Source organism: Dermochelys coriacea, chromosome 4 (assembly GCF_009764565.3).
Source record: "Dermochelys coriacea isolate rDerCor1 chromosome 4, rDerCor1.pri.v4, whole genome shotgun sequence".
Lineage (NCBI taxonomy): Eukaryota > Metazoa > Chordata > Testudines > Dermochelyidae > Dermochelys > Dermochelys coriacea.
In genome coordinates, this window is record NC_050071.1 from 143802777 (window position 1) to 143858180 (window position 55404).

At 48.9% G+C, this 55404-nt stretch overlaps 1 protein-coding gene across 1 annotated transcript; it reads right to left on the reverse strand.

Moving 5' to 3' along the window:
- Positions 1 to 1168: 1168 nt before the first annotated feature.
- On the reverse strand, positions 1169 to 54695 carry SIGLEC1 (sialic acid binding Ig like lectin 1). The gene is given in 27 exon segments (XM_038400554.2): positions 1169 to 1585; positions 2683 to 2755; positions 3748 to 3847; positions 5316 to 5618; positions 6493 to 6747; positions 8257 to 8565; positions 10072 to 10320; positions 10773 to 11078; positions 13370 to 13624; positions 14099 to 14319; positions 14321 to 14387; positions 14390 to 14395; positions 16629 to 16889; positions 19376 to 19674; positions 21165 to 21417; positions 23079 to 23381; positions 24584 to 24664; positions 24667 to 24837; positions 25576 to 25664; positions 27898 to 28033; positions 28036 to 28197; positions 30554 to 30808; positions 34191 to 34472; positions 36278 to 36600; positions 36822 to 37182; positions 39500 to 39581; positions 54541 to 54695. Coding segments are annotated over 26 exon segments (5199 nt in total). The 5' UTR covers positions 39549 to 39581; positions 54541 to 54695; the 3' UTR covers positions 1169 to 1555.
- Positions 54696 to 55404: the final 709 nt, after the last annotated feature.

The window sequence follows — 55404 nt, forward strand, 5'->3', positions numbered from 1 at the left end:
AGACGTCCCTGTTCTATACCTGCAGGGTAGCCCTAGCTCTCCTTGGGATAGGATGGATTTCCACCCCGTCAGCTCTCTACAGTTATAATTAGAGAGGGATCTGAATAGGCATTCTCAGATCCAAACACACAACAACTTCCGGGAAAGTTTGGATCCAGACCCAAACTTTGTGGCTGGCCCATGTGTCTATAATGGGCCAAAACAGAAGTCCAGATCCAGATATCCCCCAAAGTGTGGGAAGTGTTGGGATAAATATCCAGACATGATCAAAGGGTTGGAAAATCTGCGTTTTGTGATAGACTCCAGGAGCTCAATCTGTTTAACATAACAAAGAGAAGGTTACGGGGTGACTGGACCCCAGTCTGTAAATATCTACATGGGGAACTAATATTTGATAGTAGAGGCCTCTTCACCCTAGCAGGCAAGGGTCTGACAACATCTGATGGCTGGAAGTTGGAGCTAGACAAATTCAGAGTAGCTATAAGGGCTACATTTTTAATACTGAGGGGATTAATCATTGGATGTATTTAACAAGGGTCGGGGTGGATTCTCCATCACTGGCAAATTTAAAATCAAGACTGGATGTTTTTTCTAAAAGATCTGCTGCCGTTCAAACAGGAATGAATTCAGGAGTTAATTATAGAGGATGTCAGACTAGACGACCACAGTGGTCCCTTTTGGCTTTATAAGAACATACGAACGGCCATACTGGGTCAGACCAATGGTCCATCCAGCCCAGTCTCCTGTCTACTGACAGTGGCCAGTGCCAGGTGCCCCAGAGGGAATGAGCAGAACAGGGAATCATCAAGTGATCCATCCCCTGTCACCCGTTTCCAGCTTTATAATCTATGAATTCCCATCTTGGGCACATACCTACGCATTACACAGATATGGACTATCTCCCATACCAGCCATTAGATAAATCAGATATACGAGGGTTGAGTCTGTATTGCTGGCACACCTCACCTGAGAGCCAAGATCCATCTGTAGCACCCCCGCAGGTGGTTAGATACTGAGGGCTCCCCAAACTTTCCGCCCAGTAAGGTTGAAAAGGCTTTGAGAATGACTAGGTTTAAGGGCCTGATCCTGCATGTGTGATATCAAGGGGGAGCTTCCCTACTGCCTTCCCCTCACACGGGGTTGGGTCCAGAGGGGTTGTACTTTTGAACATTTGTGATACTGACACTTTGCTCCTTTGTTTATTTTGTGACTGATTAGATGCTTGGCAGCACGCCAGAAGGTTATTGCAAACATGGGGCTTGATGGAGTCACAGGGCACAGATGAGGGCACTCCGGCTGGCGTGGGTTTTGTGGAGGGGGCGAGGGGTGAGGATGCTAAACAGAGTTACAATGAAAACACCACCTGGGATTTTTCACAGCCCGGGCTCAGTTCTGGGTACTGACAGCGGTCCTGCATTTGACACATGCAATGTACAAGGTATGGCGAGCACTAAAAATGTGCCACCGGGTGAGAACAACTTCGCTGCCCAGGTCCAGCCGGGCAGGGGAGTCTCAGTGCCGTGCAAGCTGCTCCAGGCACTGCCGGGCGTCGTGCTTAGCTGTTGATCGAGCAGCCGTCGTCAACCTGGAAAAGTTACACAATCCCGCCCAGTTGGAATTTACTGGGAAAAAACCCAGCCCCAAATCAGCCTGTGGGACAAGCCCCCAAGTGCATGAACCCCGGCCACGCACCAAACATGGGTCTCTGTTAACTTCGGTGCCAGAAATGGACCACGGGCCATAGACAGTGGCACCGTCTTGCTGAGCTACAATCCTGCCCCTCTGCCTATCTTTGACCCTCCTGCAGGGGTCGCTCTGCCCTTCTATTCCGAGCACTCCCTCTGCCCAGCGTCCAGCCCTGGGCCCATCCGCCCTCTGCTCCGCCAGCCCAGGGAACGGGAGTGTGAATTCCCACCCTCTCCCAGCACTCTTCCTAGCCAGCGGAGTGAAATTATCAACATCCAGCTGGCTCCATGGATGTCGGTGGGCCGGATCCCCAGTGGGTGCCGATCGGCAGAGATCCACTGACATCAGTGGGCCAGTCAATGGCCACAGCTGCCCTGAAGCCGATGGAGCTAAGTCAATTCGTACCAGCTGAAGATCTAGTCCTTAAGTAACTCCTGCATCCCCAGCATGGACTGCATCTTCCCCTACGCTCCAGGCACAAAGAATTAGACTCGTAGGTGCAGGGTGCGCGTAGCATGGGGAAATGGGGAGACAGGCCCACACAGAAGGTTCTCCATACCTCATCGGGGCTGGACAGTGAGACAGAGGGTTGAAGGGGGAGGGACAGAGATGGGGGAGGTCTGTGGGGAGCATGCAGTTTTCATGCTGAGACTTTTTTGAAGGTCAGCATAGGCAGGGCAGGGCGGGCTGGAAAAAATGCAACCCAGATCTTGTTCATTACCAACACGGGCCCAGGATTTCAGCTCCTTACGCACCCCAGTGCATTAACCCCTCGTCCCTCTCCATCCCCATCAGTCCCACTCTCCTGAACTCGTATCCCAGTATCGACCCCAAGGCCTGCTCTATAGGCAACAGCAAAGCAGCCGAACCCTCTCAGTTCAGCTGGCCCCATTGTCTTTTATGCCTTTGAGCAGCTGGGGGCCTGACCTTCAGCTCTGGTGCCCCCGGGCCAAACCCCAAGCATGGTAACAACCCAGCCACACCGAGGAATCACACCTGTGATTGTTCCCTTGTGCCGGTCAGTTCCAGGGAGCTTTCATCTTTTAGCGGCTTCAGTATCTTCTTTATCCTAGGCAGGGGAGGAGGTGACATATGTGTTATGGTGAGGGTGATTAGCACTTCAGAGAAGATATTTTAGGTGCAGAAAAAGCCCAACTCGGCAGGCCCGCTGTTCCGTCTGTCTGCCTACATCGCAAACCTTCACTTGGGTCATCAGCAAGATCTGAACCCAGGGCTGAAGAGCAGACCTCTGCTGCTTGAGTTAAAGGAACAATCCTGTTAGCAGTAGTAGGCTGTTTTCCTGTAGGGGGCCAGCCACTAGTGAGGGGTCTGACACACACTTTGCCAGTGTGTGCCCATCATTGTTATGTCTGACCACCAATACCCCCCTCCATCAGATGCGGCTCCTGAACGCACACACTCCATACAAGAAGGGCTGCTATTCTCCAGGGCCATTCAGTCATTGGCCTCTCCACTTAGACAGCCAGTGAGGGGCCAGTTGTGATGCCAACACCTGGAACTGGCCTGAGACCTGGCAAGGCCTTGTATACAAGGTGCTGAAGAACTCTCAAATGGCACCATCAGGGCCCACCATCAGGGACCTCCAGAGCTAACCATGGCAGTCTCTACAGCAGCTGCTATAGAGACCGGCTCTGCAGGTTGGACTGTAACAGCCAGACATCCTCTGGATCACGTAGAGTGGGGGACACAACACACTGAGCAGTGGACTCATGTTCACCACTGGCTTGGCCAGCAACCCAGCAGTAAAAGGATTCACAGTCTGGAACCAGGCCAGCAACCTCCCAGATGTCCCCTCAATGGCCTACAGGCAGCCTGCCTCAATTTCCCTCTTGGACTGTTCAAATAAGCGTCACTGCAGGCTTTTTCCGGTCAAAACTTACTCCTCCTTGTGGGCTGGCTTTAGTAATATCAAATTAACAATAAATAAAAATCACCCACCCCAAAACAAGCCATCCCTTTCCAGCCCCTGTGAGCCAGTCCAATTGCGGCCCCCTCCCCGCAAGCTGCTTCTACAAACTACAGCAGCAAGAGCCAAGTTACCTGGGCCATAACAGGACCACTGCAACGGCCAGAACAATAACCCCCAGCGCTGCAATGAACATCCCGGCCAGGATCTTGTACAAGCGGAGGTCAGTGAGAGCTGAGGAGGAGAGGAGGGTTATTCCAGCCAGTGTAAAAACCACAAACAGCTGCCTGCCCAGTGATTTTTCCAGACACTGCTGTGACTCAGGTCACTCCAACAGGGGCAAAACATGGGTACGGGGAAGGGGGCTGTGAGTTTTGGAAAGGTGAAGTTGCCCCCCTGATGTACTGGATTTAACCTCTCCCTCGCCAGCCCCCTTCCTGGAGGGCCAGGGAGTTGTGTTTGTCAGGTCTGAGAATACACTCAGCGCTCAAAGCCAGAGGCTGTGTTCTTCTATCGCAACATCTGAGTCTTCATGTCATCCATATGTTGTTTCAGTCATCGCGTGGTGGCTACTGTCTGTGCTCCATCGCCTCCCGATGGACAGGGTCCGAGCTGCGTGTGTGTCTCACTGTCCCCTGCTGGGTTGGATCAGACCTCTAAGAGATCTCCGAGTCATTGTGGGGAGTTCTCCGAAAACATCTGCTCACCATGCAGCAGCAGTCAAAAAAGCGAACAGATTGTTGGGAGTCATTAGGAAAGGGATAGAGAATAAAACAGCAAAAATCCTGCTGCCTCTCTATAAATCCATGGTACGCCCACACCTTGACTACTGCGTGCAGATGTGGTCGCCCCATCTCAAAAAAGATACATTGGAAAAGGAAAAGGTACTGAGAAGGGCACCAAAAATGATTAGGGACATAGAACAGCTTCCATATGAGGAGAGATTAATAGACTGAGACTTTTCAGCTTGGAAAAGAGACGACTAAGGGGGGATATGCTAGAGGTCTATAAAATCGTGACTAGTTTGGAGAAAGTGAATAAGGAAGTGTTATTTAGCCCTTCGCATAACACAAGAACTAGGGGTCACCCAATTAAATTAAGAGACAGCAGGTTTAAAACAAACAAAAGGGAGTATTTCTTCACATAACCTGTAGAACTCGTTGCCAGAGGATGTTGTGAAGGCCAAGACTATAACAGGGCCCAAAAAAGAACTAGATAAATTAATGGAGGACAGGTCCGTCAATGGCTATTCACCAAGATGGTCAGAGATGCAACTCCATAATCTGGCTGCTCCTCAACCTCTGACTGCCAGATGCTGGGACTGGACCACAAGGAATGGATCACTCGCTAATTGCCCTGTTCTGTTCATTCCCTCTGGGGCCCCTGGCACTGGCCACTGGCGGAAGACAGGAGACTGGGCTAGATGGACCTTTGGTCTGACTCAGTCTGGCCATTCTGTGTGTGTGTGTGCGCGCGGGTGTGTGTGTGTGTGTGTGTGTGTGTGTGTGTGTGTGCGCGCCTCACTGCCCCTGCTGGATGGATTCAGATCTGCTCCTCTGAGGGTCTGTGCCCCCTGCTGGGTTCAACGGGACTGGATGGATGACACGCTGTAGGGAACAATCCTATGTTGTCTGTGGGGATGGATTTGATGGGGCGTGGCAGCCCCATCCATGGCTGATAGCCCCCTAGCAGCTTGACTTACTCTGTGCACTGAAGTAGGAAGTGGCTGTCACGTTGCCCAGTGCATTGCTGGCCATGCACGTGTATTCTGCCGAATCTGCTGATGTGACATCCCAGATCTCCACTCTCAAGGTGTTGTAGGATGGAAACACACCGACCCTCTGGCTGGCTGCTGAGCGGGAGCCTCGGGTGGAAGCCACTAGTTTATCCTTTCTGTACAGGGCTAATTCAGCCTGTGGGTTGCTTTCAGCTGTACATCGGATGAGGCCCACCCTTGCATTGCGGTTCTCCAAGAAGACGTTCATCGATGGGTTTCTTGGAGCGTCTGCATGGAGGAGACAATGTTATTTTTAAATCAGGTGACTGAGCTTCCTCAACTGAGGTGACTGGTTAAGAGCAGCCAGTGGTGGTCTACAGTTATTGACTAGAACAGATCACAAAATAGTTTTTCCATCCCATGAGAAATTCCCAAGATTTCAAAAGTTCATTTTGTCCTGATTTGAAATCTTGCAATTTTTTGCAAAAAGGAATATTTCATCACCACCTTATGGAAAAGTTTCTTTCGGATACGATCAGAATGTTTCATTTCGACTTTGTGGTGTTGACTCTTCTATTATATTATCACACTGAAGCATTTCAGCCTTATTGGAACAAAACATTTGGATCTTATCACAATGAAATGTTTGAATGATTCCCCCTTGAAAAATTCAGTGAAATCCATACGTTCCGGTGAAATGTTTCAATGTTCTCAAATCAGCATTTTCCAATGGAAAACTGTCCCCTTGTAAATTGTTCGGCTCAGTCTATTGACCTTCAAAGTGTATCTGAAAACAGTGCTACACAAACGCCAAGAAATCACATTAACCAGGCTTTTAGCATCCAAAGGGTGAGGGGTGAAAGAACAGGGGAGAGGGAGATGGGGAGACTGCAGAAGAAGGAAGAGGTTGTTTCAATCATTGTTTGGTTTGGTTCATTTAAAGGGAGGGGATGTTGGCATCTTGATTTTGGATTCTAGATGCTCCCCTAGTTCAGAGCTGTTTGGATCTGGGGCTCTGCCTTGGGCCTGTGTCTTAATTTTACTCTCATGGAGCACTGGGCACATCTATGGCTCTATGGAAATAACAGATAATAACAACGAGATCCCGAGTTGCCTTTATTTAGTGTGAACAAATCAAACCCCAAATCCCCCTGACACTCACAGAGCACATCCAAGCTGACCAGGGCAGAGGTGGCACTTCCTGTCCTCCCCTCTGCCCGACAGTGGTATGACCCAGTGTCGGCACTGGATACCCTATCAAGGTGGAGCGAGCTAACGAGACCGTCCTGCAGCCACTTGCTGTTCTTATACCAGGTGTAGTTGGTCTCCCCCCTGAGCCAATCGGCAACCAGGCAGGTCACGTTGACGGCGACTCCTTCATGGATTTCCTGAGATGGTTCAATCATGATTCTGACAGCTGATGGGGAGAAGAGATCAGGAAAATCAGCCAAATGTATTCTAGTGGAGCCAGGAGGGTGCCACGTTTCATGAGACTTAGCTGCTCATCAGCAGAGCGGCTTAAAATTTTTTTATCCGAATTCTTTTTCAGATTTTTTTTTTGCCAGAATAGAAATTTTTGCAATAAAATTTCCATGTTTGCTGATTTTTTGGGGGATGTGCGTGTGGTGGTGTGTGTTAAAAATAATGATTTTTTTTGGTTTTCAACAACTTTTGAGGTTTTGGTTTTTCAACGAAAACCAGAAAAATTCTGCAAAAAATGTCCACAAAACTAAAAAATGTTAATTTTTGTCAACATTTTCAACAGACAATATCATCCATTTTCCAGCCAGTGCTAGTGATCTCAGATTCCAGTTCCAATCTAGCCCAAGGTTAGACCCTTCAGATAGCTGTTTGGTGTGTCTTAGTCCAGATGCCTCCTCCATAAAACCCACCACCATATTGGTACTGATCGGACCCCTTGTTGGCCCCCTTTGAATGGACCAAAGAAATGAACTATCTACTCATTGCTAGAGGTGGTCCCTCCAGATGAGAGTTGGGGCACACTGGCATGGAGAAACACGTGTTGGGTATATTACACTGCCATTGCTTGGGCAGATAACGTTAGCATCAGGGAAATGTGATTTTCAAAGCAGATTTGTCCAAGGGATTTGACACATATCTCCCAGTGACAATATTGTACACAGTGTTGTTGTAGCCAGGTCAGTCCCAGAATATTAGAGAGACCAGGTGGGTGATGTAATATCTTCTATTGAACCAACTTCTGTGAAGATATTACCTCACCCATGTTGTGTCAGTGATATTATTGGTGGCTATGTGGCTAAATCCTCTAGACCAGGGGTTCTCAACCTTTTTCTTTCTGAGCCCCACCCACCAACATGCTATAAAACTCCACCACCCACCTGTGCCACAGTAACTGGTTTTCTACATATAAAAGCCAGGGCTGGCGTTAGGGGGTAGCAAGCAGGGCAATTGCCTGGGGCCCCATGCCACAGGAGCCCCCATGAAGCTACATTGCTCAGGCTTCAGCGTCAGCCCTGGTGGTGGGGCTCAGGGCCCTGGACTTCAGCCCCATGCGTTGGGGCTTCGGCTTTCTGCCCTGGGCCCCAGCTAGTCTAACATTGGCCATGCTTGGAGGATCCCCTGAAACCTGCTCGCAGCCCCCCAGGGGGCCCCAGACCCATGGTTGAGAACCACTGCCTTAGACCACTTGGCAAATCTCAATCTTAGCCTCTAGCATTGTCAGCCTAGCACCAGCTGCTAGCACTGAACTCTACACCCAAATCTGCTGTAATGCTGAGGTCGAGATTTAAATCGGAGTTTCCCCAGAGGTTCCACGGAGGTGCAAAAGATCCAGATTCTGCTTTGGCCCCACCCTATGGGATCTGCATCCAAATCCCCGCATAGCCTGTGGGTGCTCCTGGGAGAGAGCACGGCATGGAAGGGTTAAAAATACACCTGCACTCACTCTCCACACCGAAGTGCATGGATGCTGCAGCACTGCCGTAGGTGTTGTTAGCTGAGCAGATGTACTGGCCTGCGTCCTCCAGCACAACGTCCTTCATCTCCACCTTCAGGGAATTGTGGGACACGTGAACGCTCAGCCGCTGGTTGGGTGAGCCCCGAGAACTCCGGGTGGAAGCCACAGGTGTGAGCTCAGCCCCTCTGTATAAAGCTATATCTGACGGTGGGTGGCTCTCGACAGTGCATTGGATGATGGCCTGGCGCCCATCCTGGGCATCTAGGAAGGAGCTCAGTGAGGGCTTCCTTGGGGCATCTGAAGGGACAAGAACACATTGTACTTGAGTTAAAAAACAAAGACAGTAACTTTCTTCTGGAAGGGGGTTGCACAGTTTGGCCAGATGGCTCTGGGGATGGGCAGGGGGTAGGGAATAGCTTTAGAAAAGAAATGGTTTTCCTGCCCTTTGAGCGTTTTTGAGATTTAAAAAATTCTCCTTGTCCCAAATCAAAAATCAAAGAAAGGATGAAAAATCAAAATCTCAACAACTTTTGCAAACCAAATATCTGAAATTTGTCTTTGAACGTCGCAATCAGAACATTTTGTTTCAATAACTTTGGAGAAATTTTGTTTCAATGATGACCTGTTCATATTTTTTTCCATGTTTTGTATCTTCAGTTAACTTAAATTTCTCAATGGGAAATCAGTTTAAACCAAAAATCATTTAGAAAAGGTCAAAATGGGATGCTCTGACAACTTAGAAACTCTCTTTTTCAAAAATGTTTGAAATGGGAACTTCATTGAAACTGACCCTTTCCTATGAGGCGTTGAGGCTGAGAGGAATCAGTGCTTTCCAATGGAAAAAAACCGTTTTATTACAAAATTCCCCATCGGTTCTAGTGTGATGCTTATAACCCTGGGCCCCTGGTCAACTCTATAACTAGCTCAGTAGTGACCGGACGTCATCGGCACTTGATGACTATCCACCGATCTGTGTGAAGTGACCAAGAGCAACTGGCGCCAACTGGCTCCCACTGGCAGTCACAGCAGAGAGGCCGAAGGTGGAATGGGCCACAGTGAATGAGCTTCTCCTCTCTTTCTCCTGGAGTTTGCACTCCGGGCCAGGGCCGGAGCACAGGCAGACAGCAATGTGGGGAGGGCCCGTGGGGCTGTTCCCACTGTTAACAGAGTGCTAGGAAAGATGCAGTGCACTGCATTCCAATCTCAGTTACATGGGTGTAAACACAGAGTAGCTCTGCCGGAGCCAGTCTTTTTCTAGCTCATGTATTTTGAAGGCACCTCTCATTGGTCCCTGAATCACTGTGGGGTAGTATTGCTCTGGAGAAACTGTGTTCCTCTGGATTTACGCTGCCGCCCCTGAAAGCGGGTTTTGGCCCAGTACATTTCTATAACTGACCCCATCTGGGCCAACAGCAGGATTTGAACCCAGGGTTTATAGACCTGAAAGCGCGAGTGAAAGGACTAAGCCCGTTCATTAGCGGGCAGCAATGGCAGACTCGTTAACCTCTGATGTGAAGCAACCACTAGAGGGGGACAAAGACCTTCCCTTTCTAGTGTGGGTAATGTTTCCACTTAAGATATTTAAAGCTAAATAATGTTGCAAGAATTTGACCCATTTGGGTTGTATCCAGCAGGGAAATGTCACCCTTTCCCCAGAGAAACAATGATCACTTGTCCCTGGAGCTAGTCATGGCAAGCACCCAGCAAGACTTGGTTTTGTGATTGGAGTCACCTGCACTGGGAATTCGGCTGCATGCCTCCATCTGAGAGGATGTAACATTATCTAAACTGCAGACAACTTACATAGGACGCGCAAGGCGGTGGGCAGAGATGTCCTTCTTCCCCTGTCGTGAGCTGTGCAGGAGTACGAGCCAGCATCAGTGCCTGCCGCACCAGGGATCATGAGGGAACTGGCAGGGCCCTCCGCCAGCCATTTGGTGTTCTTGTACCAGGTGTAAATGGTGCTCGGCTGGCTACTGGTATCCTCACAGGTCAGTGTGATGCGGTCCCCCTCACGTACATCGGGACCTGGTTGGATCACAACCCTCGCAGCTGTGGAAGAAACCAGAGCAAAGCTGGAATGGATACAGCTGGAGCAGCCCTTTGAAACCAATAACTAACAATCGGAGTCAGCTTGGTAGATTGTTACAGATCCCTGATCTTCTGCCCAATTCTACCCCAGGCCTGGCATAGATTAGAGCAGCATGGGGGCTGCTCTAAGCTACACACCCGGCAATGATCTACATTCACCAGCCAGGCATAGCTGTAGCACAGCATGTCTCAGCCATATCCGCTTCTCTGTCTCTACCCACCCCCTATGCTGGGGTCGGATGGCTCTGTTGCTTCTTTGCTTAGTTGCCCACTGGCCAGGAGAATCCCCAGCAGAATAGACAGGAAGATTCCACTCCCTGGTGTAAGGAGAGGGCAGTGGGGGAGAGAATCTGCCCTGAATTCCCTTCTAAGTGACACTGGAGTACAATGGGAGTCATGTCCTCCATACTCACTCTCTATGGTGAAGTATACCGAGGTGCTGGCCTCGCCGATCACATTGTTTGCCGAGCACACATACGTTCCTTCATCCTCCAAGGTGACGCTCCTGATCTCCAGTTTTAAGGAGTTAGGTGAGGACGAGATGTGTAACCTCTGTCCGGATGCCTCATTACCTCGGGAGGAACCAGAAGCAACCAGCTCACCAGCTCTGCGCAGGGCCAGTTCTGACTGCGGGTTACTGTCAACAGCACAGATGATGATGGCTAGCTTCCCATCTTGAGCCTCCAGAAAGGACTTCACCCAGAGATTCCTGGGAGGATCTGCAAGGAAGGAGGATTTAATTTGACCTCAGAACTTTAATGTTACCTCAGTGACTCACAAGTTATTGGGTACCTGGGTGAAATTCCCTGCCCTGTGCTATACAGGTGGTCAGACTGGATAATTGAATGGCCTCTTCTGGCATGGAACTCTGTGAATCTGTGAACTAGAGCCAGGAAGGTTTCATGAAAGATCCATTATTAGAGCTGGGCAAACAATTTGTCACAACTCATTTATTCAGTGAACTTTGCTGCTTTTTTCTTGAGTTCCGTTATTCAAAATTACTTGGCAGGGGATTTCTGTGATTGACTCTTGGCCTGTAGCTCGTTCACAAGCTGTTCATGATGAGTGTACAATACAAAAATTCGAGCTGTGTTGATGGACACGTTGGTGTCACATGGTGTGTCACTGGTCCCTGATTGGATGAGTGTGACTCTAAGAATCAGGTTTCAGGGTGCGGGAGGGTGCGGGAGGCATGAGATTGCAAACTCGCTTTTCCTCAGTATTCTCTGGAATCAGCTGCAGATTCTCCACTTTTGCCAACTTCTCTGCCGGGAACTCTTTTACACTAATACTCATGGAAAACAAACACAAACAAGACTTGAATGTAGGCAGTGTGAACTCAGTTCAAAATTCATACCCATTGTTATGTGTCATTTTTAGCAATGTTCACTCTGCTTTCTTGGCTCAGCACTTGATACTCAGGAGGGGAGTGAGGAGGACCCCTGGATTTGTTGGCTGAGTTTTGGGGAGAACCCTAAGGTTGCGTGTTAAGTAGTGCTGGTCAATGGACTCAAGGAGATCAATTTGTTTTACTCAACAAAGAGAAGCTTAAGAGGTGATTTGATCACAGTCCATACGTGCCTACATGGGGAACAAATATTTAATAATGGGCTCTTCAGTCTAGGAGACAAAGGTCTAACATGATCCAAAGGCTGAAAGTTAAAGCTAGACAAATTTAGACTTGAAATAAGACATACACTTTTAACGGTGAGAGTAATTAACCCTTTGAACAACTTCATAAGGGGCATGGTGGATTCTCCATCACTAGCAATTTTTAAATCCAGGTTGGCTGGTTTTCTAAAAGCTTGGTTCTAGCAATTATTGTGGGGCAGGTCTCTGGCCTGTGTTTGACAGGAGATCAGACTGGATGATCACAGTGGCCCCTTCTGGCCTTGGAATCTATGAACCTCTGAAAAATATTTTTAATTGAAACTTTTTTTAATGAACATAGAAAAACCAGAAACCAAAAATGTTTCTGTAAAATGTTTTTTTGGCTTTTGTTTTAAAAAAATGGTTTCCAATAAAAATAAATCCATTTTTGGTTTTCAAAAATCAGAAAATGTTTAATGAAACCAGGTTTTGAAAATGGACCATTTTTCCATTTCATTTTTTTGTAAATTTTTCTTGGGGAATTTTGAAAAATGTGAAAAAATTTCAAAACTTTCTGCGAAAAATGCTTCGTATTTTTCACCCGCCTCTAGTTTCAGGTGAGGCTGTGGCTGGTGGTAACAAGGAGGGCCGTGGGTTCTGGCTTTAGATGAGATTTGGCAAATTCTGAACTTACCTGGTTTCCAGCTGAAACTTGCTCAGTCCGAACCACTGTCCATCCCACTTCCACACTTAGACGTGATCCTGTGCAGCTGCCTTATCTCCCCACAATGTGCTCCGCCCACCCATCTCCCTGCTGCCCACGTCCTCCACAGCTACCCACCTGACGTCCTCTAACAGCTGACTCCTAAACTGATGGCCAGGCTGGGAACCAGCTGGGAGCACATGCCCAGAAGCATGGGCGGATTTCCACTCTGGGGAGTCAGGATGGGACAAGGAAACCTTCCCTGAACCCCACCCCTTACTTGACACAATTCCCAGACCCTTTGAACTCCCAGTTCCCAAGGGATAGCTCAGTATTTTAAGGCTCAATCCAAACCCGTCTCTGGCTAATGTTTGGATGCCTTTTCTCCCATTGTGGTTTGAATGGGCATGAACTATGGAGCATTGTTTGCTTTCTAAAGCCCGGGGGTGTGGGGGACTACACTATGCTCCTACAAGGGGTTCCTCTAAGGACAGATCAGATCATAGGTCCACCAACTGTGGGGTCTTGTCTCCAGCAGTTGCCAAAGCAGGATGCTTTGGAAGAAGTGCAGCCCTCCCCTCCCCACTAATGTACGGAGGGGTCACTTATCTAGCTCCCCTTTCTGGTGCCAGTGGGCTAGGGGCTCTGGGCTGGGCTGGTGGATACAGAGGCATTTTTCTCTGAACCTTGCAAAGTTCAACCATGCAAAGAACTTACAAAGGACATTCAAAGTGCCTGGGGAAGAGCTTCTAACCCTCTCCTGGGTCTTCACCGTGCAGTGGTAGGATGCAGCATCAGCAGTGGTGACCTTGGGAAACACGAGTGACCTGCCAGGGCCCTCTCTGAACCATATGTTATTCTTATACCAGGTGTAGTGCGGCATCCCCGGGGCATCACTGTCAACTGCACAGGTCAGGTTAACAGCATCCCCCTCGTGGACATCCGGCGAAGGAGAGATCCAGACCCTAGCAGCTGAGAGGAAAGACTGATGTGAGAAAATGTTTCTATACTATGGGGATAGATAGATAGATAGATAGATAGATAGATAGATAGATAGATAGATAGATAGATAGATAGATAAAGGGGTATGTATGGAGATGGACAGATGGATACAACAGGTATGTAGAGGGATGGATGGATGGATATAGCGATAAGTATGGGGATGCAAGGATTAGAGAGAGAGGGATAAGTATGAGGAAAGATGGCTAGGCAGATACAGGGGGGTATTTAGGTGGATTGATAGATATAGTGGTATGTATGGGGATGCATGGATAGATAGGTAGATACAGGGGGTATTTAGGTGGATGGTTGGATACAGGGATATGGATGGATAGATCTATAGCTATAAGAGGTATGTAGGTGGCTAGCTGGCTGGATACAGCAGTATGTAGGGGGATAGATAGATGGATCCAGTTCCCATGGCATAGAGGGCAATGTTGCACTCACTCTCCGCAGTGAAGTTCAGTGAGGAGGTTGCGTTGCCGTATGCGTTACTAGCAGAACATACATACTCTCCTTCATCCTCCATTACCACAGCCTGGATCTCCACCTTCAAGCTGTTGAGTGATGACGAGATGCTGACTCGCTGTCTGGCTGCAGGGTGGGAGCCAGTGGTGGAAGCCACAAGTTTACCTCTGAACAGAGATAACTCTGACTGTGGGTCACTCAACAGTGCACTGGAGAATGCTCAGCTGCCCATCCAGTGTCTCCAGGAAGGAGGTCAACTGGGGCTCCCGGGCGGATCTGTTGAGGTGAGACACTCTCATTAAGGCACAGTGGACATGCTCTTCATTTGCCATCATCTTGAGCCTTTAATGCCATGATTCCTTTTTTGATCAGCAAAGCATTGTTTCTGGAGCTGCCAGCCTATTTCACCAGCATGACATTCACTGTCAGTTGCTTGAAACTTCCATACCGGATCCCTTCTCCCCTCACAACCCTTCATCTCTTAAGTCCTTTTATCTTGTAAGTTCTCCATTGCAGACACTACCACACTATAAATAATAGAAGGAGAAGAAGGAAAGGCAGCCTCCCAGAAGAATCTGATCAGATCACCCCATTTCCATTTGAAAATCTAAATTCAAGATTCCACCGCAAATACTTTTAAATTTGTATTTGTGGTTCGCTGCTGTTCCTAGAGTTGGTTGGGAATTATCCATGCAATTTTTGGGGGTCAAAAATGTTGATTAATTGAAAACGGAACTGCTTGTGAAACGGCGTCGGTTATGACAAATTTCCAGCCTTGAATAATGTTTGAAAAAAAAGTTGCAAAAGATTTTAAATGAAAAATCCTAGTTTTAGAGTTCAGAATGACTTTGTTTTAAAATGTCAGTCCGTTAGACTTTTAAAAAAGGTTAACAATGAAAGAAAAGTTCAAAATCAAAGCAAATGGTTTTGAAATGATCAAAATGAAGTATGTCAATTGACCTGGACCTGAAGTTTGGTTTTGTTGTTTTGTTTTTTCAGTTTGCAGAAAATTTTTGAAATGTTGGTGTTTGGTCCAGATTCAGGATTGGAAAATTTTCCAGCTCCTGAAAATTTTTTCAGGATGGGAAAACCTTTTCCCTCTTGGCTCTGCCTCCTACAGTGTAAATGCCATGATACAGGTGGGCAGCCCTATATATGCTTATTGCTGAGCCTTACTGATTAATGGTCATTGATATTTCTTCCTGTGTGTTGACGAGGGCTGCCAGGAGGGTCCAACAAGATTCCTTATTTAAGCAAAGGGCCAAAAGTGCCAGTGATGACACTTTAATAGAAGGGCAATGCACGGGGCGCTGGGAAGAGGCTGGTCTTGATGCCAGCCGCCTGGTTACAAATGTCACCGCTGGCCTGGCATGGTGAGGAGCCATGTCCACCAGCCGCTTCCTTGTGCTATTCACTGCACAGCCGTTAGTGGATTCATTCTCACAACATGCCTCTGAGGCAAGGGGTCTGTAATATCCTCATTTTATGATTGTGGGACTAAGGCACAGAGAAACTAAGGCCCAGACAGACCTTCAAAAGTCTAACTCCCATTGAAATGGGTCGTGCCCTGACTCTTTCACCTTTAGTGTTCCCAAGGATGTGTTGCCTGTATCGTCTCCTGCTCTGCTCAATAAGCCTTTCATACAACATTGGCAAGGGGCAGGGTGAAACCCGTGCCCCTTCCACGGTTCCTGTTCCCTCTTGCTCAGGCAAATTCTGCTGAGGTCAGCATGAATTTTACTGAGCAATACGGGCTCCTGCATCTGGCTTGTCGTGATCGGTGCCGGAACCTCTCTCTCTAGCGTCATCGGGAGCAATAGGCTGTCCTAGAGCAGGGCCCTGGTTCACCGAATCTAGGCCAGCCGCAGCCTGTGGCAGTCTCAGAGCTGTGCAGAAACTGCCGTTTTCAGTTCAGGGGATGTTTCATGATTTGGAAACGTCTTTGGTTCCAGAATGGAACAAAATCAAAGAATTCTGAAATTTCCCGCTAGCCAAAATTCTGAAGAAAAAATAAATAAAAATTTCAGGTTCAATTAAAACGTTCCGTTTTGACAAAATTGAAACGTTTCGTCCCGATTTTGCCTTTTTGTTTTCATTTTATGTGATATTTTATAATAAAAATGGAAAAAATCGGAAACCAAAAGTCACATCAAAATGGAAAAGCAAAATGGTCTGGTCCGAGAAGGCTGCAATGGCGCACTGAAATGTCCTTTTCACCTTTTCATTTCAAAACAAATTTTTACCAAAGACGACAGGTTTCTGCGAAATGTTTGCTTTTGATGAATCCGCATTTTCTGACGGGAAAATCTCCCGCTGGAAAATTTCCAACCAGCTCAGGGAATAGCCATCCTCTAGCAATGGCTCTGGAGAAAAGCAATGCACCCAGACCGGGGTGTAGTTAAGCAGCGATGCAATGCAACAGTCTGCTCCACTGACATCAATGGGAGGCTGTCCACAGACCTTCATAAGAACTGGATCAGCCTCCACCTGGATAAACAATATCACTTACAAGAGACGTGTACGCTGACGGCTGGGGAGATGCTGCTGCTGGGTCCCTCGGGGCTGTGAGCCTTGCAGTGGTAAGAGCCAGTATCCCCACTGGTTATGTGCGGGAAGCGGAGGGAGCTCTCCGAGCTCTCGTGGAGCCGGTGGCTGTTTTTGTACCAGGTGTAGATGGCGCCCTCTGGAGCATTTCCTGTCACATCGCATGTCAGGGAGACACCATCCCCTTCCTGCACGTCTGTGGAGGGCGTGATTAGAACTCTGGCCGCTAGAGCACGGAGACAAGCCACAGCAAAGAGAGATGATAACAGCCTGGATCTCAACAGCAAGTTGAGTCCTACCTCTGTCCCCACCGTAGATGGGCCTGACATGCCAAGTCTGGATCTGAATCCAAAATACGGGGGCTGCTATTCGGGCAGTTCTGAGTCAGCCTTTTATATCCAACATGGGAAATCCAGACCTGGAAATGGATCTAAAGCTGGGCTCCCAAAATATCCAGGGGGTCAGAGGTTGCATTCAGCGTGTCAGCTCATTACAGAGACAGACTCAAAATGCAGATTCTGGATCCAGATCCAAACTTCCCTAAAACTCAGGCTTTGGATCTGGGGTTCCGATTTTGACCTAACCCTGATTTCCATCACCGTCTGTCAAGGCTTTTCCTCTCCTCCTTCAAGAATCCCCACCTGCCTCAGCTCACACCACTCGAGTGCATTTCACCGCCCTCCCCATGCTGGCTCAGATCTTGGCAGAGGCATTCCATTCTCACTCACTACAGAGAGTTTGCCTGAGGAAGGACTGAGCAAGGACATCGAGAACTAGGCCATGGTTTGTAAGCTTCTTGGGGCAGGGATCTTTATCTGGCTGCCTGGGCGGGACTGTGCACACCTTTCAGTGCTACATCCATAACAGAACCCCAGATGCTCCTGTTGGTGCTTTACAATCAGGATCACCCACCATTACTGTGCTGCCACCTCTGCAGCAGAACATGGCAACTGTTTATGCAGCAGTGCTACATAACAGGTTAGGACAGGAAGTGAAGGCTATGGTGTCCAATAAACACAGCAGAGAGGACTTAGGCCAAATATTCATTAAAGTATCCCTGAATGCAGAGAGGGCTCTTCCTCTCCTAGGGTGATGGGCAAGTCCCACCTGAATGCTAACGGGAGTTATTCATCTAGGTCCTTAGCTAGGGGCAGCTCCCCTGCTTAACAGTTCTCAGATGCTCAGCTACGTTCCTTCTCATCCCCTTCATTACAGGTCATTTCCCTGCATACCCTCTGCCCTTCCTAGCTACAGACAGAAGACCCAGGGCCAACCCCTTCCCCATCTTGTGGTATTTCTATCCGGGTGCGTACTAGGACTCTCCATTCCAACAGATTGACAGAGCCAGAAGAGTACCCAGAAGTCACCTACTACAGGACAGGCCCAACAAAGAAAACAACAGAACGCCACTAGCCATCACCTTCAGCCCCCAACTAAACCCCTCCAACGCATCATCAAGGATCTACAACCTATCCTGAAGGACGAGCCATCGCTCTCTCAGATCTTGGGAGACAGACCAGTCCTTGCTTACAGACAGCCCCCCAATCTGAAGCAAATACTCACCAGCAACCACACACCACACAACAGAACCACTAACCCAGGAACCTATCCTTGCAACAAAGCCCGTTGCCAACTCTGTCCACACATCTATTCAGGGGATACCATCATAGGGCCTAATCACATCAGCCACACTATCAGAGGCTCGTTCACTGCGCATCTACCAATGTGATATATGCCATCATGTGCCAGCAATGCCCCTCTGCCATGTACATTGGCCAAACTGGACAGTCTCTACGTAAAAGAATGAATGGACACAAATCAGACGTCAAGAATTATAACATTCAAAAACCAGTTGGAGAACACTTCAATCTCTCTGGTCACTCGATCACAGACCTAAGAGTGGCTATACTTCAACAAAAAAGCTTCAAAAACAGACTCCAACGAGAGACTGCTGAATTGGAATTAATTTGCAAACTGGACACAATTAACTTAGGCTTGAATAGAGACTGAGAATGGATGAGTCATTACACAAAGTAAAACTATTTCCCCATGGTATTTCTCCCCCCCACCCCACCCCCCACTGTTCCTCTGATATTCTTGTTAACTGCTGGAATTAGCCTACCTGCTTGTCACCATGAAAGGTTTTCCTCCTTCCCCCCCTGCTGTTGGTGATGACTTATCTTAAGTGATCACTCTCCTTACAGTGGTATGATAAACCCATTGTTTCATGTTCTCGTGTGTGGTATATAAATCTCTCCTCTGTTTTTTCCACCAAATGCATCCGATGAAGTGAGCTGTAGCTCACGAAAGCTTATGCTCTAATAAATTTGTTAGTCTCTAAGGTGCCACAAGTACTCCTTTTCTCATTCCAACAGTGTTTCCAGCCTGGTTTTGTAGCCTAGGAAAGTTGGTCCAAGATTCGGAGAAGTAGCCAAACTTGAAGGCGATTCTCCAGACAGACCCTATGAAACCTGTGGCCGGTCACCTGTCTCTAGTGAAGGGACCCCTAGGAGGTCCTTGTCGCTATGGAACTTCATGGTGAGAGTGGGGATCGAACTCCGATCCTGATGCTCCTCAGGCTCTAGAATCAAAGTAGTATCTCACCACTCCCTAGCAGCACAGGATCTAGGACACACAGATGAGCAGTTCTGGGTTCACCCAGCAGAGTGCAGTGCTGCACACGCCCACTAGCCATTTCCCCTCCATACTCACTTTGCACACGGAAGTACAGGCGGCCGGAAGATGTGCCATACGCATTGCTAGCGGTGAAGCAATAGTTCCCTTCATCCTCCAGCGTGATGTCCCGGATCTCTACCCTCAGGGAGTTCGGGGAGGCAGTGACGCCAATCCGCTGGGCGGCTGCAGTCCTGGAGCTGGTGGAGGCCACGAGTTCATCTCCTTTATACAGAGACAGCTGGGCTGGGGGGTTGCTGTCCACCATGCACCGGATGATGGCCAGTGTGCCCATTTCCGCCTCCAGGAACGAGGTCATTCGGGGATTCCTGGGGCATCTGAAGAGTCGGGAGAAAAGATCATCCTCGAGTTATAAATGTCTTGAGCATTGTTTAAAGACCCCTCCTGTCCCTCTTGGACCATCCCATGGTCACCTAGATCCTCACCATTGTCATCACTCTGCTGCATACCACAGCCACTAGAAACTTTACAGGGACACAGCGATGGAACTCAAACTCCTCGACTGATTGAGCGAGCAGAGAATCACCATTCGTTGTGAGCAGTACAGGGACTGTGACACACAGAAGAAAAGCTCAGATTTCCATCCCATAGAGAAAATCTCACACACAAGGCACATGATCCCATGCATGCTAAAAATACACACACTCACACAGAATTCTAACACACACATGCTCCACTTGCCCTGATAAAATACACACACATGGCCTCCATGCCGTGTTCTAATCACACACACACCCACACGGTCTCACCCCATCCACACTAGCCGGTTAAGTACAAACCGGCTATTATTATCAGTTCTGCCTCAGGAGGATTTAGCATCCTGTGGTAACACCTTGAAAGAATACAGCCTGGCCCCAAAATCTACTCTGTGGGCTGTTTCCAGCTGGCAGGATCTGGAGCAAGGAGGGGACAGTCCTCTCATCCAGCAGTGACCATATGGAGGGCAGAGCGGAAGCTGGGTACTAATGATGGAAGCAGGAGAATGAGTTTCTGAGGTTTTGAGACTGACATGAAGAAACCGACAGTGAGTTTTAAAAAGCCAGGCGAGCAGTTTGGATCCTGAAGCACAAAGCCTGGCTATGCGAGGATGGGAGGGGAAGCGACGGCCCTGCGTGTGTTAGACGACAGCACAGGGTCTGCATGCGGACTGGTCGCCAGGGTTCACTAAGTCACCCAATCTGATCACCATATTTCACAGGTAGCTTCTCTCTGGAACAGACGCACATGTCACCCATTTGTCCTCAGGGAGGCGCATGGTCCCCCTGCCTCCAGTGGTTGGATCACATGGAGATCAGTGGGCTGGCTCCAGTCTTGAGCTAACAGACCTGGGTATTTTTGCACAGGCCGCGGGAGCTCATGCTTTTAGAGACAGAGGTCCCTGTTTGGGGCATAATTGGGCCTTCAGCTTCCACTACTGGGGCCAGAACACCAGCCTGAGTAAGCCTGGCTTACATGTGCACATATGTGTTGGCACACACACATGCTCCTGCATGTACGCAAGAGCCCAGACACACAAAAACAATGCACACGGGTGCACATACACCCACACGTAACCACACATGCACACACCCACACAATCATACACATGCACACTGCATGGACCCACGTACCCAGATGAACACACACGCATCCACCGGCATGTATCCAAGTGCACCCTCTCATGTGCACACAACTGCAATGTGCACCTGCAAGCATAGTCAGATGCGTTGGTTGGGACAGGACTGACTGCGCCACTGGGGCCCATGCGCACGTACTCCTGTGGGAACCTGCCACTGCCCTGAAGACTCAAAGTGCCTGGAACTTACACAGCACATTCAGCGAGACCAAGGCGGAGCTTCTGCTTGTTCCGTTATTCGTTGCCTTGCAGTAATAGACCCCGGCGTCTGCACTGGCCACCTGATGGAACACCAGGGAATTCGCCAGGCCCTCGGACAGCCACTGGCCGTTTCTGTACCAGCTGTAGTTAGTCATGGCCAATGAGTTCCTGCTCACTTGGCAGGTCAGGTTGACCCCCTGGCCTTCCTGCACCTCCGAGGCCGGTGTGGCAATGACCCTTGCCGCTGAGGGGGGGAAGAGAGACAAACAGGATTCAGAGACTTAGTGACAGGGGACAAGCAAAGCAACAAAAGGTGTGTCTCTTTGGGTACATTATGGGGCACGAACATAACTACCTGCTAGGGCTGGAGGACCAAGGAGGACCAAGGAGTTGTTTAAGGGCAGCCCATGGGGGTATAAGAAGGAGCAAGAGGATGGGCTTAGCCCAAGGGGGAGTTAGTCTGTATCCTAGAATACATTCCTGATAGTGCAGTCTGTCAGGGCCGTGGAATAATCCCCAAGAGATGGGCTGGAGCCCCATTGCTGGGACATTTAAAATAGACTCAACAGAGCTCTAGAAAATGTTCTGGAGGGAGAGTCCTGCCCCTGGGGGCTATGAGCGTAGAAGAGGTCTTTTCCATCACTAGATCTGTGATTCGATTAGGCTGGGGAACAGGCTCTCAAGAGAAGTGGTGGTAGCCGTAACAGACCAATTAAAACTGGAGTAGGCACAAGTCCTGGATAATGCACACGATGTGTGTGTGAGGTTTTAGTGTGTGGCAGGGGTGAGGGAAGGGGGGGAGTACATTGGGGGCAGCATACATTGGATGACCTTGTACATCTGAGTTGTATTAAGCTTTGAAAGGGGAACTCTGACACAGAGCCCGATTCTGATCTCGTTACACCCATGTAAATGCATAATAATTCTCTCACATTCAGCAGAGTGACTCTGGATTACTTTGGTGTCCTGAGAGCAGAATCTGGCCCACAGATGGGAATCATTGCCTCTTGAAGTATCGCAAGCTTTGCGGGACTTTGGAAACATTTTGAAAATTTCACAATTGTCTTCTTTTAGCAGAGAATGAATCAATCCCCTCAAATGTCACAAATGCCCTAATTTGGAAGCCATTTTCCTACAGCTATCCCCGAGTTTTATATCAAATGGCCAGTGCTTGGCAAAAGGTGCATGGCTTTGTGATATATCGTATTTATCCAGTATTGTGTCTCCATGCACAGAAGCTTGGTTTTATGTAGCAAACTCAGTCAAAAGACCCAAATTATACATTTCAGGCAGTTTCCTTCCTTCATGATGGATTAGATGTCCTCTTGAGGTCTTGTCCAGCCCTAGGTTTCTATGAATCTATGATATTTAATATTCAAGTGGTTCCATAGGATACTGCGGAATCTCCCCTTTTCCTTGTTCCCTTTACAGATCCCATCCCACTAACTCCAATGTCATCCTAGGAAGCAATGGGGCGTCCCCTACAGGAGTTAATAGGGTGGGATCAGTAGTGAATCACCCATAGATTCTAAGCCCAGAAGGGACCACTGTGATCTAGTCTGACCTCCTGCCTAGCCTTGGGAAATTGTTCCAGTGGTGAATGGACGCTCAGAGTGACCAATGTGATACTTATTCAATTCCTCACAACCGCCATTTTCGCTAAGAATTCAATCCAGTGCCATGACAGGAGTTGGTGGGATTGCACCACCCCTCCAGTGAATCCCCATTGCGATCAATGGAATTGCTGGGGGATTTTTTAATAATAGCAGAAGGATTCGTGTGAATCGTCCTTACTGCCAACAGAGGGACCTGGCCCCCCTCCCTGCCTGCCTGGCTCTCTCTCCCAACACATGTGATTGGAAAGGCCAGTTTCCTTTGACAAGAGGAACCCATCTGGGCACTCACTCTCTGCACTGAAGACCATGGAGGTGCTTGCATTGCCGTAGGTGTTCCTAGCCGAGCACACGTAGGTCCCTTCGTCCTCCAGCACCACCTCGCGGATCTCCACCTTCAAGCTGTTGTACGATGGAGTCGCACTGAGCCTCTGGCCGGCCAACGAGCGGGAGCCACTGGTGGAAGCTACTAATTCATCTCCTTTGTACAGGGCTAATTGGGACTGGGGGTCGCTCTCGGTGGTGCACAGGATGATACCCAGATGCCTGTTCTGCGTCTCTAGCAGGGAGCTCATCTGGGGCCGTCTCGGTGGGACTGCAGGGTTAAAATGTTGTTTGCCAATATGTTATCTGACATATGATTGTTTACTAGATTAGGAGAAACCTTTCAACCCCCCCCCTCCTCCCCAGCGCTCTAATGGTACTTCTGATGGCACCAGCAGCCAGGCAGTTGCTTCACTCTCCTTCTTTGCTCAGAACAGGCCTGGGCCAATAAAGGCAAGACAGGAATCTGGCCAGAATTGGAATCCGGAGCAACTGAAGGTCCCTGAGCCTGCAGCCTCACTTTGATATGATGGACCATATGTTCTGGGGCAGAACTTTGGGCGTTTAGATGATTACAATGAGCCAGGCCCTCAGCTGGTGTCAATCCGCACAGCTCTATTTCCTTCAGTGGAGCTACTCCAATTGACACCCACTTCAGGAGCTGGCCCAAGGATCTTGCATTTTTATGGAGCCTTGGATCCTGATAGAGTCCAGAAATTTAAACTCATACACAAGCTATGGGTAGGGAGCCCTTCATCCACCTCTGAAATGCACGTGCAGCTCTGGGGTGGAACGTAGCAGCTGTTTTATAGTGCACAGCAAGGCTACACTCAAGCTAAGGGCAGGAAGCGAAAACAACGGCTTCCTCCTAAAACGACAGGGAGAAGAGATTGGCAGGACAAACAGCAGTTACCGCAGGCGGAGTTTGGGTCTGGCACCGGAGTTAATACTCTTATGAAGAATGCCAGTCAGGGACTGTTTTTACTGACCATGAATGGTTAGGATACCAGTTCTACTCTAGAGCTCACCTGCAGGACGACAACTCCACCAGCGCCATGCCAGTTTAGCACCTGCTGTGCAATCTGGATTGTGGGAACTCAGCTAGAAGGTTACTGGGGCAAGAAGGCTAGCTATGTAGCAGCGGTTGCAGGACCAGCACGGCACTGCCAGATTGATCCGATTAACCAACTTGCATCTTACTTTAATAAAGGTTCTCAGAGCCAGATTCTGCTCTCAGAGATGCTCGTGTAAATCTGGAGTCAATCTGGTGTAAAACTGGAGTAACTCCATTGATTCAGGATCACTTTAGTTTCACAATGGGGCAGCTGAGGGCAGAACTTGGCCTTCGGTATGTGAATTGTAGCCTCCACAAGATGTCCCCCAGCTGATCTAAGGACTAGCCAGTTCCCTAATCACAAAGAATTCCCCCTTTTGCCTTATTCCAGGGGCCTGCGGAAGGGAGGTTATACTTACATAGCACCCGCAGGGTGACAGCCGGAGAGGTGCTGCTGCCTCTCTTATTCTGGGCCTTACACTGGAAAGCGCCCGCATCCCACTGCTTGTGGCTGGGAGGACCAGGGTGTTCTCAGAGCTCTCCCCCAGCCACCTGGCATTCTTATACCAGGTGTAGCTGGTCCCTTCCTCTGCGCTTCGGGTGGTGATGCACGTCAGGGTGACTGCATCTCCTTCGCGCACCTCCGGGGAGGGACCAATCAACACTCTCGCCGCTGAAAGAGGGAGGGGAGGGAACACAGTAAAGCAGGGGAGTGAAATCTTCATCACCCAAGGTTTGCCCTCTGGGCTGTGAACCTGAGCAGCCTCCGTCAAGTCCCGGCTGGACACTGCCCACATTGCCAATTCGCTAAGGGCTGTGTGGGTCCTGTGATGTACAGGGAAATGTAACAAAGCCAGGGACACTGAAATCAAGCCTCTAGTCAGCTGCTGAGTGTAGGTTCAGCACCCTGCTCTTGTTTGGGTTTGCCTCTACAGCAGTATTATGGGCTTGGGAAAGGGGATAGGTTGCAGTTCTTTATTGTTTGCTGTTCTTTTTTATTGTGACCGGTTTGGTGGAGGGAGAGAGGGGAAGAATACGGGCCATTTATAAGACTGGCAGGATGGCTTTCAGTTTCTCCTACCGCATTGGGATATCTGCCCCAAAGGTGGAAGGGGGGTTGAAAAAATTCTGTTGAAACTGTTTTTCAATTGCCTTTTTTTTTTTTTTTTGGCAAAACAAAATGTTCCACAAAAGAAGTCTGGTCTCTGTGTGGGAAAAAATGACTTTTTGTCACCAAATCCTAACACCCAAACCAGAAAAGTTTTTGGCTTTGGCCCAAAGCTAAAACACTGTGGTTTGGGAATACTGCTGCAGTGCTTCATGGGAGTTGTAGTTCAGGTGCATACTGCCCCCATTCTTCTCTATGGGTTGGGTTCCCTAGTCAAACTACATTTGCCATGATGCACTGCACCAGGGAGTCCCTTGATGCACTTGTGGTGGCTTAACAAGAAGGAAGCCACGGTGCATAATGGGAATTGTGGTTTGGCCAGGGATTCTGGACTATAGAGGAGAAAGGGAACATGAGGACCCTAAACTACAATTCCCATGAAGTACCATCACTGCATTTCCAAATTGAAAGATTTTTGGTTTCCAGTTGAAATTTTTCAATCAAAATTTTGGGTTTTCAATTTTTTTTGCTAAGAAGTCTAAACATTTTGGTGAAAACTCAAAATTTACAACAGGAAAAAACCCTGAAAAACATTTTCTGATTAGCTCTATTAGGAATGCTCCTGGCTTCTCCAATCAAAGGAACAGTTTCCTTCCAGAGAAAGCTTAAAAGAAAAGAGTCCTCTTAAAGATACACCAGGCCCCTATGAAACTTCACAGCTCAGCAATACAAGAACTTCAGCACCGGAACAACACGCTCTCTTCATCTGTGCCTCACTAGAATCCGAGCATCCGCATTATTAATCAGCTGTAGCTTCTTCAAGGCACAATCCGGAAGACTGGAGAAAAGTGAGTTTGAATTATCAGTCTCTGAGCTGTCTATAGTTACAGCTGGTCAAAAAATTTTAATCAAAAGATTTTTTCCCACTTCAAAAATGGGATTTGTCAAAAAGGATTTGTTGTTGTTGTGGGAAAATGTCAAATTCCATTGAACATTTCAGGCAGAAATTTCTAACTGGAACTAAATTTTTCAATTTGTTCTCATTTGAAATTTTTGTTTCATTTTGGTTTTCAAAAATCTAAAAATTACTTAAGTTTTGAAACTATAGATTTTTGGTTTTTCTCATTTCTCATCATTCCCCTCTCACCAAATCCAACCGGATGAGCAAACTGCAAGGTTGTTTCTCCCCACCCTTCCACTTTACTCTTCTTTTTTTTCCCTTTTGCTGCTCTTTAACTGGTCTGAAATAGGAAAAGATCTGAAAAGTCACTGAGTGGAAAAGGAAAAACAAGGAAAAGAAAGGTAGGGAGGGGGAAACCGTCGGACATTATCCACATGATTTCACTGGCTAGCCAAAAGGGGGCCAAAAAAGGAAGAGAGATGAAATGTTTTGAAAAAATATTAATGAAAATTTCTAAAAAAATTTGAAAATTGGTTCCAATTTTGGCAACAACTCTGAAACTTGAAAATGTTCAGTGAAATTGTTTGTTCTGTTTTGTCAGCCAGCTCTGCCTATATGAGAACGTTAAATAGCATCTCGATAGCTTCCTTATTGAGTGGAGGTCTTGATTGGGTGTAACATGATCCTGAGCCCATCTGAGGCCCCCAGATGATTCAGGAGGGTTGTCAGGTTGTAACTGGTTATCCAGCCCAGCTGGGAGGAGACAGATGTTCATAAAGGAAGGAGCAGACGGCAGAGAAGGGAGGAGACTCGGGTGAGAGATAGCTGAGCGTTTCCTTGGCTAAAGGATGAGAGAAGCCTGGGAGCCAGAATCAGAGGGCCCAGAGCCAGGAGGAAACCTGGAGGTCGGGGGCAGCGAAGCTGGGGCCAGAGGCACATTGTCCCTAGAGGCAGTTGGGTGTTTCCTCTCTCTGGGAAGGGCCAGGGGAAGGCAGACTGAAGAAAGCCGCAGGAACAGAATTAATCCCAGTGGCAGGGAGAGGCAGTCCTGAGCGGCTGGTGTTCCAGCAGAGAAAGAAGGCCATGGGAGGACCAAGGGAGACGCCTGGGGACCAGCAGAGAAGCTGTGGTTAGTGCAGGCTGCAGGGAAGGAGAGTGGATCAGGGTTCTCAGCCCATGCTTCATGTCAGGACTGTTGAGTCCAGGATGGGGCTGAAGACAGAGCCTCAAGGACAAGCTGAGCAATAGCACCCAAGGGGGCCGAGGAATCTTGTGTTGGGACGATTTGGAACATTTGTTGTACGTTTGTTACCCCAGCAGGGGAGAGACGTTCAAGCAAGCTGGCCAGAGGACGGAGTCACGAGAAAGAGGTAGACCAACGCTGTTGGCCGGGGGAGGGGGGAGCATGGATAGGTGAGGAGAGCCAGACACGAGGGGGTGCCCCAGCAGTCAGCCGACCTTTCTTGTAAGGCCTTAATCTAAGGATGGTGCAGGCATGGCACAATGAACAAATGTGAAATGCTCCTCAAAGGGAGAGGGGAGAGAGGACCACATTGCCCAGGGTTTCCACTGTGAAGGTGGCAGAAGAATGTGGGTATTATTAAACATGATGCTTGAAGAAGACATCATGCCCAGAAATCTGTTACACGCCTAGGAGGCTCTAGGAGAGTCCTGATTGGTGGCAGCCCCTTACGCCATGTGGTAATCCCCAATCGTTTACTCACTTTGGGCACTGGAACAGCTTTACAGCAGTCGCGTTCCCGTACGTGTTGCTTGCCGTGCACCGGTATCGGCCGTCGTCCTCCGGCAGCACGTTCCAGATCTCCAGTTTCAAGGAGTTGTGGGAAGCCGTGACGCTGAGCGCTGGTTGGGGGCCGCGTGGGAGCTGGTGGTGGCGAGGAGGGCCTCGTTGTGGTAAAGGGCCAGGACAGACAGGGGGTGGCTATCCACGGTGCAGTGAATGATAGCCAGTTTTCCTTCCTGCATCTCCTGGAACAAGCTGATTGCAAGGCCCCTTGGGGGATCTGTGTGGTGGAAGGGAGACAATGACCGAGCATTGGTTGTGATGAGCCAGGTATTGATGAACCAGGGGAAAGTGACAGTTGGGGGGCGGTGGGGGGGGGGGGGGGGATAGCAACTTGTTTTATTGATTAGAGCACGAGGTTAAAAGGTGACGGCCAGATTAAATCACCTAGCTTTAGAAAACAGATGTGCTTGCTGGGTTTGAATAGCACCTGGGAGATTTTTGAAATATCATAATGTTGGGGTTCCTTTTATTCCTTCTGGTTTTTGAGTCGCTAGAGCACTCTCAGGTCACGTTTTCAAGCTTTTCTCCCCAGCTAGCAGTGCTAGAAACTTGCCCTTTTTTTAAAAAATAAAAAATGGAAGCTGATTTTTTTTTTTTACTTAATCACTTGACTCCAGTAGTCAGGGCTTTAACTATGCTGCCAAGTCTCAGTGGCTGCACAGAAACAGCCCTTTCATGGGTTTCCCAATACACCATAACTCGGGTCTGGGGTTTCATTGTTACATTAACAACTGGAATGACACTCCCAACTCATTCATGTAGGCCAAACAGCTGTTAGGTGGGAATGACTTCTGGACATGGCAGGATCCAGGCCAGCACCCTAAAGGTGAACAGGTCTGTGGCCCAGATCCTCAGAGGCAAGTGAAATCAATGAGAGTTAGGTGTAGGGTGACTACATTTCTTAAAGTAAAAATGGGACAGCCTGGGGCTGCCCAAACTGCCTCCCCGTATGCCCGCGGCTGGGGCTGACCCCGAGCTCTGCACTGCCGGGGGGTGGGGCTGACCTGCCGAGCCCCATGCCACCTGGCGGGGCCAGCTCTGAAGGCAGCACTGACCGCCAGCAGCAAGTTTCTGTGCTCTCCTGCCGGCTGGCAGCGCTGCCTTCAGCTCACCCCCAGGGCAGCAGCTGCTGCTTTCCGCTCTGCCTTGCAGCTGGGACAAATGCCCACCATATGTCACATATATGGCCCATGATGTGTTACGTGGGCCGCATCCAATACTACCTGTGTGGCCCTCAGGATGTCACATGGGCCGCAGCTTTGTGCAGATAGGACCACAGGATGAGACCCACTGGTGTAGACAAACCCCACACTGGCCAGGAAATGGCTAATGAGCTGCTGGGGGCTCAACTGGCCCTGCCCCCCTGTAATAGGTATCCGACTTGGAGGGGGAGGTTAAAAGGGGAGACCCCAGCGCAGTTCAGGACTGTATGGGAAGGAGAGCAGACTCCGTGAAGGAGAGGCCTGATTGGGCCCAGCCACTGACTAGAGATGCTGCCTGCAGAGTGACTCCCGGGACCATCGGTTTGGATTTGCTAGCACTGATGCAGCGGTTGTTGCTGAGTAAGGCTGCTGCAGGTAATCTCTGTCTGTTGCACCTGACCGGGGAGACAGCTGTGGTTGCTGTGAGCCCAAGAGCAACCCGGTCACATTTACCCAAGTACCAGCAACCCTGCAAGCCTCACTGCATCAAACATCCCATGATCTCCTGGCAGACAATTGTGGGGAAGCTGATATTTACCAGCTATTTCCTGGTGCAGGGATGGTTTCCCCAGTTTTTACTGACAAAAATTTCAAGGCAAAACTCCCAAAATATTTATTTTTCCCCAAAACTGTGATTTCCCAGCCCCCCCACCCGCCTGTATTACTCAGAGGCTGTCAGAGTGGGATGGGGCCGCTCTGCCATGTACCTGAAAGTCTCCTCGGTTGCACCTTTCTGTCTCCCTTCGCTCCTCCAGTTCAGCCACTCTGGTCTTCTGAGCCGGTCCTCGGTCTCTGAAGGCCAGGAGCTGTTTGCACTGAATGCACACCTATGCCACCTGCCCACAAGGCAGGTAATCATGCATGCTGCATCAGCGCAATAAACTGGATATCCTCCCCCTGCCCCCACTCTGCTGCTGGACTTCTGCCAGCGTTCTTTTTACTCCTGCAGGATTTGTGTTGCTTTTGGGAGGGTGGGGGTTAAGTTTAGAGGATGTTGTTAGGTGTATCTGCCTCTTGCACCCCCTCTCTAAACTACCTCGCAAAACTCCCTATTCACTAGCTCCTCTGGTTGCTTAGAAGCTGGCTTTTTTAAATCCCTTTTCTCCCTAAGCAGGCCCTGTGCCCCACAGCCGGCTCAGCGCACAACCCTCCAAACCACACTGGAATCTTCAAGCACAACAAACTAGCAGCCAAACTCACCCAAGGATCACATCCTCTTCACAGACCTCCTGGCAAAACTCTCTGTTTGCTGCTCCTGTGGGCTAGCTCCTCCCATCTATTGATCATTTATTAACCCTTTATAAACCACAGATCAAGGTGTCCTGCAGTATTAGATGTGAGCTGAAAGAGGGTGTTTTGTGATACACTTACAGAACACACTCAGGCTGATGGCCTGGGACATTTCACTCCCTTTGTCGTTCTGCACCTTGCACAAATAATAGCCAGTGTCGCTGGTGGTGATTTCGTGAAACACAAGGGAGCGGGCCGTGCCTTCCTTGATCCAGATATTGTTCTTGTACCAGGTGTAGCTGAGATCCTGGTTGTCCTCGCCGGGAACCTCGCATGTCAAAGTGACCATCTCGCCTTCCTGTATCTCTGCAGAAGGGCTCACCGAGACCACTGCAGCTGAAGGAGATGACAGCAGATTGAGTCAGAGGTTAAGACTAGAAGGGACCACCAGATCATCCAGTCTGACCTTCTGTATAGCACGGCCACTAAGCACCACTCAGCCACCCCCTAGCAAGCCCATCCACCAGAATTGGACCAAATGTTACAGCTCTTGGGATACTCACTTACTTTGTGCCACAGGGGGAAAGGAGGTGCACCAGTGCTCCAGACCCCTGCAGTGGCAGGAAACTGAGTATGTGAGATACACACCACACACACATGATCCTAGCAAATAACCTGCACCCAGGACGGGGTGGAGCCAGATTTCAAGGGCTACTGATCCTCCAGCTTCAGGACATGAATGGGAAACCCTCTGGGTTCAAGAAGACCCTCCCCTTCCCTCCAGGATTGAAGAGTGAAGTGGGAGGTAGGCTGGGTTTGTGATTAAAGCACTGCACTGGGCTTGAGAGATTTTGGACTCAATTTTCTACCACACTGGCAGACTTGCTGTACTGGGGCAAGTCATTTAGTCACTCCATGCCTCGTTTCCCCATCCGTAAAACAGAGCTAGCAATACTTCCTTATCCCAAAGGGTAGATTCATTAGCGCTTGTGAGGCACTCGGACATGAGGGTGATCAATCGAGCTGAGTAGGAAACCATTTTCCCGTCATATAAAAAATCGGAGACACTGAAAAATATCGCTGTCCAGAATTGGGATGAAAAGTCAATCTTTAATTTTTGTGAATGAGAAAAAAAAATTGGTTTCGGTCAATGACATGTTTCAGTTTGATTTTTGACCTGTGTTTTTTTTAACTATTTTTTAGTTGAAATTTACTAACATTTCTAAAACAAAGTCATTTTGACTTGAAAAATGGAAACATTCCAGTGCAAAAAATGTCAAAACCAGCCAGCTTGACCATTTCAAAAAAGTTTTCTGATCATATTTTGAGTCAGGAGAATCCTTGAAACCAACCCTGCTTTGCAAACTTTTGGGTTTCGATGAATAAGCATTTTTTAAAAACCCATTTCTCAAAAAATTCCCAGCCAGCTCTAATGAAAATACTTAGGTAGACAGTCAGTTGCATTAGGGTGGAGGGAACGTTCTTGTATTGCTGAAGCATCCACCATTGGCCGTCCTGGCCTAGATGGAGCACTGGTTTTAGTTCTCTTTGCTGCACATGGTCCCCATGAAGCCATGGTGCTCCAATGGAATTAGCCATATAAATAAGAAGAAAACTAAGAAAGAAGAAGTGGGGCCGCTAAACACTGAGGATGGAGTGGAGGTTAAAGATAATCTAGGCATGGCCCAATATCTAAACAAATACTTTGCCTCAGTCTTTAATAAGGCTAAAGAGGATCTTGGGGATAATGGTAGCATGACAAATGGGAATGAGGATATGGAGGTAGATATTACCATATCTGAGGTAGAAGCGAAAACTCAAACAGCTTAATGGGACTAAATCGGGGGGCCCAGATAATCTTCATCCAAGAATATTAAAGGAATTGGCACCTGAAATTGCAAGCCCATTAGCAAGAATTTTTAATGAATCTGTAAACTCAGGAGTAGTACCGAATGATTGGAGAATTGCTAATATAGTTCCTATTTTTAAGAAAGGAAAAAAAAAGTGATCCGGGTAACTACAGGCCAGTTAGTTTGACATCTGTAGTATGAAAGGTCCTGAAAAAAAATTTTGAAGGAGAAATTAATTAAGGACATTGAAGTCAATGGTAAATGGGACAAAATACAACATGGTTTTACAAAAGGTAGATTGTGCCAAACCAACCTAATCTCCTTTTTTGAAAAAGTAACAGATTTTTTAGATAAAGGAAATGCAGTGGATCTAATTTACCTAGATTTCAGTAAGGTATTGATACTGTGCCACATGGGGAATTATTAGTTAAATTGGAGAAGATGGGGATCAATATGAACATCAAAAAGTGGATAAGGAATTGGTTAAAGGGGAGACTGCAACGGGTCCTACTGAAAATGCAAACTGTCAGGTTGGAGGGAGGGTTACCAGTGGAGTTCCTCAGGGATCGGTTTGGGGACCAATCTTATTTAATCTTTTTATTACTGACATTGGCACAAAAAGTGGGAGTGTGCTAATAAAGTTTGCAGATGATACAAAGCTGGGAGGTATTGCCAATTCAGAGAAGGATCGGGATATTATACAGGAGGATCTGGATGACCTTGTAAACTGGAGTAATAGTAATAGGATGAACTGTAATAGTGAGAAGTGTAAGGTTATGCATTTAGGGATTAATAACAAGAATTTTAGTTATAAGTTGGGGACGCATCAATTAGAAGTAACGGAAGAGGAGAAGGACCCTGGAGTATTGGTTGATCATAGGATGACTATGAGCTGCCAATGTGATATGGCTGTGAAAAAAGCTAATGCGGTTTTGGGATGCATCAGGAGAGGCATTTCCAGTAGGGATAAGGAGGTTTTAGTACCGTTATACAAGGCACTGGTGAGACCTCACCTAGAATACTGTGTGCAGTTCTGGTCTCCCATGTTTAAAAAAGGATGAATTCAAGCTGGAGCAGGTACAGAGAAGGGCTACTAGGATGATCCGAGGAATGGAAAACTTGTCTTATGAAAGGAGACTTAAGGAGCTTGGCTTGTTTAGCCTAACTAAAAGAAGGTTGAGGGGAGATATGATTGCTCTCTATAAATATATCAGAGGGATAAATACAGGAGAGGGGAGGAATTATTAAGCTCAGACCAATGTGGACACAAGAACAAATGGGTATAAACTGGCCACCAGGAAGTTTAGACTTGAAATCAGACGAAGGTTTCTAAACCATCAGAGGAGTGAAGTTTTGGAATAGCCTTCCAAGGGAAGCAGTGGGGGCAAAAGATCTATCTGGTTTTAAGATTCTACTCGATAAGTTTATGGAGGAGATGGTATGATGGGATAATGGGATTTTGGCAAGTAATTGATCTTTAAATATTCAGGGTAAATAGGGACTAATCCCCTGAGATGGGATATTAGATGGATGGGATCTGAGTTACCCAGGAAAGAATTTTCTGTAGTATCTGGCTGGTGAATCTTGCCCATATGCTCAGGGTTTAGCTGATTGCCATATTTGGGGTTGGGAAGGAATTTCCTCCAGGGCAGATTGGAGAGGTCCTGGAGGTTTTTCGCCTTCCTCTGTAGCATGGGGCATGGGTGACTTGAGGGAGACTTCTCTGCTCCCTTGAAGTCTTAAACCATGATTTAAGGACTTCAATAGCTCAGACCTAGGTGAGGTTTTCGTAGGAGTGGGGGGAGAGATTCTGTGGCCTGCACCTGTGCAGGAGGTCCGGACTAGATGGATCAGGAAATGGTCCCTTTCTGACCTTAGTAGGTCTATGAGACTCTATGAATCTGAGGTCCAACATCCTCCATACTTACAAAAAACACATAGGAAACAACTGCTTCACGCCACCCCTGGTCCCCGACCTGAATTTTCCGCTCACAGGTGGTACGGGCCATAATCTTCACGAGCAACGCTCTGGAGAGTCCAGGATCTGTTCGCATCACAAAGGCGGTTCCTGCCCTTGTACCACACTTGTAAGCTGGTGACCTCAGGGAAGGTGCGTAGGTTCACACTGCACTGAGGACACGGTGTCTGCCACCGGATGATTCGTTATGCAGAGGGGTTGATGACCACTTTTGGGCCTTGGCGTGGGACATCTGCAGGGCGAGTCGGAATGTGGAACGAAAGGACACGCCATTGAGTGAAGCTGGAATGGAGGCAGCATCCAGTGGGCATCACCACAGCCAGGAATCGCTGGCTGAGACTGAAGCCAGTAGTCATGACCTTAGGGAAGTCGGGTTAGCTCAGAGGCATTTGGTCACTGTCTCCAGTCTGATCCATGCTGCCTCATGACTCTCCTCACCCTCTGAGAGCTCTTCTATCTGTGGTCTCTTGGAAAGGCTGTAGGCACAAGAAGTCCTGCATCTTGACCGGGGGTTAGACCTAGATGCCCTTGTGGTCCCTTCTCACCCTAGGGTTCGAAGAGTCTATATATCTGAAAATCCCCACAGGGCAAAAGATCCCCACTGGCAGTGTCAGAGACCAAAGCCTGGAGTGGGCAAAGGACCTGACCCAGCTTCTTAACCCTAGAGATGGTTCCCTGCAAGCTAGGAAACCAGATCCAGGACTTAAGGCGCTTCCTAACCACGTTCCCTGGGCAGCATAGCCGGGGGCCTCTCTGCTTTGGGAAAGGAGGGCAGCTCCATGGTATTAGCTGGAAAGGTCTGGTCCCCTGGTCAAGCCAATGACATGGGCAGGAGGTGGCTGCAGGTATTAGCCTGTGAGCAGAAGAACATCCTGGGGTAGAGTTCTCAGGCTGAAATGTGTGGGCAGGTAAGTGGTGCTGGGCTCCATGGAGCACTGGAGTCCCTTTGACAGCCGGGGGCAGTCTTGGCTACCAGCTATCTCAGCACCACAGTGCCCTCGGGGCTGGGAGGAGAGTCCTGTTTGCCAGGGGATGGTGGGTGGGAGAGGGGGCTGGGCAGCATGCGCAGGGGGCATACTGAGAGGAAAGTGGGGAGCTCTAATGAGCTGGTGGTAGGTAGAGAAGGAAGAAGTGATATAGATTGGGCAGCTGGCAGTTGGCCTTAATGAGAAACGTTTCCAGAGCTGACAGTAGCACTACCAAGTGGAAAGAGGGAGTCAGAGGGGAGGGTCTGGGCAGCAGTGAGAATAAGTGGGTCCAGGAGAACAGGAGGAACTAGGACCTGTTGACCAGATGCAGCTTCTAGGAGACCTCTGGAGTAACTACACCGACACCCCTGGATTGACACCAGCCCCTGGGACCTTTGGCCATTTTTACCAGCGTGGCCAGGTGGCTGTTTCAGGCACCTTGCTTTAGGCCCCCGAGTCTGCCAATGTTGGCACAGTTGTTACGAAAGCTCCAGGGTGAGGGCCACAGACTGTTTCTAAGGGGCATCGTGTTCTGTGTGTGTACAGCCCCTCTCTTCCCAGAGAGCTTTACAAATGATATTCACCGGGCTCCCCAGCCTCCCTTCTACTCCCGCGCTCTGCCAGCGACAGCAGGTAGTCAGACCTCTGCATCCTCTCACTTGCATCCACAAGTAATTGCACCCACCATCAAATCAGCCAGAGGAGCTTTTTCCCCAAGCGTGGCTCTATAAAACACAAGACCCAATTCACTCCCGCACAGGAATGCAGCTGCCTCTGGGGTGGAACAGGGCAGCTGCTGAAGCAGCACCCAGCAATGCCACAGAGCAGGTTAGGGCTGCAAGGCGAGAAGAAGTCTTTGTTCAGTGGAAATCACAGAAGAGAATTTAGGGAAGCCAGATGTCCGTTGGAATCTGGCCATGAATTTCTGGCCGGGTGTCAGATCACATGGCAGAACTGGAAGTATTGTGGGCTGGAAAGACGTGACTTGGACAATGCAGAAATAGAGGCTGTAGCTGCTGGTCCTCGCTCCATTCAGCAAGGCCAGTGTTTGAAAAGCAGCACTACTCACGTTTCACCCACAGAGCGATTTCCCCGGTTGCCTGCTTAGCGCCAACAGATACATCACAGAACAGTTTTTTGGAGTGGTCCTGCCATGACAAGGAGGTAATGAGGGTCTGCTGGTTGAGCACTCCGGCAGTGTCCAGTTGCACTGCCCCAGCCACGGTTGAGACCACTGCATTGTAGCCCCTCCACTGCAGAGCGATGCTATCGTATGGGCAGACGTATGGGCTGGAGCAGGTGAAGTTCCCTCTCACACCCTCCGTTAGATCTTCCGGAGCAGCAATGGCCGGGCTGTTGGGGGCATCTAGGGATGGAAAGAACAGGGATATTCTGGGGAATCTGCGATGGGATAATAGCGATTTCAGTTTATTCCTCCATCAAAGTGCTGTACCCTTGGACATTCATGGCAGCAGTGGGGATAGAACTCAGCTGCTTCACAAGCACTTGAGCTACAGGAGACTCGCCCATGGCTGGCAGCAGTACAGGGCCCATGACACACAGTGGAGTAGTTGTGCTTTTACACACTCTGGCTAGCTCGTCTCCATACTCACCGGTAAACAGTCAGCGTCACCCCAAGCAGGTCTGACCACTTGTCACCCTGATTGATCTCGAACCTGAAGTTGTACTTGCCCCTGTCTTCAATCCTCACACCCCTCAGCAGCAGGGTGCAGTTGTGCAGGGCCAGGTCGCCCAGCATCTCGGTACGGCCCTGAAACCTGCTGTCGACCTCGCTGGGAGTGGCAGAGTGGTAGATAATGGTGCTCTGGCTTTGGTAATCCTTGTACCAGATGGCCACAATGCCGTCCATGGGGATCACTGTGCTGGGGTAGCTGAAGGTGCAGGGTATCAGGATGCAGGAGTCCTTTACACTGTGCAGGCTTTGGGGGTAGGTGACGCCCCACGAGCCAAAGGCTGTATTAGACAGAGGGGAACAGACAGAGGGAGCAAGGCACAAGCAGAAACTTCAGTCAGGACAGAGCTAATCTGCTGACTCCATCAGCAACATGCTTCTCTCCTGTCCTTTCCGCCAGCCAGCAGGGCCTGGCTCCTGGGCAGAGATCTCATCCATTCTGGCCTTGCTACTGATCTGGGAGGAGGGGGTGTGGAGGCGGGGGGCGGGGGAAGGGGCTTGAACATCCTCACTTAGGCCCAGATTTTCAAAAGTGCCAATCACATGCAGCAGGGAGGGATAGCTCAGTGGTTTGAGGATTGATAAACCCAGGATTGTGAGTTCAATCCTTGATGGGGTCATTTAGGGATCTGGGGCAAAAATTGGGGATTGGTCCTTGTAGCAGGGTGGACACCTGCTCGGGCCCAGGGGTTTAAAATAGCCCTGGGAGAGGGCTGGGGCAGGGGAAGAGCTGGGCTGATTGGCAGAGCAGCTGCAACTGGGGGCCATGCCCCGAGCAGACCCAGAGGGCCTTATAAAAGCCAGAGAAGCAGGTAGCAGAAGAGTCTTCTCTCTCTGACCGACCTGAATAGAGGACCTAGTTTGGAGCAGGGATGGGGAGCGGCCAAGGGAGCTGGGGAGCTCTGGCCTAGGAAAGCCCCGGGGTGTGAGCTTGGGAAGGCCTATTAGGTTCGGGGATTGCAGGGGCAGCCACGGGGAGGCAGCAGGTCCAAATCCACCCTTGCCTGTGACGAATGGCTCATACTGCAGTCTGCCCCATGGCTTGGGGGCTAGCTGGTGACTGGCAGCAGCCTACGACTGAAGCGAGGTGGGGATAGTGGGAGGGGGAGACCTAGAGCTGTGGGGTACCGCCACGGGGCAGCACCCAGTGAAAGGGGCACCAGGGTCCTGGGAGGGACACGGAAGCCAGCAGCAAGGCAAGACACCGGCCTAAAGAGGGCACTCCTGAGGCTGGAATGCTAATTCCCTGAGAGGACCAGCAGGAGGTGCCACCCATGAGTCTGCGCCTGGCTACAGTCCTGCTCTGAGCAGGGGATTGGACTAGATGAGCTCCTGAGGTCCCTTCCAACCCTGATAGTGTATTATTCAATTCCTATTAAGTCAATGAACCCAACTGATCTCTGGGATAACTCCATTCAAGTTGGTGGAGTCATCCCAAAGCCGAATTTGTCCTATTGCGAGCAGCTGGTGCATGTCACCTCTGTAAATTGGGCCCTCAAGCAGGGCATCCAAAATAGGGGGCCATGCGGGAAATTTGGGCTGCTGTCTCTTAGTGCCTCAGTTTACCTGCATGTAAAATGGGGATAATGATGCACTGCCTGTGTTCAGGGTCAGAGCCATAACTGAAATACAAATAAGTAATGCCACCTGCTGCCAAGGGATTGGTTAAATGGCTTTTGTAATGTGCCTTAGGACCAGTAAATGCCCAGTGTCTGATCCTACTCCCACTCCTACTGGTGTAAAACAGGAGTGTGCACTGCCCTGGGAAACTATACAGGGGTCGGTTAGAGATTGTTCCTGAACCTAGGAGAGAGAATTCTCCAGGCTCTGAGTAAGAACATAACCTGGGTCAGACCAATGGTCCATCTAGCCCAGTCTCCTGTCTGCCAACAGTGGCCAATGCCAGGTATTCAGAGGGAATAAACAGAACAGGGAATCAAGTGATCCATCCATCCCCTGTCACCCATTCCCAGCCTCTGGCAAACCGAGGCTAGTGAAGCCTGGAGCATGGGTTGAATCCCTGCCCATCTTGGCTAATAGCCATTGATGGACCCATCCTCCATGAGCTTATCTGATTCTTTTCTGACCCCTGCTTCACAACATCCCCTGGCAATGAGTTCCACAGGTTGACTGTGCGTTGTGTGAAGAAATACTTCCTTTTGTTTGTTTTAAACCTACTGCCTATTAGCTGCATTGGGTGACCCCTGGTTCTTGTTTTATGTGAAGGAGAAAACACTTTTTCTCCACAGCAGTCATGATTGTAGAGACCTCAGTCTTTTGAATCTCTCCTCATACAGAAGCTGTACCATTCCCCTCATCATTTTTGTTCCCTTCTCTGAACCTTTTCCAATTCTAATATAGTTTTTGTTTTTTTAGATGGGATGATCAGAACTGCATGCAGTATTCAAGGTGTGGGCGTACCATGGATTTCTATACTGGCATTGTGATATTTCTGTCTTATTCTCTATCCCTTTTCTAATGGTACAAACCCTTTGCCATGCTGGAGGCAGCGGAGGGAGTGCTGCATGCAGGCAGAAGCTAACAGAACACCATTGATTATTATTTATTTATTTATTTGGGTTAAACATGGCACTGTACCTTGCTGGGCATGACCGGCCAGGAAGATAAGCTGAAATAAGAAGGCCATGACCACTCTTGCTGGATAATGTTATGGAAGATCCTGGTGGAACAGAAAAGAGGATCATGCAATAAGCTCTCACAGGATGGTTAGTCTTTATAATAAGTGTTTGGAAAAGGAAGCTGTGCTGGCAAAAGGAGCTGAGTCAAGGCCCTGCAGACTAAAGGCCTCTGTTTACTCCTCCTGCCTCAAATCTGTGGTTAGTGGTAGAGCAGGCTTTCTCTGTATTGACCTTCCAATGTGCTGCACTGAGCCAGGGTGGAAGAGGAGTGCAGTCTCCATGGTCTAGCGAGTCCTTGGCCCTTCTGCTCAGACTGGTGCTCATCTACCCGCTAGGCATCAGGCCAGGACCCCACTCATCTCACCTAGATTATACTGAGCGTCCATCAGATGAAAACAGCTTTTGACTGCTGTGGGATAAATTTCACTCTCAACTGAACCAGTGTCATGGTGGAATAAACCCACGGTTATTGGTGTTACTCCGGATTCACACTGGTGCAGCTACCGGAATCTGCACCCTATTCTGTACAATGACGTGGCTGCTGCTGCAAAAACATGTACCTGGCATCCCCATGGTCCAGGGACAGGGGCATGAGACATTGGGATGAGCATAGCCTCGCTCCATAGCATTGTTAAATCAGACTCCTCCACAGAGGATGTTGGTTGGAGACCCCATCTATCATTTACATGCTGGTTGGAGATGATCCACTCTTGTTTGGATAGCCCACTTGTTCTGGGCGGCCAATGAGAGACCTTAGACAAAACTACCATTCTGCTTGGCTTGTTTGGAAGTTCTGATGTCTCTGGGTTGAGGACTCCAGCTGTGGGACCATGTCCTGCCCCCATAGACTCAGAAACAGGGAATATTTAGATCTTTCTATTTTTTTGGAAGGGGAGGGGATAAGAAGGCTGCTGGCAGCTCTTCCCAGTCCCAAAAAAGTCAGACATCTCTTCAAATTCTTCACAATGTTGTAACCTACAGCTGATTGTGGGGAAAGGAAGGAAGCCCAAAGCTGAGATTAAAAACTCCCAGATTAACAGGAAAATTTGCAAGCCATCTTGGCAAGACTGGGCTCCAAATATCGTCTGCAAAGTGCATGGGCACTGGGCATGCCTGTGTACAAGTGTAAATGCATTTCTGGCTCTTCCAGCTGTCATCTCTCTGCATCTTCTGCTTGGGAGCAAGGGCACTTGGGTCCAGACACCATGCCAGGTGAGCCCAGCTCAGACCTACCCAATGGCTTGATGGGGCAATGCAGAGAGTTTGTCACATGGTGTTTGGTAGCAGAGGGTCATGGGATGTCCCTGAGCTGGGCGCAAGCCACAGCGTTCACATTGGGCCCCCTATTTGGAGGCTTTCAGATCTGGAGTTTTGGTGCCGATTGCAATGACAGGGGATCCAAGATATGGATCCAAATTTCCCTGTAGCTCAGCTCCACGATTTTGGTTTGGCCACGTGTAGTATCCTCTCCAGGCTGATTAAATGAGCATCCGCCCCCAAACTGCCCTGAAGTGCAGCACTCTTCCCTTAGCCCCGAGTTAGTGCTTAGTATTCTCATGGTGCTGCAGCCGTGCCGAGAGATGGGACAGCACTCCCGAAGTCAAGTGGAAGGGGGTATAAACTGCATCTAAGTGCGTATGATGGAATCTAAGGAGATGTATATTTGTGTAATACAGCCACAACCGTGTCTAGGGGCCACTGACCGAGACGAGGGATGGTCCAGTGGCTAAGGGAGGTTTCCTGTGTGACCTTTGGCAAATCACTTACTCCCTCTGTGCCCTTGGGCCCTTTGTGGAGATAAGAGGTTTAGTCAACCTGACATAACCCCTCTGTGAGTGAAGAGAAGCCTGAGAGTTTGGAAGGACGCAGAGTTTGGACAGACGATAGGCACAGTCTCTCCCACCTCAGAGAGACTTGAATAGCAGCCTCCTAGTGGGTGAGAAGAGACCCAGCCCCCAGTGTCAATCCAGTGTCAATCTGGAGTACCCTGTTGGAGTCAGTGGAGTTATTCCACCATCTCACTGGTGACACCTGAGCAAAATTTTCCCCACAGTGCCCGGTTTTGATCTGATGGACGTTCAGCATAAGCTCGATGAAACCATAGCATAGGCAGAAGGTGAGGGGCTCATCTACTGGCCCTCTCCTGTTACAAACGCTGTGGGGAGGGGATCCCCAGCTTGTAAGCCCTTCTAGGCAGGAACCATGCCCTGGAGCAAATGTCTGTGGCAGGAGCCCAGTGTATAAAAAGGTAGTATCGGGGAGGTTGTATATCCGTGACTCTCAGACTGAGGCTCTTCAATGTTTCTCCTGTGGCTCTTTGCAGTATGTGATATTAAAACACTGTATGATTTTAATTAGTAACCAATCAAAGTTATTAACCAATCAGGATGCTTTTACTATGTTATTAACCAATGAAGTTATTAATGTGCGCGAAGTTATTAATGTATTTGCTGTGAGAATAATAGATACAGAATAATACACTAAATATTTCCCCATCATACTGTTTAAATATGAAGAGCACTCTAGTAAACGAATCAGTGAATTCAGACTACGTAGGCCCCTTTAGGTAATGTTCATCACTGGTGTATATAGATTTCAGAGTAGCAGCCGTGTTAGTCTGTATTTGCAAAAAGAAAAGGAGTACTTGTGGCACCTTGGAGACTAACAAATTTATTAGAGCATAAGCTTTCGTGAGCTACAGCTCACTTCATCGGTGTATATAGAAAAGCAGTACTTGTGGCACCTTAGAGACTAACAAATTTATTAGAGCATAAGCTTTCGTGAGCTACAGCTCACTTCATCGGATGCATCCGATGAAGTGAGCTGTAGCTCACGAAAGCTTATGCTCTAATAAATTTGTTAGTCTCTAAGGTGCCACAAGTACTGCTTTTCTTTTTGCGAATACAGACTAACTCGGCTGCTACTATGAGATCAGTGTATATAGTTACTCTGTCAAAAGATCTCCACCTAGTGCATGCAAGAAGAATAGCACCAGTTGTATTACTCCTTGGTTTGTAGCCTAACTATAGAAATGTAGGTTTCAGAGTAGCAGCCGTGTTAGTCTGTATTCGCAAAAAGAAAAGGAGTACTTGTGGCACCTTAGAGACTAACAAATTTATTAGAGCATAAGCTTTCCGATGAAGTGAGCTGTAGCTCACGAAAGCTTATGCTCTAATAAATTTGTTAGTCTCTAAGGTGCCACAAGTACTCCTTTTCTTTTATAGAAATGTAGGGGTTGAAGGGCCCTAGAGAGCACAGTTGCCAACTTTCATGCGGTAAATAAGCACCTGACTTTCACAATATGCCAAAAATCAAGCTAATCCCATTTCAAAACAAGCCAATCCCTAAGAACCCCAACACTCTGTGACTAGATTTTGCCCCGGTGTGCAGTCTGGGACCACTGTGCACCCCGGACTCTCTCCCCACCCTTGCCCCTGCTTGCCGGGAGCCAATCCAAAAAAAAACCTACAAGCCCAACAGGCTACAAGCTAAAAACAAGCAACTCACAAGCCAATTAAGCCAAAAGCAAGCCCAATTTCTGCATTCCTCCCCCCCCCCCCCGCGGATGTAACATGTCTGCTAGAGAGGTCTAGTCCAGCCCCTTGTGCTGAGGCAGGACCCAGATGTTGTTATGGGGAAGGATGTTCTAGCAGTTAGCTGAGCTAGTCTGACACGGGACAGCTCGGTTCAAGTCCCTGCTTTGCCACCCGTTTCCTGTGTTGTGGGGTTCCCTCAGGGAACTGATGGGCAGGATCCCCTGGGAGAATAACATGAGGGGGAAAGGAGTCCAGGAGAGCTGGCTGTATTTTAAAAATCCTTATTGAGGTTACAGGGACAAACCATCCCAATGTGTAAAAAGAATAGTAAATATGTCAGGCGACCAGCTTGGTTTAACAGTGAAATCCTTGCTGATCTTAAACACAAAAAAGAAGCTTACAAGAAGTGGAAGATTGGACAAAGGACCAGGGAAGAGTAAAAAAATATTGCTCAGGCATGCAGGAGTGAAATCAGGAAGGACAAATCACACCTGGAGTTGCAGCTAGCAAGAGATGTTAAGAGTAACAAGAAGGGTTTTTTCAGGTATGTTAGCAACAAGAAGAAAGCCAAGGAAAGTGTGGGCCCCTTACTGAATGAGGGAGGCAACCTAGTGACAGAGGATGTGGAAAAAGCGAATGTACTCAATGCTTTTTGTGCCTCTGTCTTCACGAACAAGGTCAGCTCCCAGACTGCTGCACTGGGCAGCACAGCATGGGGAGGAGGTGACCAGCCCTCTGTAAAGAAAGAAGTGGTTCAGGACTATTTAGAAAAGCTGGACGAGCACAAGTCCATGGGGCCGGACTTACTGCATCCAAGAGTGCTAAAGGAGCTGGCGGATGTGATTGCAGAGCCATTGGCCATTATCTTTGAAAACTCATGGCAATTGGGGGAGGTCCCGGATGACTGGAAAAGGCTAATGTAATGCCCATCTTTAAAAAAGGGAAGGAGGAAGATCCTGGGAACTACAGGCCAGTCAGCCTCATCTCAGTCCCTGGAAAAATCATGGAGCAGGTCCTCAAGGAATCAATTCTGAAGCACTTAGAGGAGAGGAAAGTGAACAGGAACAGTCAGCATGGATTCACCAAGGGCAAGTCATGCCTGACTAATCTAATTGCCTTCTATGACGAGATAACTGGCTCTGTGGATGAGCGGAAAGCAGTGGACGTGTTGTTCCTTGACTTTAGCAAAGCTTTTGACACGGTCTCCCACAGTATTCTTGCCAGCAAGTTAAAGAAGTATGGGCTGGATGAATGGACTATAAGGTGGATAGAAAGTTGGCTAGATTGTCGGGCTCAACGGGTAGTAATCAACGGCTCCATGTCTAGTTGGCAGCCGGTATCAAGTGGAGTCCCCAGGGGTCAGTCCTCGGGCTGGTTTTGTTCCATATTCATTAATGATCTGGAGGATGGTGTGGGTTGCACCCTCAGCAAGTTTGCAGATGACACTAAACTGGGAGGAGAGGTAGATACGCTGGAGGGTAGGGATAGGATACAGAGGGCCCTAGACAAATTAGGGGATTGAGCCAAAAGAAATCTGATGAGGTTCAACAAGGACAAGTGCAGAGTCCTGCACTTAGGACGGAAGAATCCCATGCACCGCTACAGACTAGAGACCGAGTGGCTAGGCAGCAGTTCTGCAGAAAAGGACTTGGGGGTTACAGTGGACAAGAAGCTGGAGATGAGTCAACAGTGTGCCCTTGTTGCCAAGAAGGTTAATGGCATTTTGGGATGTATAAGTAGGGGCATTGCCAGCAGATCGAGGGATGTGATCGTTCCCCTCTATTCGACATTGGTGAGGCCTCATCTGGAGTACTGTGTCCAGTTTTGGGCCCCACACTACAAGAAGGATGTGAAAAAATTGGAAAACGTCCAGCGGACGGCAACAAAAATGATTAGGGGACTGGAACACATGACTTCTGAGGAGAGTCTGAGAGAACTGGGATTGTTTAGTCTGTGGAAGAGAAGAATGAGGGGGGATTTGATAGCTGCTTTCAACTCCCTGAAAGTGGGTTCCAAAGAGGATGGATCTAGACTGTTCTCAGTGGTAGCAGATTACAGAATGAGGAGTAATGGTCTCAAGTTGCAGTGGGGGAGGTTTAGGTTGGATATTAGGAAAAAAAATTTTACTAGGAGGGTGGTGAAACACTGGAATGCGTTACCTAGAGAGGTGGCGGAATCTCCTTCCTTTGAGGCTTTTAAGGTCAGGCTTGAGAAAGCCCTGGCTGGGATGATTTAGTTGGGGATTGGTCCTGCTTTGAGCAGGAGGTTGGACTAGATGACATCCTGAGGTCCCTTCCAATCCTGATATTCTATGATAGATACAGAAAGGAGATGAGATGTTCAGATGCTATGGTAATGGAAGCAGCATCAGTCCTGTAGCTAGATTATTCATAAAAAAGAAAAGGAGTACTTGTGGCACCTTAGAGACTAACAAATTTATTTGAGCATAAGCTTTCGTGAGCTACAGCTCACTTCATCGGATGCATTTGGTGGAAAATACAGAGGGGAGATTATATACACACACACAGAGAACATGAAACAATGGGTTTTATCATACACACTGTAAGGAGAGTGATCCCTTAAGATGAGCTATTACCAGCAGGAAGGGGGGCGGGGAGAAGGAAAACCTTTTGTGGTGATAATCAAGGTGGGCCATTTCCAGCAGTTAACAAGAATGTCTGAGGAACAGTGGGGGTGGGGTGGGGGGAGAAATACCATGGGGAAATAGTTTTACTTTGTGTAATGACTCATCCATTCCCAGTCTCTATTCAAGCCTAAGTTAATTGTATCCAGTTTGCAAATCAATTCCAATTCAGCAGTCTCTCGTTGGAGTCTGGTTTTGAAGTTTTTTGTTGAAGGATAGCCACCCTCAGGTCTGTAATCGTGTGACCGGAGAGATTGAAGTGTTCTCCGACTGGTTTTTGAATGTTATAATCTTGACGTCTGATTTGTGTCCATTCATTTTTTTACGTAGAGACTGTCCAGTTTGACCAATGTACATGGCAGAGGGCATTGCTGGCACATGATGGCATATATCACATTGGTAGATACGCAGGTGAACGAGCCTCTGATAGTGTGGCTGATGTGATTAGGCCCTATGATGGTATCCCCTGAATAGATATGTGGACAGAGTTGGCAACGGGCTTTGTTGCAAGGATAGGTTCCTGGGTTAGTGGTTCTGTTGTGTGGTGTGTGGTTGCTGGTGAGTATTTGCTTCAGGTTGGGGGGCTGTCTGTAAGTAAGGACTGGCCTGTCTCCCAAGATCTGTGAGAGTGATGGGTCCTTCAGGATAGGTTGTAGATCCTTGACGATGCGTTGGTGAGGTTTTAGTTGGGGGCTGAAGGTGATGGCTAGTGGCGTTCTGTTATTTTCTTTGTTGGGCCTGTCCTGTAGTAGGTGACTTAGAATCATAGAATCATAGAATATCAGGGTTGGAAGGGACCCCAGAAGGTCATCTAGTCCAACCCCCTGCTCAAAGCAGGACCAAGTCCCAGTTAAATCATCCCAGCTAGGGCTTTGTCAAGCCTGACCTTAAAAACCTCTAAGGAAGGAGATTCTACCACCTCCTAGGTAACGCATTCCAGTGTTTCACCCCTCTTAGTGAAAAGTTTTTCCTAATATCCAATCTAAACCCCCCCATTGCAACTTGAGACCATTACTCCTCGTTCTGTCATCTGCTACCATTGAGAACAGTCTAGAGCCATCCTCTTTGAAACCCCCTTTCAGGTAGTTGAAAGCAGCTATCAAATCCCCCCCTCTTCTCTTCTGCAGACTAAACAATCCCAGCTCCCTCAGCCTTCCTCATAAGTCATGTGCTCTAGACCCTAATCATTTTTGTTGCCCTTCGCTGTACTCTTTCCAATTTATCCACATCCTTCCTGTAGTGTGGGGCCCAAAACTGGACACAGTACTCCAGATGAGGCCTCACCAGTGTCGAATAGAGGGGAACGATCACATCCCTCGATCTGCTCGCTATGCCCCTACTTATACATCCCAAAATGCCAAGTGCCCTTCTTGGCAACAAGGGCACACTGCTGACTCATATCCAGCTTCTCGTCCACTGTCACCCCTAGGTCCTTTTCCGCAGAACTGCTGCCGAGCCATTCGGTCCCTAGTCTGTAGCGGTGCATTGGATTTCCATCCTAAGTGCAGGACCCTGCATTTATCCTTATTGAACCTCATTAGATTTCTTTTGGCCCAATCCTCCAATTTGTCTAGGTCCTTCTGTATCCTATCCCTCCCCTCCAGCGTATACCATCCTCCCAGTTTAGTATCATCCGCAAATTTGCTGAGAGTGCAATCCACACCATCCTCCAGATCATTTATGAAGATATTGAACAAAACGGGCCCCAGGACCGACCCCTGGGGCACTCCACTTGACACCGGCTGCCAACTAGACATGGAGCCATTGATCACTACCCGTTGAGCCCGACAATCTAGCCAGCTTTCTACCCACCTTATAGTGCATTCATCCAGCCCATACTTCCTTAACTTGCTGACAAGAATGCTGTGGGAGACCGTGTCAAAAGCTTTGCTAAAGTCAAGAAACAATACATCCACTGCTTTCCCTTCATCCACAGAACCAGTAATCTCATCATAAAAGGCGATTAGATTAGTCAGGCATGACCTTCCCTTGGTGAATCCAGGCTGACTGTTCCTGATCACTTTCCTCTCCTCTAAGTGCTTCAGGATTGATTCTTTGAGGACCTGCTCCATGATTTTTCCAGGGACTGAGGTGAGGCTGACCGGCCTGTAGTTCCCAGGATCCTCCTTCTTCCCTTTTTTAAAGATGGGCACTACATTAGCCTTTTTCCAGTCATCCGGGACTTCTGGGTACTCTTCTGGCTCTGTCAATCTGTTTCTTCACTTCAGCAGGTGGGTATTGTAGTTGTTAGAATGCATGATAGAGATCTTGTAGGTGTTTGTCTCTGTCTGAGGGGTTGGAACAAATGCGGTTATATCGGAGAGCTTGGCTGTAGACAATGGATCGTGTGGTGTGATCTGGATGAAAGCTAGAGGCATGTAGGTAGGAATAGCGGTCAGTAGGTTTCCAATATAGGGTGGTGTTTATGTGACCATCGATTATTAGCACCATAGTGTCCAGGAAGTGGATCTGTTGTGTGGACTGGTCCAGGCTAAGGTTGATGGTAGGATGGAAATTGTTGAAATCATGGTGGAATTCCTCAAGGGCTTCTTTTCCATGGGTCCAGATGATGAAGATGTCATCAATGTAGCGCAAGTAGAGTAGGGGCATTAGGGGACGAGAGCTGAGGAAGCGTTGTTCTAAGTCAGTCATGAAAATGTTGGCATACTGTGGGGCCACGCGGGTACCCATCGCAGTGCCGCTGATTTGAAGGTATACATTGTCACCAAATGTGAAACAGTTATGGATGAGGACAAAGTCACAAAGTTCAGCCACCAGGTTAGCCGTGACATTATCGGGGATACTGTTCCTGATGGCTTGGAGTCCATCTTTATGTGGAATGTTGGTGTAGAGGCTTCTACATCCATAGTGGCTAGGATGGTGTTTTTAGGAAGATCACCTATGGATTGTAGTTTCCTCAGGAAGTCAGTGGTGTCTCAAAGATAGCTGGGAGTGCTGGTAGCATAGGGCCTGAGGAGGGAGTCTACATAGCCAGACAATCCTGCTGTCAGGGTGCCAATGCCTCATCAAGGATCAACGCACCATCAAGGATCTACAACCTATCCTGAAGGACGACCCATCACTCTCACAGATCTTGGGAGACAGGCCAGTCCTTGCTTACAGACAGCCCCCCAATCTGAAGCAAATACTCACCAGCAACCACACACCACACAACAGAACCACTAACCCAGGAACCTATCCTTGCAACAAAGCCCGTTGCCAACTCTGTCCACATATCTATTCAGGGATACCATCATAGGGCCTAATCACATCAGCCACACTATCAGAGGCTCGTTCACCTGCACATCTGCCAATATGATATTTGCCATCGTGTGCCAGCAATGCCCCTCCGCCATGTACATTGGTCAAACTGGACAGTCTCTATGTAAAAGAATAAATGGACACAAATTGGACGTCAAGAATTATAACATTCAAAAACCAGTCAGAGAACACTTCAATCTCTCCGGTCACACAATTACAGACCTGAGAGTGGCTATCCTTCAACAAAAAACTTCAAAAACAGACTCCAACGAGAGACTGATGAATTGGAATTGATTTGCAAACTGGATACAATTAACTTAAGCTTAAATAGACTGGGAGTGGATGAGTCATTACATAAAGTAAAACTATTTCCCCATGTTATTTCTCACCCCACCCCACCCCCCACTGTTCCTCAGATGTTCTTGTTAACTGCTGGAAATGGCCCATCTTGATTATCACCACAAAAGGTTTTCTTCCTTCCCCACCCTCCCTACCTGCTGGTAATAGCTCATCTTTAGTGATCACTCTCCTTACAGTGTGTATGATAAAACCCATTGTTTCATGTTCTCTGTGTGTGTGTATATAAATCTCCCCACTGTATTTTCCACCGAATGCATCCAATGAAGTGAACCGTAGCTCACGAAAGCTTATGCTCAAATAAATTTGATAGTCTCTAAGGTGCCACAAGGACTCCTTTTCTTTTTTGCGAATACAAACTAACACGGCTGCTACTCTGAAATAGATTATTCATGCTCCAAATGGCCCTCTGTGGGCATCTTTTAGCAGCTACCATCTAATACCCTCCACTCTGGGACCCTAGCAAAGACGGACCCTGAGATCATCAGTGAAGGCCTGAAGCTGCTGGAGCAGGCTTTTATCTGTTGTGCAGGCTAGCTGCTTGCTGGGAACAAGAACGCACACTTTCACCCGGGGCTTGAAAAATGCAGCTGGTCAAAAATGTTACCAATTTTCACACTTTTTTTTTTTTCTGGAAAAGTTTCATGGTTTTAATTTTATTATTATTTATTTATTATTTTGGCAGGCCAAACATTTCTAAAAATGTGAAATGTTGATGAACACTTTTGCAACAAATTTCACAATTGTTTTGCAACAGTGTCTGCATTTCCCAGCTCTCTCTAGTATGCCAACTTGCAGTTCTTGGGTCTGGAGGGGCCCATTCCCATTATCACCTTGTTCTCCTGGGGCTCCCATCTAGAAAATGGTCCACCATGTCCTGGATCTATAGCAACCTCAATGGAAGATGCCCTCCAGCACCTGGCGTCCCACTGGGAACAGCATACTGAGGTCCCAGGGCTGTACATGTTTGTCCCAACTTGGCTCCAAAGATATCCAGCAAATTACAGAACTAAAACAGGTTGATGGTGTGCCTAGAGCCTAAAATAATTGCTCAACTCTGGTGACTGCAAGCCTGCAGGGACGAGAAGGAAATGAATGTCACTGTGTCTCTCCGCAATGTCCCATCTGTTTCCTGGGGTCACTTTTCCACACACGCTTCCCCACTAAGTTTCGTTTCTCCTGTGCTCCTTCCCTGGTTTCACAGTTTTGTTTTCTCTGGTTTGCTCTATGAAGTGATGGATCCTGGGTCAGGTTTCTGAGACACACCCCAGGCCTGCATGTAGTGAGAGGAGCCATTTGTGACATTCAGATCTGGATGTGGGTTTGAACATCCCCAAGGTTTTGGGGTGCTTCAACTTGGGGTTCTGGTTCTGACCCATCTCTAGTGTCACTGGCTGTTGTGGTCCAGGGGATAGGGCATTAGTCTGAGATGAGGGAGACCTGGGTGCTACTCCTAGTTCTGCCAATAACATTCTGTGTGACCCTGGATAATTTCCTTGACTGCTGCTTCCTTTCCTGTCTTTAGTTTTATTTGATGATGTTAATACCTAGCGCTTCTATAGCACTTTTCATCCAAAGCTCTAAAGGTGCTTTACAAAGGAGGTCAGTGTCAGTATTCCCATTTTACAGATGGGGAAACTGAGGTACTGACTTGCCTGAGGTCACCCAGCAGACCAGCAATAGAACCCTGGTCTCCTGAGTCCCAAGCCAGTACTCTGTCCACTAGACTGCACAGCCTTAGATTATGAGCTCTTTGGGGCAGGGACTGTCTCTCACTTTGTATCTGTGTAGCGCCTAGCACAATGATCTTGGTTAGGGTCTCTCGGAGCTGCTGTGATATAATAGAGGTTGGCCCAATGCAAACCCACAGGTCCGAGCCCTATTTGTTACTACTGAGACCCATCTCACTGCAATTAAAACCTTCCCTGAGACTAGGGCTCTCCTGCTCTAAGGAAATGCTGTTGTTCAGGTCTCGATCCCTTCAGACCTGTCCTGTTCTCTCCAACCCCCAGGAACTCAGCAGCTCCTCAGACTCAATGGTTTTTCTCCCCGAAAGATCACGGGAGTCAGTTATTGTCCTGCAATCACAGGCTATGAACATCAGCTGAGCCACCAGCAACGTCATTCCTCTAACTGCTGGATGTTCAGGTGCCATGGCAGGCTAATTCGGCCAGAGCCAGTTCATGAGAGACCCATGAGGAGTCCCCAGCTGCTGCAGGGTGCTGTGGATTTGATGGTGGAGCTCTTCTCTGTGGCCAGCTCAGAGCGCTGCTAGCAGTTGCTATGGTGCTGGAAATGCAGTGGTTGGAGGGGATGTGAAACCTTGGTTTCCCTGAGCACTCATGGCCATTACAGGTCACAGGGCACATTCACCAGCAAAGTCCTGGTGATCTGACCACGTTCTAGTGTGGGATCATTGCTACAGGGCTGGGCACAGAATAAGAAGGCAGGCTGGTTGGAAACATTCTGTCAAAATTGCGATGTGATGGAAAATTGGGGTTTTCAACTAAACAGACTGGGAAGGGGGATGTCGTCTTTCCAGGGAAAACTAAAAAAACTGGACTCCTGAAAAGCCTCCATGTGGAAATGCTGTCGCAGTGCACCCTGGGGGTCGTAGTTCAGCTGCCTCGCTTCCCCATTCGCCTCTCTGGGACAGATTCCCCAACTGGACTACGTCTGCCGTGATGCATCACTGTGGCCCTGCGGGAGGTGAGTACTTCTGAGCCCCTTCCAGGCAGCCCCTTCCTTCAGGAGAGGGGGAGCTGCTGATTCTCAGCCCCACACCTGAGCCAGTCGTGGGTGGAGCAGCCAGTATCCAAGCTGTCCTGTGGTTTAGGAGGCAATGAATAGCCAGTGGTCTCCTGGGTCCCACTGAGGACATAATCCAAAGCGCAGCGAAGTCATTGGAAAGACCCCCCTGGCCCAATGCCCTCAATGGGCTCTAGACTAGACCCTGAGCTGAGACCCTCTGGCAACAGCTCCCCTTTTCTCTGCCCCTGACCAAGTAATGGGCTCCCCAGGGGAGAACAGCAGGGAGGTGCAAACCATATCTACAGTAGCCCAAAGACTGGCTTCCTAAAGATGGCAGATAGTCAGGCCATTTGGAAATTGCCCAGTGCCCATCCCTGCAGCAGGGAGTCCCACAGGTTAGTCACACCTTGCATATCGAAGTTGGATGACAGATGCCCTCTCAGCTGACATTCCTGGCATTGAACCCAGAACCTCTAGAGCTAAAAAGCATGAGCTAAAGGCTAAGACAGTGCAGTTATTCATTGCCTCTAGCTATTGGCACGGGGGGCATCTGTAACATACACTCCCCAGTGGCAAAAAGAAAAGGAGGACTTGTGGCACCTTAGAGACTAACAAATTTATTTGAGCATAAGCTTTCGTGAGCTACAGCTCACTTCATCGGATGCATTTGGTGGAAAATGCATTTCCACCAAATGCATCCGATGAAGTGAGCTGTAGCTCACGAAAGCTTATGCTCAAATAAATTTGTTAGTCTCTAAGGTGCCACAAGTCCTCCTTTTCTTTTTGCGAATACAGACTAACACGGCTGCTACTCTGAAACTCCCAGTGGATTACAGTAAATCAGTTTCATTGCCTTTTAAATTCACCAAGTTCCCTCTTGTCCAATCATCCTGTGTGGTCTCACAGTCCAGCTGGTGAAGTGGTGCCCTTGACAATGCAACAAGAAGGAGGAAGAATGAGCCTGATTTTCGGCAGGATCCTGTATTGAGTTAGACAGGGGAGAACCTATCACTTTCCTTCCCCATCTGGGGACGCTTCCTCTCCGTGGTCCTGGCAAAGATGCCCAGTGGGCCTCTCATAGGATGCCCCAGGGGTGGGCAAACTACAGCCTGCGGGCTGGATCCAGCCCATCAGGGCTTTGAATCTGGCCCATGGGATTGCCAGCCCCATGGCACAATGGGGCTAAGGCAGGCTCCCTGCCTGCCTTGGCCCCATGCTGCTGTCGGAAGTGGCTGGCACCACGTCCCTGCAGCCCCTGGGGGAGTGGGGTGGGGCAGAGGGCTCTGTGCGCTGCCCTCATCTGCAGGCACCACCCCCAACAGCTCCCATTGGCTGGGAACAGGGAACTGTGGCCAATGGGAGCTTCGGGAGAGGTAGCCGCAGGCGAGGACAGCATGCAGAGCCCTCTGCCCCACCCCCATCCACCTCAGGGGCCGCAGGACATGGTGCCGGCCGCTTCCAGGAGCGGCGCAGGGCCAGGGCAGGCAGGGAGCCTGCCTTAGCCCCGCTGTGCACCACTCCCATCCTGGAGCCGCTTGAGATAAGCGGCGCCGGGCTGGCGCCGCACCCCAAACCCCTCCTGCACCCTGCACCCCAACCCCCTTCCATGAGCCTTATTGCACCCCTCCTGCACCCCAACCCCTGCCCTAGGCCTACATTCATGGTCCTGCATGCAATTTCCCCACCCAGATGTGGCCCTCAGGCCAAAAAGTTTGCCCACCGTTACATAGACCTATCTGACTGCAGAGGTAGTCAGGGTGCCAGGGGATGCGCACTGCTCTAGGGATGGTGGCACCAAGGTGCTGATTCTCTTGCCCCAAGCTCTACTCCTGTGTCTGGGGTCATTTGCTCTACAAGCTCCCCAAAAGGTGAGCCACTTCCTGCCCCGTACAAAGCCAACAGGTAACCGGACTCTTCCCATTCGCTTGGCTACATCCAACACCATCTTCACTGAGCCGCACCCTGGTGGGGTTGTGGGCTCCGCACCAACCTTCTTGGGTGCCACCAGTGTGCTGTAGTCCTGCAGGTGTCTGTGAGGGGTGGGGTCGCTCACCCTTCCCAGATGTCTGCCTCAGCCTTCCCCACTCCTCGCATCCTTTCCAGAGGCCTGTATCATCTAACCACAATCTTGTGTCAGGTGGGTGGTGGAAACCACATCTTGTTTGAGTTCTGCACCAGCAGATCCAAACCTGAGCCTGCACCACACCCGGGTGCGAATGCCATTCCCTCCGCTCAGGGATCTGTATTGTACTGGAATCGATGTATCTACCCCGGCAGCTAGGTACCAGTTGGCATCCAACCTGTGCAAGATGGCCACGTCGCATTTTAAACCCCCTTTATCCAGGAGTCCAGCCCCAAGACCCAGGTATGTCCCCTGCCTTTGCCACTCAGGATGCTCCATCCCCCCAGCCAGGGGTCTCAGGCATGGCCTGGAGAAGCAGGAAATGTTACCTTCTCATGGAATGGTCCCCAGGAGAGAGATGCTCCCTTATGAAATCCCCAGCCAGAGGACTAGAGCCCTGGACCTAGGAGACGGCGTCTGCCCGCACTGACTCCAGGAGAGCTATTTAATCCCAGGGCTGGAGAAGAATCCAGGAGAGCATCACTTCCCCTTGCTGGGCTTGTAACGACTCTGTTTGGGGAAGTGACTGATGCCGTCAGCTCTTTCACCCTTTGCATATTTAGCACTATTTTAATGCAGGGATCAGGGTGGTCCTGGGGGAAGTACCAGTGTGACGGCCCTGGCAAGCGCCCAACAGGGCTTGCATGGCTCCAGGCTGGCACCCCATGCCCAGAGGCAATCGAGCATCGGCATTCCAGCTTCCAGACTGGAGGGGTAGCGTGTGAACTGGCCACGTGACACATGCCATTCTTGGTCTTCCTAACGAACCCCATCACTATCTGAGCACCACACAATTCAGCGGATTTATCCTCACAACCCCCCTGGGAGGTAGGGTAGTGCTATTCCTCCCATTGTACAGATGGGAAACTGAGGCACAGAGGGAGTAAGTGATTTGCCAAAGGTCACACAGGAAACCTCCCCTAGCCACTGGACCATCTCTCGTCTCTGTCAGTGTTCCCTAGACACAGTTGTGGCTGTATTACACAATATACATCTCCTTAGATTCCATCATACATTCAAAAACCAGTTGGAGAACACTTCAATCTCTCTGGTCACTCGATCACAGACCTAAGAGTGGCTATACTTCAACAAAAAAGCTTCAAAAACAGACTCCAACGAGAGACTGCTGAATTGGAATTAATTTGCAAACTGGATACAATTAACTTAGGCTTGAATAGAGACTGGGAATGGAG